This window comes from Eutrigla gurnardus (assembly GCF_963514095.1).
Source record: "Eutrigla gurnardus genome assembly, chromosome: 10".
Lineage (NCBI taxonomy): Eukaryota > Metazoa > Chordata > Actinopteri > Perciformes > Triglidae > Eutrigla > Eutrigla gurnardus.
In genome coordinates, this window is record NC_139924.1 from 10456173 (window position 1) to 10526369 (window position 70197).

General features: G+C 41.2%; 6 protein-coding genes across 6 annotated transcripts; 3 read left to right on the forward strand and 3 right to left on the reverse strand.

Moving 5' to 3' along the window:
- Window positions 1–2554: 2554 nt before the first annotated feature.
- Window positions 2555–7189, reverse strand: LOC311019439 (solute carrier family 35 member F2-like). Its single transcript, XM_084018858.1, has 8 exons — window positions 7068–7189; window positions 6598–6773; window positions 5802–5929; window positions 5010–5169; window positions 4618–4774; window positions 4485–4537; window positions 3736–3890; window positions 2555–2941 (listed from the first exon to the last, which is right to left on the reverse strand). The coding sequence occupies exons 1-8, from the start codon at window positions 7175–7177 to the stop codon at window positions 2570–2572; spliced, it is 1311 nt and encodes a 436-aa protein (XP_083874984.1). The 5' UTR covers window positions 7178–7189; the 3' UTR covers window positions 2555–2569.
- Window positions 7190–7989: 800 nt separating this feature from the next.
- LOC311019498 (cullin-5-like) lies at window positions 7990–25880 on the forward strand. Its single transcript, XM_084018945.1, has 19 exons — window positions 7990–8048; window positions 10305–10414; window positions 12581–12680; window positions 12947–13123; window positions 13588–13729; window positions 14011–14156; window positions 14925–15005; window positions 15526–15619; window positions 16652–16782; window positions 18154–18261; window positions 19303–19367; window positions 19473–19605; window positions 19692–19823; window positions 20765–20888; window positions 21074–21249; window positions 22117–22278; window positions 23459–23577; window positions 23859–23982; window positions 24179–25880. The coding sequence occupies exons 1-19, from the start codon at window positions 8025–8027 to the stop codon at window positions 24371–24373; spliced, it is 2343 nt and encodes a 780-aa protein (XP_083875071.1). The 5' UTR covers window positions 7990–8024; the 3' UTR covers window positions 24374–25880.
- Window positions 25881–30871: 4991 nt separating this feature from the next.
- Window positions 30872–36579, forward strand: dcun1d5 (DCN1, defective in cullin neddylation 1, domain containing 5). Its single transcript, XM_084019884.1, has 10 exons — window positions 30872–30914; window positions 32909–32957; window positions 33184–33226; window positions 33347–33446; window positions 33830–33995; window positions 34335–34426; window positions 34595–34703; window positions 34788–34892; window positions 35110–35212; window positions 36170–36579. The coding sequence occupies exons 4-10, from the start codon at window positions 33379–33381 to the stop codon at window positions 36223–36225; spliced, it is 699 nt and encodes a 232-aa protein (XP_083876010.1). The 5' UTR covers window positions 30872–30914; window positions 32909–32957; window positions 33184–33226; window positions 33347–33378; the 3' UTR covers window positions 36226–36579.
- Window positions 36580–36882: 303 nt separating this feature from the next.
- LOC311020448 (uncharacterized protein) lies at window positions 36883–39971 on the reverse strand (the record flags this gene model as incomplete). The annotated part of the gene is made up of 4 exons (XM_084020471.1): window positions 39692–39971; window positions 38528–38924; window positions 37302–37876; window positions 36883–37118 (listed from the first exon to the last, which is right to left on the reverse strand). The coding sequence occupies exons 1-4, from the start codon at window positions 39852–39854 to the stop codon at window positions 36883–36885; spliced, it is 1371 nt and encodes a 456-aa protein (XP_083876597.1). The 5' UTR covers window positions 39855–39971.
- Window positions 39972–42540: 2569 nt separating this feature from the next.
- On the forward strand, window positions 42541–69020 carry LOC311019503 (calpain-5-like). Its single transcript, XM_084018955.1, has 13 exons — window positions 42541–42688; window positions 46711–46870; window positions 52601–52732; window positions 60398–60606; window positions 61269–61461; window positions 61562–61755; window positions 61924–62001; window positions 62799–62994; window positions 63099–63221; window positions 64231–64427; window positions 64984–65105; window positions 66299–66435; window positions 66795–69020. The coding sequence occupies exons 2-13, from the start codon at window positions 46715–46717 to the stop codon at window positions 66969–66971; spliced, it is 1914 nt and encodes a 637-aa protein (XP_083875081.1). The 5' UTR covers window positions 42541–42688; window positions 46711–46714; the 3' UTR covers window positions 66972–69020.
- LOC311019509 (olfactory marker protein-like) lies at window positions 55950–59350 on the reverse strand. The gene is made up of 2 exons (XM_084018964.1): window positions 59153–59350; window positions 55950–57039 (listed from the first exon to the last, which is right to left on the reverse strand). The coding sequence occupies exons 1-2, from the start codon at window positions 59219–59221 to the stop codon at window positions 56608–56610; spliced, it is 501 nt and encodes a 166-aa protein (XP_083875090.1). The 5' UTR covers window positions 59222–59350; the 3' UTR covers window positions 55950–56607.
- Window positions 69021–70197: the final 1177 nt, after the last annotated feature.

The window sequence follows — 70197 nt, forward strand, 5'->3', positions numbered from 1 at the left end:
TTTTCTTTTGTTTCTCTTTTCCTGTATGGAAGTACATTCCCTGGAAAGTGATGTTATAGCTATACACTATATTACATATAAAAAAAGGTCTGCCCTACGTCCACTAAAGACCACCACGAAGACATGTGCAGGTCTTTGTCTTCTTAAATATTGTTGTTAATGTTGAGATTCTTCATTCCATAATCTATTAAGGCCATATTATTATCATCTTAAGAAAATCCCTATCATCACAATCACATCCTTATCAATTAGTTGTAACACCTAGTTTGCCAATGACCTACATTGACCAGCAGCCACTGGTTGATATTTGTAGATATTACATGTTAATTGAATTTAGTGCATGTTAACAATTCTTCTGATGTTTTTTTCACCATCAGAGCTTGTACCTTCAGATGGAAATACTCCACCGCCAAATTCAGCTCTGCAGGTTTGAGAAAACTTACTTGAAGGGATATACAATATTTAACTGATTTGCAACATCTCTGGCACAAGACTTTGTTTGATCCCTGAATAAGTTCAGTTATTTCACAACTTCAATCAAACCAGGATACCATTGTGCAATTCTGTTTGCCAGAATGCCTTGTTTCGTCAGAAATGCTAAAATGGTACATGTGGAATGATGACCGAAAAAACATTACATGGAGTGTGCTGCTGAAGTCACTATAAACAAGTGAGTAAATAAATATTGAATATGCATAGAATAATAATAATTTTGGGGCTGCACAGTGGTGTAGTGGGTAGCACTGCCCTGTGATAGACTGGTTACCTGTCTGTGTCTACATGTCAGCCCTGTGATAGACTGGTTACCTGTCTGTGTCTACATGTCAGCCCTGTGATAGACTGGTTACCTGTCTGTCTCTACATGTCAGCCCTGTGATAGACTGGTTACCTGTCTGTCTGTACATGTCAGCCCTGTGATAGACTGGTTACCTGTCTGTCTCTACATGTCAGCCCTGTGATAGACAGGTTACCTACCTGTCTCTACATGTCAGCCCTGTGATAGACTGGTTACCTGTCTGTCTCTACATGTCAGCCCTGTGATAGACTGGTTACCTGTCTGTCTCTACATGTCGGCCCTGCGATAGACTGGTTACCTGTCTGTCTCTACATGTCGGCCCTGCGATAGACTGGTTACCTGTCTGTCTCTACATGTCGGCCCTGCGATAGACTGGTTACCTGTCTGTCTCTACATGTCAGTCCCGTGATAGACTGGTTACCTGTCTGTCTCTACATGTCGGCCCTGCGATAGACTGGTTACCTGTCTGTCTCTACATGTTGGCCCTGCGATAGACTGGTTACCTGTCTGTCTCTACATGTCAGTCCCGTGATAGACTGGTTACCTGTCTGTCTCTACATGTCGGCCCTGCGATAGACTGGTTACCTGTCTGTCTCTACATGTCGGCCCTGCGATAGACTGGTTACCTGTCTGTCTCTACATGTCGGCCCTGCGATAGACAGGTTACCTGTCTGTCTCTACATGTCAGCCCTGTGATAGACTGGTTACCTGTCTGTCTCTACATGTCGGCCCTGCGATAGACTGGTTACCTGTCTGTCTCTACATGTCGGCCCTGCGATAGACTGGTTACCTGTCTGTCTCTACATGTCAGCCCCGTGATAGACTGGTTATTTAGAGGTATATATATAGGTTTTCTAGCTTACCAGCTACTCAAGGCACTTCACACTACATTCAGTCACTTTTATTGTTGCACAAGTGGAGCTTAAAGAGCATTTCCAGAGATTCTATCTTTCATATGGTGAGGTTTATCAGAATGAAACAGGCTCAGCAGGCGGGACTTATCGTTTGGAGGAATTTGATTTAATGGTTGAAAACATTAGCTTGTGACATTCTCCAGCTCAATGCAGAGTCAAAGTTGCAGATTGATGGATGGAGGAATGTCATGATATTATTGGTTGAAATTGTTGGTACTCATATTTTGTTTTCCAGCCAGAATAAAATATTGTCTTTTTATATTAAAAATATACAAATTTCTTTCAGCACATATATTGGTAAATATTGTTAAGGGTTAAAAAGGCATTTTTCATTTCACCTCAACTTTGAAATACTGAGCAAAATGAAGAACACAAAATGTTCCATGTTTACATCCTGCTGAAGATATTTTCTGTACGTATAGTTAATAAATAAATAATCATATTTAATATATTTTCAGGGCTGCACGGTGGTGTAGTGAGTAGCACTGTCGCCTCACAGCAAGAGGGTCCTGGGTTCGATTCCCGGGTCGGCCTGGGTTCCTTCTGTGTGGAGTTTGCATGTTCTCCCCGTGTGAGCGTTGGTTCTCTCCGGGTTCTCCGGCTTCCTCCCACAGTCCAAAGACATGCAGGATGGGGATAGGTTCATTGATGACTCTGAATTGCCCATAGGTGTGAATGTGAGCGTGAATGGTTGTCTGTCTCTACATGTTAGCCCTGTGATAGACTGGCGACCTGTCCAGGGTGAACCCTGCCTTCGCCCAATGACAGCTGGGATCGGCTCCAGCCCCCCCGCGACCCTGAATACAGGATAAGCGGTAGAAAATGGATGGATGGATGGAATATATTTTCATGCTGTAGTTCACATTTTAGTGCTCAGTCTAACTGCATCTATGTCCTCGTCAACGTTCCACGGTCCGAGGCTCTGTGATGGTCCTGAAGCTCTCTTTTTCTTCTTCTTCTTCTTCTTCTTCACCTTCCTCTTCTGTCCTTCCTCCTCCATCTCTCCACACCCCTGCTGCTGCTCCTCCTCCTCAGCAGTGATCCTCACGGCCACCTCCTGCTTGGTGATGTCATTCTGACCAGCCACAGGGTTGTCAAAGCAACCGTCCTCACAGATGGAAGGAGAAGAGGAGGAGGCAAGATCTGTGTGAACAGTGGGTGTTGGTACGGCGTTGAAGGCGATGAAGCCAATGAGGATGACCACCAGCGAGATGAGGTAGAGCCCAGAGAACTGAGGTGAGGTGGAGAGATGTCAGGGAATATTAACACTCCATCTCTATCGTGTATTGATGGAGTATGAATCAAAGCAGTTTGGGTCCAGGTGAACTTTAACACATGCATCTCCAGTGTTTATGACATCACAACTAGTTTTTGTTTTCGTGAAATAGGAGACATCTTGTTTCCAGTAGTTTAACTTTTGAAGTAAAACATATTTGTAAATTCATAATTCTGGATTTTTCAATAAGGGAAAGGAAGGAGGTGCTATTTTATTTTATTTTTTTAAATAAGTGGAGCACATATAAAGTAGCAAAAAATAAATAGGTTCAAGTTAATATATAACTCACATGTGTAAAATAATTGAGTTGTGTTCCACTGGCTGGTTTCAGTGTGTATTGTTGCACAAGGGACATTTTAAGACCAAATATTCTGTCTCTTCAAGGACTTTGCACTCACAAGTTTATAAACAGCATATATGCATGCAGCTGTGCGAAAAGATGACAATGAGATTACACTTTAACAATAATGATTACTCATTAACACTGCTGCATCACTGTGGCATTCAGCGAGGGTAAGACAAAAGCCAATACCACTTTACTTTTTTATAGCATTTGTTATTAAACAGGAGTAAATAGTACATTTGTTGGGGACTATTTTCAGTGGCTATGGTAAGTGTTGTGTGCAGTGTGTATGTGTATGTGTGTGTGTGTGTGTGTGTGTGTGCAGTGTGTATGTGTATGTGTGTGTGTGTGTGTGTGTGTGTGTGTGTGTGTGTGTGTGTGTGTGTGTGTGTGTGTAAGTGCTCACATTGTACTGGAAGAGGAAGATCCCACAGAAGAGGCTGAAGAGGTCGGCGGTGAGCAGGGAGAGGTTTACAGAGGTGGCGCTGCTCAACTTCACCACTATGGGCATACAGCTGTACAGGGCATACAGACACAGTGCAAAGGCAGAGAACAGGAGCCCTGAGAGGAGAGACACCCAGCTGTTAGGTCATAGTAATAATTCAAATCTTAAAGGAACACCCCAACATTAAGGAAATACACTTATTCACCATCTAAACAGTTGAGAAAAAGATCAGCTTAATGTTCAGTGCAGAGATGTGGAACATTTTAGCCTTCTTTAGCACAAAGCTGTCATGTTTATACACTGTATGTTTTGTATTCAATGCGTATAAATATTATGTTTCTTTGTTGCCAGTATGCAACATCTTAAAAAGCTGACTCCTGGATGTAGACTATGACTCTCCTAACAAGCTGAACAGGTACATGCCAAAAAAGATCCAGAATGAATGAAAGTCTTTGGTGTTAAGCTAACAGTTACACCAGTAGTCATTAGCTGTTGACTTCATGCTCAACTTAGTTTTTAAAATGTGGGCATTTGCAAATCAACGTTTCAGTAAGTCAGGAGAAAAACTAAAGATTATGAAGAAGGCATCTATTTATATAAAATATATAGTTTTTCATTGCAAAATCAATTAATTGAACCAGGTGAGAGGAAATCTTTGTATGGCATTTTCTCTTTTGTTTTGTCTTGCAGTGATTCTGTCCCATACTGACCGACTTGCCAACTCCACTGGATGGTAGCAAGTTCATGACGTTCCAGGATCACCCTGAAAAGGAATAACAAAAACACCAGATTAACCATGATGTTGAATGAGTCTTAGTCCTGATCACATCCACGTGCACTTACATCTGTACGGTGCTGATGATTGTGCCGAACAGGCCAACCATACCCAGGAACTCCACCCTGCTGAGGTTCTTCACTGTGTATTCCTGACACACATTAGACACCGCGTACAACGAAGCACTGAGCAGCACCAAACCGTCACCTAACAGGATGTTGGAGGCTGAGGAGACGAGATGGGACACATGTCATTTCAGTTGTCCAACATTGTCAATTAACACTGACCGGCTTGATGGTGGTTTGTTCGTCTGGGATTTTGTTATAACCAACATAAGTTACTGTAAGGTATTTTTTTTAAAGCACACAGGTCTTCCTGAAGGGTGACAATAACATGTATTTCTTTGAAGATAACTGATGTTGATGTAGTTGGTGAGTAACGCATGAAGGCAAGTTCTTACTGGAGCCCTGGTCTCGTCCAGCCAGCAGGTCGGCCCCCACCATGGCCCCCACACCGAGGAGACAGATGCAGACTGCTACAAAGTGGACCAGCCTGTAGCGTGTCTTCAAAACCCACCAGGACAGGATCATCAGGACCGGGACCACAAAGCAGTCCAGTAGCTGGAGAAAGGAAGCCAAAAATACATTTAAATATAAACACAAATATCAATAAATACATGAAATTAATTGATACCTACAAAAACAATAACCCTTTAAAGTGCTACTTGAGTGAATCTCAAGTAGCACTTAAAAGGATTGGCATAAATGTGTGCTTCACTGACACAACCAGCCATTTTTCATTGTTGAAGAGTTTTGATCCTCTTGCAGCACAAGTAATGTCATTGATTGGGCTAAACTTCAGCACTTTGAGTACTAAGAAAACAGCTCTATAAATAAAATAGAATGATTTATTTATTGTTATGAAGACGATGCTCTTGTAAACCATCACATAGGAATGTGTATAATGTATTGACGTTCTACAAGTCAATTCAACTTCAAAGTTTCTAGTTTCAGAAATTATGAACAAAACTAATACATAATAATAATGATACAATTACATTAAATTTGCCCTTGTGTCTCACTATTTTGCTTTGGATTTTGTTTCGATAACTTGTGAAAATTCAACCTAGGCCCCTTTAATAAGTCTATAATAGATAGTCTAAACTGAAAAATTCTGAGAGACAACTTTTAAAGAAACATGACAATGTTTTCGCTCCAACCACAACATGCACACAAACACATCCGGCACCCACCTGTACACTGGTGAGGGTGGTGTACTGGTATGCTTTAACTACAGCGTAGTTGGCTTCCACGTCCACCAGCCCCAGCAGAAGATACTTCCACCATCGCCTCTTCAGGATCTGTAAAAGATTGCCATCCCCTACGTTTGAAAGGAGAACAGCCCTGAACTTCAGTATTGACATGTATTTAAGACTGAAAAGAGTTTGACACTGAATCATTGCTGATCATTATTACTCCCATCTATGCTTGTTCCATTCATTTATGAGGAAATTTGCACATTCATTTTCCCATCGACCAACAAATTGAAATATAATGTATTGAAATTGAATAAGCAACTGTTTAAAAAACCTCAATCTACTCTGTAATCAATGGCACATACATAGAATTTGATGCTGTCTTCTTGGCTCTATATGTTATATACCGGTAAGTGGTAGCTAATATTAGAATTATACGTTAGAATTATTTCAATGAAATATAAATCAGTTTGAACAGAATGCCAAATTAATAAATGTAATGTGAATATCATTGATGATGCATTGATGTGTTACTAGTATTATCTAAAATTGAACTACATCATTCAAATATTCTCATAAAAGCGGCATGAAAAGGATATAATGAAGTATATTTAAAATGTCTACTTTGTTACATTCCACCACTGACTGATTATTTCACACCATTTATAGCCAAAATGTTAGGCATATAACAGCAATTATACAATACTAAAAGTAAGTCATTAAAAATGATATATTACCCCTCTGTGTTTCAGGTTTTATCTCCAGGTTTCAGACTCTAAAGTATTGGTGTTACCTGTTCTGCAGAGCAGCATGGTGGTGTAGGTGCTACACAGCAGGGCGTAGTTAAAGAAGCTCTGCAGCATGGGGGTGTTCACATGGAAGCTAGTGGCCAGGTATTGGGAGGTGATGGCCGTCCCACAGATGAGTGCAGCCAGACCCTGACCCATGGCCAACGTCTTGGCCAGCTGCCTGTGACAAAGATGCCATGTTTTTACACGGATGATGAACCTGGCCACAACTTGAGAGAAAGCCCAGAAAGCTTCCTATTTGGTCGCTCAATGGATTGCTAAAAGTAAGAAGCCACACACAATTGCCAAGAACTCATACTTCCAGCGGTGGTTGAAATGTGCTAATTCTGTGAGGCGGCCCTTGGGAAATGTTCTCCCCTCTAAGGGGTCCCTGGCCCCAAAAAGTGTGAGAGTCCCTGCTTTAACTTATGGCTCTAACATGCCTCTCTTCCTCTCATGCCCCGTGTTCACTCACCAGGTTAGGACTTCCTTGGGGTTGAATGTCCTGAGCCTCACCATGAGTCCACTGCTTTGGCTCTCGCAAATTGTGTCCCTGGATGCATCCTCAGACTGCTTAGTAGCCATGTTGCCACACCAGTGATGGAGGAATCCGCATGAGATTTGGCTGTTATAAGCTTTTAACTCCTTGACTTTCACTGAATGATTAACTATCTCAAAGGGCAAAGATCACTCTGTCACTTATCTCTCTCTTTCTCTCATATGTTGAAGACATAGCAGCACTTAAAGATAAGGACTGAAAGATTCATTCACTCTTCCAATCTGCTGATGAGATAGCTTTTTTTAAATGGAAATCAGATCAGTGGAACCTAACTAAGTATACTAAGTCAGAGGGAAATATGGTATTTTTTTTACTCAAGATGCAGTAACTAGTTTCAGATTTGATGCAATATAAATTGTTAAAAAATAAACCAGTGGATATAATTAATCATCTCTTGACCCCCTCAGATTTATCTTGTGACACCTAGGGGCCCGGCCCCTATGAGAACCACTGGAATAAACTAGTTAAATGAATACAAAGTTTAACTAGCTCCACCTCAAAGTGGCTGCAACAGTAAAATACTACATTGATGCTTCAGTAACAACATTAATATTTCCATTTTATGCTGCTTTATACTGGAGGCAAATGTTATTTTTACATCACTACATTTATTTGATATCTTTAGTTACTTTGTAGATTATTATTAACAAAAAATATACATAAACTCATAATTATGATAAAGTAATTAAAATTAGCCTCAGGTTTACCAACATGCATTATTATAATTGAATCATGCATAATGAGTACTTTTGCTTTGAGTACTTTAAGTATATTTTGATGATTACTGATGAGTTCAGTGTGACAATAACCTAATCCGGAACCAGCTGTACTGCCAGTCTCGCGAGATTCCGCGAGGTGATAACTTGAAGAAACATGGCGACGTCTAATTTGTTAAAGGTAAGAAGCACTTGAATATGTCTTATTTCATATGCTTGTGCGCAGATTTGAACTATTCGGTTTCACATATGTTCGCTATTAGTGCATATGGTTATATATTCGCCTATTGTGGTATATATGTGTGTCCGCTAATAGTGTAAATGAATGAAATAAGTGCACAAATAGGTGCGCCTGAAGTCACAGTTGTCACCGTTGTCGTTGTAAAGTCCGGTGTTGTGTCGGAGTCTGTTTCCCCAACGACTTCACGTTTTAACCCACTGCCTGGAACAAACCCACCCTCAAACCGGACCCCAACATGTCTTCTTCTATAGCCAAAACTGAGACGTAGCCGTGACCCGGCATCTCGGCGACGACGACGACCCATAGCCCAACAAAAACCGTATTGAGCAACAAACCCAACACCGGAGAGCACCGGGTCTCGAAGGAGACATACACTTCAACCCGAGACACCTCGTCCTCGTACGGCTGGTGCTTTTTGACCAGTTGGTCCCAACATGCTAGCGCTTTTGTTTTGGCGAGCTAACAAACTGAGCTCCTCTCAAGATGACAAAATACACGTCTGTGTCCTCAAGGCCCAGTTAAACATAATCTCTCTCGGTAACTAAACAGTTATTAGCCGTGCTTTCTATTCAGCTCTGGTCCTGAGGAATACAAGAAGGCTAACCGTTAACTGACAGGTAGCTTTATAGGCTAGCAAGAGAGGTACCTAGCTTCGGCTTTGATAGGCTCACACTGGTCTTGTCCCCGGGAATAGTGTCAAACAAGCTACAGGTAACCCGGATAGGTGGACAGGGAGCCACAGGATCCCGAGTAGCACTTGTATTATTTATATTATTGTATTATTTTCTGTACATTGTTTAGGTACGTGTACTGTACTCGAGTATTTCCATTTTATGCTGCTTTGCTTTCTATGTAGTGATGCAAATACTTCTACTCTACTGGGCTACATCTCAGGGAGAAATACTGTACTTATACTCCACTAGGCTACATCTCAGGGAGAAATACTGTACTCCACTGGGCTACATCTCAGGGAGAAATACTGTACTTATACTCCACTAGGCTACATCTCAGGGAGAAATACTGTACTCCACTGGGCTACATCTCAGGGAGAAATACTGTACTTATACTCCACTAGGCTACATCCCAGGGAGAAATACTGTACTTATACTCCACTAGGCTACATCTCAGAGATAAATACTGTACTTATACTCCACTGGGTTACATCTCAGGGAGAAATACTGTACTTATACTCCACTAGGCTACATCCCAGGGAGAAATACTGTACTTATACTCCACTAGGCTACATCTCAGGGAGAAATACTGTACTTATACTCCACTAGGCATCTCAGGGAGAAATTCAGTACTTATACTCTACTGGGCTACATTGTAGATGGAGAGCCACGGGATCCTGCTAAAGTAGCAAGTGTTATTTTACTGATACATTATTCAGGTAGATGCTGAATACAATAGTGGGTTATTGATCCTTTTCAACACCACCGACCCAAGCTAAATGTATTATTATATACTGCCGGGTAACTTTAGCCATAATAATCCATCACAATTCATGTATGTATGAATGAATGTAGGTACATGTCTGTGTACACCACTTCCAAGCCTTCACCTCAATTATTACATAACTTGGGTGCTGAAAAAATTATCTTCAGTGTTATAAAGCAGACATAAAAGCCTGGCTTCAGGGATTTGGATACTTCAGTGAAAATAATTATGAAATGGCTTAAATGAAGCATTGGAACAGGTTGATATACTGCTAAATTTTACTGTTGCATATGACATGCTTCTTCTCCTTGTGTAACCGAACTACCCATTCAATGCAAGGCTCCCACTTTAGCCAGTTTATAAGGTGGCCAGTTACATACTATAGACTGTACAAGACTAGTACAACTTAATTATAGATACAATGTTGACATGAAATGCATTCAAACTTGTTAAATTTATGTAAAATGACTAAAAGCTATCCTAACATTTGAAAATTGAATTAGCCTACGTGATCCCAGCGCTTAGTCTGTCTTCATTCTTTATCTATATCTTTATATATATATATATATATATATATATATATATATATATATATATATATATATATATTTATATATATTTCATCCTCCGCCTTCTTCTTCTTCATCTCCTTCTTCTTCTTCTTCTTCTTCTTCTTCATCTTCATCATCTTCTTCTCCTCCTCCTCCTCCTCCTCCTCCTCCTCCTTCCCTCTGCATCCATCCTGTATCTCTCCTGCAGAACAAGGGGTCCCTGCAGTTTGAGGACAAGTGGGATCTGATGCGGCCCATCGTTCTCAAGCTGCTCAGACAAGAATCTGTCACCAAGCAACAGTGGTTCGACTTGTTTTCGTAAGCGATGCTCTCTGCTCTGTCCCTCACTTCCTTCTGTCTTATTTTAGAAAGTGGATGAAGTGTCAGCACTGCTGCTGCATCTGCCACCTCAGATCCTGAAAACAGTTGCTTTACTCTGAACAACAGACCCCTCACAAATCATAGCGTACTATTTTAGTGCATCTCAGTGGCACACACATGCAATAAATGGGCTTAGTTTTATTCAACAGCTGTCGTGCTTTACGAAATCCCCACACAATGTCAGACAGTTGTAGGTAAGCCTGTTGGATTGTGTCCCGCTCATAAACTGGGATGGAAAGGAGTCTTATTTCCATAGCCCTAAGGTCCACTGCGAAGGATTTAGATTTATTAGTAGAAATAGAATATAGTTTTCATTGTTCGTTAATCACTAAAAATAAATACATTTAAGCTTAGAATGAGCCCTGCATATCTACATACGGATTGGGTCCTCCACAGAGTCTGCCATGTTGCGCCGCTATATCTCTACTGTAGCCCAGAATGGACAAACCAAACATGAGAGCCTTTTTACGTTACCTGAAGGCCATTTTAGTTCTCTCTGACCATTGGAAAGGCAGGGATGAGTGGAGGGATATTGCAACCTCAATGCTATTAAGTGAACTACCCTTTAAATGATGTGCTCAGATACAAAATGCAATGTTGGTGCCGTTTCTATTTAGCCCAAAGGTGTGGGGACGGTAAGATCATTGTTACATCAACCTGCAAAGCTGTATAAAAGGTTTATGTTTTTTTTTTTTTTCCCCCAATAAAAAGTTGGTAATGTGAAGCGGAAATGTGTTCAAGAAGAGGAAGTTGCTGTGATTGCTCTTCTTGGTCTTGCAAAATAGAATGAGAAGAGGAACATGGAGAGTTACATTCTCTCATCATCTATAGCCAATAGCTCTGACAGTGCCACATTTCAAGGGATATTTCAGCAAGTATAAATGTGTGTTTGTCACATGTTGAGTAAAAGCTCAGGAAAGTGCCCCTGAGGTGATAGTTTGACTAAACCAATTTTCAATGAACTTTGAATGGTAAATGGTAAATTGATCTGTATTTACAGTATATAGCGCTTTTCTAATGTTGGACCACTCAAAGCACTTTATATTACATGTCAACATTCACCCATTGACACATTCATACACTGATGGCAGAGGCTGCCATTAAAGGTGCCACCTGCCCATCAAGATCTAATGTAATCCACATTCACATCACACTTAAGACATGTGAACCGCCAATCTTCAGGATCTGAGGCGGTAGCGGCGACTCGGCCTACCTCAGAGCAGCCGCCCTATTTAGTGATTTAGATTTATTTAGTGAAAAATCGCAGGCATCACAGCTGATAAGCAACGAGGATGTTAACTGCAACCAATCGCCCAGAAAAAGATGCACAATTTCTTGCAGCAAAGTGTTATATACATTTCTTCTTTATCAAAAAAAGGGTGGGGAGGAACTGTGGTTTAGACTTTAACCCTCCCTTCGTTGGTGCACAAGCTGGTCCCAGCTCCATGGCAACACAAGACCGTTTCCTGGAATCGACACCCTGTAGAAAAAGAAATTGACCTGTCTGCCTGCCCCTGCTCATCTGCTCATGCACATCTGCTCATGCACATCTGCTCTTTGTTTTCCTCGTCTGACTCCCTCAACTCTGAGTAAACCAGTGTTATCTCTTGACCTTCCTCTCTTCATTGAATGTGGCTTCTGTGTGCTCTCACATATCCTGGCTTCTCAATTTGTCTACAGGATATGTGTTACTATTTTAATAATGCAGATGATTGATGAACCAATTTAGAATACAGTTCATTTGTATTGGTGCATAGCAATTACTTCACAGTGTCTTTAGACTTTAATAAACAGTGTGCTGGTGCATGGCAGTGATAGTAGACACAGTGTTTGGCCTTAAAAACAGATGCATGAATCACCCAGGTGTTCATGCGGATGGTAATCTATGGTCAAGTGAACTAGCAGTGTCAGGCAGGGGTCAGTGTAACGGCAAGGCTCACATAATCAACAGTGTTAAAGTAAATAGAACATTAAAGTAAATATAACGGAGTAAAGCTCCCCATAGTACAATAATAAAATGGAACAGGGCTCTTGGTGATAAAGTAAAAAATGGAAGAATCCAAACAATATATATATAATTTTGTTTTCCTTGTCTGTCCCCAGAGATGTCCATGCTGTGTGTCTATGGGATGACAAAGGACCTGCCAAAATTCACCAAGCCCTCAAAGAAGACATCTTAGACTTCATCAAACAAGCACAGGCTGTAAGTAGTGTGTGTGTAAGTGTGTCTAGGTTGTTTTAATAAGTCACTTTTATGTAAGAGTTACAATGGCAATCTCACTGTAGGACCCAGTCACATTTCTGCATTACTTTCTGCATGACATACAGTAAGTCTGAATTGAATGCAACCAGATTAACATAAAGGCTGTTGCAGCACAAGGTCAAACAAGCACAGAGAGAAAATCTCAGTAAGTAGTTATTGGTTGACCTATATCATCTAACCTTTGCTTGCATCTGATGCCATGGAAGCGGGTACTGAGCCACCAAGATGACACAGCCCTGCTAAAGGCCTACATTGTAGAGTGGAGGAAGTTCTTCACCCAGTGCGACATCCTGCCCAAACCCTTCTGTCAGTTGGAGATCACGCTCATGGGCAAACAAGGCAGCAACAAGAAAACAAACATGGAGGACAGCATTGTACGCAAGGTGAGAGGAGGAAGTGAGGGGTCAAGATCTGAGTCGGAAAGCTGAGCAACAAGCACGTAGACGAAAAGGAGGAGAGGTGATGAGATGACATGTCAGAAGCAAGATGGAGAGGAGGTGAAAATAACTACATTAGGATAGCTACAAGGGAAGGGAGAAGGCCAACCATTTCTTTGCACAGCAGTTGAGCGAATTGGAGGAGATTAAAAGAAAAGTAAAAGGGGATTAGACTGACCAATTAAGTGGCCTAAATCATAAGCAACTAATGCATGTCAACTTGCTTTAGTACAGGAGACAGAATAGAAGAGGAAATTGAGAGTGAGGAAGTTTCATTCAGCAGGCAGACAGATAATTGGCTGTGACTATTTCTGGATTGCAGGTAGTGAGGGTTTTTTCATTTTTTCTTAACCTTTTTGGTGCACTTGATACACGTTTGTAACTGTCTTTACCTAATCTTTTATTCCCAGCTGATGTTGGACACATGGAACGAGTCCATCTTTTCCAACATTAAGAGTCGCCTGCAGGACAGTGCCATGAAGCTAGTACATGCAGAGAGGCAAGGGGAGGCCTTCGACTCCCAGCTGGTTATAGGAGTACGAGAGTCATACGGTAAGATAGACAGAGATGAACACACAGGAGGTCACGGGAGGTCACAGAAACACAGACGGGAACACATCATTACTAATGTGTAAAGAAACACAAATTGGTACAGTGCTTTTAAAATCTGTTCAAAGAAATAAAACCCTACTTCTGCACATCTACTGTAAATATTCAGGAGGGGATGTTAGAAAGAAAAATAGAAAACAGACTGAGTAATGTATTAACACTAATGAAGAAAATAAAACACTGAATGACCACTTTGTGTTCGATCTCTGTGCTCCTCCCACCAGTGAACCTGTGTTCTAACCCAGAGGACAAGCTGCAAATCTACAGGGATAACTTTGAGAAAGCCTACCTGGACTCCACAGAGAGGTTTTACAGAACACAGGCCCCGTCCTACCTGCAACAGAACGGCGTCCAGAACTACATGAAATATGTACGCAATACTGACGACTACAAGTGCTAGGAAGAAGGATGTGATCCTGAAGGATCATTTCTGCTGTGCGATAGTTTATTAAGTCGTATAGTTTGAGTATTCTTGATTCGATAAATAAGTGATTTGTGTGTGCTCTGTAGTTGGCATAGTGTAAGATTCTCAAGGCTCTTTTTTGGAGAATTAACAAGGGCTGTGTGGAGCCTTTATATGTGTGTCCCCACACCTCTGCACAGTATTGCAGGTGCGGAGAGACTAGTGCGCAGTATAACAGATGAAGTGCTTTTTGATTTAGTATTTTTTGTCCTTTCCAAAGTATGGACACACTCCTGGCCAACTTCCTTTTTAATTGTGTTATGTGTGGCTTCCAACTTGTAACATAACATGTCATTGATAATCACTCCCAGTACTTTATTCTCACGGACCACAATAACATTTACAAACTAACCAATTGAGGCAGCGGTAGAGCAGCAACTCTTGTGTTCTGTGAGTAAAATTACGTTTTTTGTCTTGTGGCTTTGAAGAGAGCACAGATAACTCTAAATATAGTGTACAGGGTACTCCTAAAGGTTCCACCGAACTGGGATCAACCAAATACCTCTACTCGAGGTGATACACAGACTATGGTTAGGTACCTCATATCACTTCAAACAATAGAACTATCCCCTTTAAGCTTAACTAACATCTGTTAGGAGAAAAACGTGTTCCCTTCGACGTATGTATCAGTGTTTTAATTGTGCTTGTTTAACCTTGATGTGTGTTTCTCTGCAGGCAGACACAAAGCTGAGAGAAGAGGAGAAAAGAGCACTAAGATATCTAGAGACACGTCGTGAATGTAACTCTGTTCAAGCAGTAAGTGTCTTTGAGAGGCTTATTAGGCAACATTCATTCTGATAACAATAAAGACAATATTTCCTTGATAAACTAAAATGATTCAATAATATCAGCCATTCCAATGTATTGTTTGGGTTCAACAGCATAATTAACAGTTCATTTAATGATTCAGTTCCCTTTATTTTAGAAGGCAGTTTCAACTTCTAAAATCAGACAATCGATAAACACAGAAGGTTTTTCGCCTGATGGCTGCTTTTCTTGTGAAATGTGGAAAAGCAGGATTTTCTGTTTTTTTTCTTTTCTTTTTTCTGGTTAAGTTAGCTTTTCTAGCCCAATTAAACTAACTCGTGTCAGTAAAATGTCACATGGACTCACATGTCAGATCTGCTGAATGTCAGATGTAAATCTGTGTCTCTTCACTCAATCAGCACCAAACGCATTCTGAAAGAAGACTCTGTCCTTAGATACATGTGATGGCTGTTTATTTACGTCAAAGTTGTCCTTATAGTGAGGCTTTGCTTTCTTTGTGTCCTCGCAGCTGATGGAGTGTTGTGTGAATGCTTTGGTGACCTCGTTCAAAGAGACCATCATTGCCGAATGTCCAGGGATGATCAAACGAAACGAGACAGACAGTAAGTATGCTGTTTTTCAAGCGTAGCTTAATAAAGTAAGCTTTGTTTTTTGTTTTTTCTAGAAGACACACGTGCTATTCATACGAAGTATCGCATAAAATTGAATGTAGTGCGTTCTGACTGCATAGTATGTGGATTGTGTGTACACGAGAAATACCCTGATGTATACTAGATCAATTCAAACTTTTAATGTATTGCATGCTTGTGATAAACAGTTTGGATTTATTGGCAGGTCGGACCCGTAACGTTGTGATCGATACAGTCATGTGATGTAAAGTAAACGTATCAACATTCTCGATTAAAGCAGCCAGATAGACTTTAAAAATAGAACGCTTCTCCCAGTTTTGGTTGGTTTCCTGCCAGCGAGGCCAGTAGAGCTGAACAACTTGCTAACCACAGTCATAGTTGATTTGTCTAGTAGCGGGTGGAATTTTTTCCATGACACATTTCCTGTTTTTCATTTGTTGACCTCTGTTGTATTGTTTAGCTTTGGAATTCAGATCAGTCATGGCGTTACAAGACACTAGACTTACAATACCTGCCATCAATTATTATTATTAGTAGTAGTAGTAGTACTTGTACATGTTGTAGTATCTGATCTATCTGATATTGCCAAGAGTCAGGAATAATGAATTTGGGATTTGTGGAGTCCTCTGACTGCTGGACTTACAGTTACATGCTTGTAAAGTCCATGAGTCTGCGAGTGCAAGATGTTCAGGATTCAGCCAGGATGATTCATGGATCTATCATAAGAGCTGGATACCGAAACCCAAGATGGCACCTATTATGTCCATTGAGAATTGTTTGCCTGGCGCATAAGCCACACATTTTTTTTAAATCGCTTTTCTCAGCTTGAGGAAAGTTTTACAAAAATACAACCTTCTTGGATAAAAAAGTCATTGTAGAAAAAGGCATAATTAACCTCTGGAAATTGGAAGCAAGGCTGAGGGCCGGCGTTGCATCCATTTCTTATGTGCATCCATTGTATGTTTCTTGTCCTACATTTATACTGATTTTCTACCCCATGAACAGAGCTGCATCTGATGTTTTCACTGATGGACAAGGTTCCCAGTGGGATCGAGCCCATGCTGAAAGACCTGGAAGAACATATTGTCAATGCTGGACTAGCAGACATGGTCGCTTCTGCCCAGACTATTACTTCTGTACGTGTACAAACGCACACTTCAACAATTAGTGAGCTCATTGCTCAATGCCATATTCACACGTTTCACATTCTTTGTCATATGCACAACAATTACAGAGGAGCAGTCATTGGCAATGACATTCTTACATCTTAGTCTGCTTCCAACAATGCTCATTAAATATTGATAAAAAGAAAATCATGCAACAAAAATGATATAAAATAGTGCAGAAGTTAAATGTATAATATATGTAATTTTTAAAACAAATAATCCAAATAATCAAATCAATTTGAGATGGATGGCATGATAGAAAGAAGTGTAAGTTCTTCGCTACAGAGGATCATCTGTTTCCATCTAGTTGGCCTCAACTGGTCCAGTATGGAACAGACTTAGGTATAATGCTGGATGCCCTTTCTGACGGAACCCAGGTAGTAAACATGTAAGTAAAATATGTAAAGGTAAAGTGACAACAAGGAGTTGAATCACCAAAAGAGGTGTTGACTCACTGAATGGTTATATTTGATTAATTATCACAACAATCACTTGCAGAACTTTGGATTAAAATTTATAGCAAACTTGTGTAGCCATATTATAATTAACAAAATTACTTTGTTCCTGGTCTGAAAGGCATGTCGTACAGTGGATTTGTTCAAGTTTATTTGAGTTCTGGACTAGCAACGTTTTGGTTAAAAGAAAACACCACCGCATTTCCATACTGAACTATGTTCTGCCCTGATCTTAGACGAGGTGATACTTACCTCCCTCTCCTCTGTGCGTGCACTCAATGGCTCTTGCGCGCACTCCACGCAGCGCTAATTTGCTAGCATGATATTACTGCGCCGACGTCGAAGTGCTTCCAGTTGTTATTCCGCCATACTATATAGTTATCCTTGTTATCCGCTTAGAAAAATTGGCATGTTTCATTTTGTGTAACCAAACTTGGGTCGTGTAACTACTCACGTAACCGTATTTAAATAGGGACAACGTGGAAGTGCTTGGTCGCTTCTAACTTCACCCCCTTTGGATCCTAAGGAATATACTGGGACAAGCTACATGCTAGCAAATTAGCGCTGCGCGGAGTGAGCGTAAGAGCCATTGAGTGCACGCACAGAGGAGAGGGAGGTATGTCTCACCTCGTCTAAGATCAGAGCAGAACATCGTATGGAAATGCGGTGGTGTTTTCCTTTAACACCAGATATCCAGTGTGTAGTGAACAAGATGAGTAAAAGACAAAGTTAATATTGGAGGACAGCTTTTATAATGTGTGTGTGTGTGTGTGTGTGTGTGTGTGTGTGTGTGTGTGTGTGTGTGTGTGTGTGTGTGTGTGTGTGTGTGTGTGTGTGTGTGTGTGTGTGTGTGTGTGTGTGTGTGTGTGTGTGTGTGTGTGTCCAGGACTCTGAGAAGTACGTGGAGCAGTTGTTGACTTTGTTTAACCGCTTCAGTAAGCTGGTAAAGGAGGCCTTCCGGGATGATCCTCGCTTCCTCACAGCAAGAGATAAGGTCTGTTTTATCTGACTTCCCCAAATGTGTGTATTCATAAAGAACTAAACATGCAGTACTGAGACACGACATGTTGTCCCCCATCCACAAATATGGGCTCCATTTACTGTAGCAGCTCTCCTTTTCCTTTCTCGAGCCTGAAGGTTGTTGACGTGTTAAGTGGCGAACATGTAATTAACATACACAGCTCTGATTGGACAGTTATATTCTTATTGACCATGCGGTTGACCATGGCGACATAGTAATGCTGGAGTAGAAGACAGCTGTGCATCTGTTTACTGAAGAACCGGCGACCGGTACATCAGGCAGTATTTTGACTCTTAGCTCCTTTTCTTGTGCATCCTTGTTTTCCATGTTACTACTTGAACGTGTTTAGATTATTTAATGCTCAAAAACCTCATTCTCTCTCTAAAATGCTCTGTTTGAGTTCCTGCGCCTCCCTCACAAAAAGCCAGCTCTATTGTGATTGGTCCACCACTTAGTGTGTTTGTCAGAGATGTCACAACCCTATTTACTCACTATAACAATGCTGAGATAAAGGACAATCATCGGCAAGGAGCTTGGGATTGGGGGACGTGCTGCACTCTGACCAACTTTGTTTGAGGGCGTGCCATGCCAAACTAGCTGCTGGGCAGGTATTATCCAAGTGTGTTACTTGATGACGTCACCACATTTCAGAAGAAAAGGCAAGATTTCTATGGAGGCATTTGAAGCAGTTCAGCAGCAGTGATTCTGTGGGAAGTATCTCCCTTTGGACATGGTCTTTAGGCTTTGACACTGGAGACCATTTACATGAGCAAACAACTATGCAACACACTAAAGGAAAGGGAAGAAGCAGAAAAGCATAATAAGTCCTCTTTAAGTTTGTTTGCGTGAATGGACAGTTATGACGGGCTACTGGGGTACTATTTTTTTTAAATGAAATAATGATTAATCAATAGTGTAGCCAATTGATTAATTAAACAATATAAGCAATGATAAGTTGTAGCCTTACTTGTTTGGTCCACACTTAAACATTTTCTGTTTTCCCTTCTCCTGCAGGCTTACAAGGCTGTTGTCAATGACGCCACCATCTTCAAACTGGAGCTGCCTTTGAAACAGAAAGGGTGAGTGGAATGACCCAGCCTTATAATCCAAAGCCCTTCATGCAGGATCTTCTTTTCTCATTGATTAAAATGACCCACATTGTGCATGTGTGTCCATCCAACCAGTGTGGGTATGAAAACTCAGCCCGAGTCCAAGTGTCCTGAGCTGCTGGCAAACTACTGTGACATGCTGCTGAGGAAAACTCCTCTCAGCAAGAAACTCACCTCAGAGGAAATCGAGCTCAAACTCAAGGAAGTGGTGAGTCTGTCTTTTAGGTGATCCATGTTAAGACCACCTTTTGTCTCTGTTCTCGCACTCATTTATTTTTTTTTCTCTACATGCAGCTGTTGGTGTTGAAGTACGTCCAGAATAAAGATGTGTTTATGCGTTACCACAAAGCTCACCTGACCAGACGCCTGATTCTGGACATTTCAGCCGACAGCGAAATTGAAGAGAACATGGTGGAGTGGCTGAGAGTGAGTTACCCTTTTCTTAAAATCCTCTGTCAGAGAGAAGAGAGCTGTACTGGGGATCAGGGACACCAGTTTTATACCAGAGACTGTACAACAATCATGCTTATCTTTGGGGAATATAAACATATCTATCTACAAAACCATTTTTTTCTATTTAACAAAGTTCTCAAATGCATCAGTGCAACTTTGTCTTAAAGCTATGGTCTACAGTCTGAAAATCAGTTGAGCCTCTGAGACAGATTTGAAAAAAGCGTGTTTATTTTTTACGCATCGATCACCACATCAAATTACTTATTTACATATTTGGCAATAAACCCCTTTCTCAGAAGGGGACATTTTTTCTAAAATTCCTTGAAATTCGGTTCTTTGAAGACAAAATATTGCAACTTCAGTATTGTTCCAATATTGCCCAGCGTTTTTCTCATATATTTTGTGACTTAAATCTCAGAGATCAATGCTGATGTGGTGATCCTCCTCCCTCAAACAAAAGCTGCTTCTTTCACAAAAAACATGTCTGTGTCGTGTGTCTTTCAGTGTTCAGCTCTCATTACTTTATCAGACAGTTTTTCGCTTGCGAATCACTGGGAGGTTTTTTTATTACAGAGATGTATTGGTTGGCAAGTTAGCAGAACTTTGTTAGGGGTACTACTCACTTATAAAATGTCTGGAGACAGCAGTTTGTGCAGCACACCACCAACACATCATAAACAAAGTATTTTACCATCGTGAAAAAAAGGGTTAATCATCAAAGAATAAGTAAATAGGACAAAATATATGACCCCACGTTTAGAGCTGACAGTTTTTGATACTATAGAAACAGTACAACAAAAAGTATCCTAGTTAAAAGAAAACATCTAAAAATAGATATAATATGTGTGTTGCCCTCTTTTCTCTCCCTTTGGGGTTTCCCTGGTGTTCCTGCATGTGTGTTTGTGTGGTTGTAGGAAGTAGGAATGCCTGCAGATTATGTGAACAAGCTGGCCAGGATGTTTCAGGACATCAAGGTGTCAGAGGACCTCAATCAGGTCTTCAAAGAGATGCACAAACACAACAAGCTGGCTCTACCAGGTACAACACACACAGACAGACACACACAGACACACAGACACACACACACACACACACACACACACACACACACACACACACACACACACACACACACACACACACACACACACACACACACACACACACACACACACACACACACACACAGTTGAAGTAATTCCTCTCCCGCTTTTTCCCTACAGCGGACAGTGTGAACATTAAAATCCTGAATGCCGGAGCATGGTCACGAAGCAGTGAGAAGGTTTTTGTCTCGCTGCCTACGGAGCTGGAAGACCTGATCCCCGAGGTGGAAGACTTCTACAAGAGGAATCACAGCGGTCGCAAGCTCCACTGGCATCACCTCATGTCCAACGGCATTGTGAGTGAACTTCAAAAGGAGATAATGCAAGAGTCCTGCTGCCACCAAGAACAATAAATCACAATATCATGGAGTTGAAATACAGGTTTTTTCACTCCTTGAATCTGGAAATTATTGAGATAAATATACCTTTTGTTCCTGAAAGCTCTCCTTCTCTTCTCCCTGAACTTTAACTACGTCTTATTGTGCTTACACTAAAGATACTGGTAGTGTTAAAATACATGCATGCATTGTTTGAAAGAAACGGAGGTTATTATTACTGAAAGGGATTAATGTTGGCACGATGCAGCATGTATTGGCGTGTTACTGCAGGAAACCATTCATAGCAGCACATGCATGTAGTACGGGATACTAACACTACAGGGACCCTCTGGTACCTTTTTAAAAAAGTGTTCTTCCGAGAGGACAGAGAGGAGATGCAGGTTAACGTTTTTTTATGGCCTGCTGCAAAGACGTGGGTAAAAAGTTGGCCACAACAGAACGGGGGAGACAAAATTATTATAATTCAATATGGTAATTCATCCTATCTTGACAGCATACACATACTAACTCACATTTCTCAGAAAATCTGATCAAACTCTCTAAAATACAACTGGTGTCTTAAAGATTGCTCTGTATTTGTGTGCATGCATTTTTTATGTAATTGCCAGAAAATGTTTATATATATGATATATATCATTATTGAGATATAAAATTACCTACATGGGGTAGAAGATTTTGGTGTTTCTGATGGAGTGCACTGGCAGCATTATAGTGAAGCAGGTAGTAATTTAAGCTGCAGTCCTGAGTATTTATGTATTATATTCAGAAGATGTCAGAGAACATAATTGTCTCTGCTTTCCCTTGTTTCTCCTCCCCTCTGCTCAGATCACCTTTAAAAACGAGGTTGGGCAGTACGACCTGGAGGTGACGACCTTCCAGCTGGCGGTGCTGTTCGCCTGGAACCAGAGACCCAGAGAGAGAATCAGCTTTGAGAACCTCAAACTGGCCACAGAGCTGCCTGACGCGGAGCTTCGCCGTACACTCTGGGTTAGACCAAGAAACATTTTATATGCCTTATTCTATCCACCAATTACAGTACAAGTATCAAGTATACAAAGTGAGATATTTACTGAGGATTAGTATGTTCTTTGCCACTCATGTGTAAGAAAATACTGCCTACACATACACACATACAGCTCTGGAAAAAATTAAGTGACCACTCCAAAATTATCACTTTCTCTGGTTTTTTGATTTATAGTATATGTTCAAATACATTTAACATTTTTGCTTTATTCTATACATTTCTGACAATAATTCTTTCAAAATCCATATAAACAGCATTTATTTTCAGAAAATCATCAAAAATGAAAGCTGGTCAAAAAAAAAAAAAAAGATGCAGTGTTTTCAGACCTTGAATAATTCAAAGAAAAGAAGTTCATAATTAACAACACAATATGAATGTTAATAGCTCATAAATCAATATTTGGTGGAATAACCCTGACTTTTTAATGCCAGCTTTCATGCATCTTGGCATCTCTCCACCAGTCTCTCACATGGCTCCTGGGTGATTTTATGGCTTTGTTTGATGGCGTATGACCATCCATCTTCCTCTTGATCACATTCCAGAGGTTTTCAGTGGGGTTCAGGTCTGGAGATTGGGCTGGCCATGACAGGGTCTTGATCTGGTGGTCCTCCATCCACACCTTGATAGACCTGGCAGTGTGGCATTGAGCATTGTCCTGCTGGAAGAACCAATGCTGAGTGTTGGGTAACATTTTCAGAGCAGAGGGAAGTAACTTCTCTTCCAGGATGACCTTGTACAGGTCTTGATGAAAGCATCCTTCACAAAGACAAACCTGCCTGATTCCAGTCTTCCTGAGGACCTCCAGATCCTCACGATCCTCCACCAATTTTCTCTTAATTTTCTCCAGAGTTGTATATACTGGTATTGGACCAGCTTCCTCTATGTACAGGCTAAAAAAAAGGTCTTCTCAAGAAAAAAATATTTTGTTCATCTACAAAAACTCATGCAGGAGTATCAGAGAAGTTACTGAAAACATCACACAAAAGATATGATGCCATTCTGTCATCGCACAGGAAGTGAAGATGCTATCACTGTTGGTTGATAGCATCTGTTGGAAGGAACACACATACGTTGGCAGTATTTCTAACTTGCATATGATGATGATTGATATCTTACTTCTACTCCTCTCCCCTCTCTGTGCAGTCTCTAGTGGCCTTCCCCAAGCTGAAGAGACAGGTGTTGTCTTATGACCCTCCAGTTAGCTCTCCCAAAGACTTCACAGACAGCACGCTCTTCTATGTCAACCAGGAGTTCTCTCTCATGTATGTCTTGGTCTTTTTAGAATCAGAACAAATGTCAATCACTTTTCCTTAAAAACTTTTGATTGTGAGGAATGTGGACTTCCTCATTGAATTCCCAATTGAGCCATCATTTCATTCAGCTAAGAGATCTATTTTAAACCAGGTTATTGCCAAAAGGGTCCACACCACAACTATGCATCTTGTTAGTTGCCTTCTCACCAGCGATGGCTTTTAGCCCTTAAAATATTTGATATATGATATTATATATATCATCTACATGTTGGTGTCTGTTATTTTTGCAGCAAAAACTCCAAAGTCCAGAAGCGGGGCAAGATCAATCTGATTGGTCGCCTTCAGCTGACCACAGAGCGAATGAGAGAAGAGGAGAATGAAGGAATCGTTCAGCTCAGAATACTCAGGACTCAGGTATGAAATTACACTTAAAAATACATATTAAAACACTCACATTGTCCTAGTTTTAATGAGAAGAAGAGGGTGACTTGTAGCAAAAGTCTCATGTTAAAGTCTATTTCTCAAAACATTATACCTGTTTACCTGAGTTGTAGACTCCATGATTGAGACTTGAAAGGTTAAATATTTGCTTGTTCTGTTTGTCGTCCAGGAGGCCATCATCCAAATCATGAAGATGAGGAAGAGGATCAGCAACGCCCAGCTGCAGACGGAGCTGGTGGAGATCCTGAAGAACATGTTTCTGCCTCAGAAGAAGATGATCAAGGAGCAGATTGAGTGGCTCATCGAACACAAGTATATAAAGAGGGACGAGGCAGACATCAACACCTTCCTCTACATGGCTTAGGCAGCAAGGGAAGGAGGGGGCGCTTTCTTGCTCTGTTATTTTACTCCTGGCCTCAACCGAAGGTTTGAAACCCTGCGAGAGGAGAAGGAACAAAAGGATGTGTGTGCAAAAACAAGGAGAGGGTTGATGGGAAGGGAGGGAGTGTGATGAAGAATAAGGAAGAGCCTTTTCAACAAAAGTCTGGATATCTCTTTGTGTTTGTGAGGTGTGAGGCAAGTCATCGGACTGTCAGTTTGTCTCCACTGCCCTCTAGTGTCGATCAGCGGAGAGGGGCACCGTCTGCCTGCCAGCGGAGACGAAAAGAAATAGTGACACAATTAAATGAAATACTTCCTGCCTTACTTTGTCAGCGATGGACTGTAGAGGAGGAGCTGTGATGAGGGACAGGAGTACAAATGTAACAAGCTGATATCAGTCCTTTGCTTTCACTTAATGCCACAGCTGCCATCTTAGCAGCAGCCATTTTGCATACTTCCTATTCTACATTTGTCTTATTTTTGATCTGGGAATGCAAAAAAAAGCTGCGAGTGAAAGCGTCATTGCAGAGGAATGGACACGGATGGAGAGATTAGTTGAAACTACCGAGGAGTATTTTTGCCAAATTGTGTGTGTGTGTGTGTGTGTGTGTGTGTGTGTGTGTGTGTGTGTGTGTGTGTGTGTGTGTGTGTGTGTGTGTGTGTGTGTGTGTGTGTGTGTGTGTGTGTGTGTGTGTGTGTGTGTGTGTGTGTGTGTGTGTGTGTGTGTGTACGTGTACGTGTACTTTCAACAGCATGCTGCTCTATGATGTTTGTTTGTTCATTGGAGGATCTGTCACACTTAGTTTTGTCTGCAAGGTTGGGAAACCAAGACCAGACCCCTTTTTTAATTGCTGATATTTGTTGAACAACTATCATCTGGAAACCCCTCTTGTCTGTGTTGGGTATTGATCATACTGCAAACTATGTGTTTGGTGTGTAAAAACCGGCTCCGCTCTGAACATTTTGAGATTAAATACCAGCTGAATGCATCAAAGAGGGCCACGTCTAGAATTGTGAGCAGGTACTTCCAGTAAAATAGAAACACAAATACTCCATCACTGACTTTTCACCTCATGTCTCATGCTACATGCCAGTACCAGGTAAACACTGTGTTAACCTGAAACAACAGAAATCTTTTTTTCATTAGGGTTTAAAATCAATGAGCTGATGTGATGTTTTGGGGGGGAGAACACTGTCGGAGCTATTGTAGGGTTCATAGCCATGGTGGTGTGAGTTTGTGTTGTCCTCTCTTCTTCCATTCTGACGCGTACTTTAACAGACATTTCATTCATTCTCAAAGTGAACGCCTTGAAGCGAAGCAAGATGTTTGGTGACAGATCAGTCGTGGTTTTGTTTTTTATTTCGATGTATGATTGCAGAAGCTATACACCACAATCAATACTTTCCTCTGGCGAATCAGTTCAGATGTATCCTAAGTTATTTAAATTCTGGATGGCTATATTTGCATGTGGGGGGTGATGTGTGTGTGTGTGTGTGTGTGTGTGTGTGTGTGTGTGTGTGTGGGGGGGGGGGGGGGGGGGGGTCGTTGGAGGTTGGAGTCCAATCGGCTGTAAGAAATAGAGATAAACTCATTTCAACATTTAGCTGAAGCAGAAGTCTTTCTCCTCCTAAGTTCCGTCTGCATGTTTATTGACCTGTCAGATTCTTTATTAGGAATTTCAGCTATTGGAGAATAGCACTTTTCTGCAACACTGTATTAGGACCATTGTATGTAAAATAAAATGATGGACTTGGACGGATAGGGGGGTTAATATTTCTAAGGAAAAAAATCGCACCACAGAGGCGCTTGCCGTGTATTATGCCTACGTTGGCCCAATCAAATTATATTTTGCAATTGGATTTAGCAATAAGGAATAATAATAATAATAATAAGGAAATACTCAACATTTCAGCCCAGAATTTCATGCTGTTGCATCGCCTCACTAATGTGTACATGTGTTTACCGACAGTGTTGTGAAGAGGTTGACCGCAGTGAAGGTATACTTCCTTCACAAAATAATGCAAATTTGTAGTAATACAGAGTTTTTTTCCTCATAATTTTGTGAATTACTTTTTCTTATTGTAAATAGAAATGTACAACTTTATTCTCATATAATAATGTACAACCCCCCTCCCCAGACTGTATTTAAAAAACATCTACAGTGGCCCTAATACGCCATCGTACTTTTCTACCTCTCAAACATATCAGACAACTTGCTCCGCCTCCTGAGCCATAGCCGCCCACAGTCACATGTTTTGTTCACTGTTATCTAAAACGGTGACCTCATTTTTGTGTAGGTTCATGTGCTTTCTAGTTGTAATCGCAAAAACTGTTGGTCACCAGTGTAAAGTACAGCCAGTGTTCATTTTTCCGAGATGTCGGCCATGAAGTTACAAGAACTTGTTGCAAGAAATGCCAAAGATTCTTCACCAGAGAGCAGAAGTTTAAATTATTTCAAAAAAAAAAAAAGCTGCTGAAGCTGGACTTCAGCTGAATGGTATTCATAATATGAAGAGGGTCACCAGGACAAGGAAAGCTCCATACATACTGAATGTTAAATCGAAACTTTTATTCCAAAATTATATATTTAATATTTAACAAGCATGGAGATGTATGCTCTTATAGATCGATTCTGGCATGAAGCCTATATTAATTATTTGTCCCATGTATTACAGTTTAAAATGAATACAAACAATGGAAAACGTGTATCTGAACCATGTGACAAATTACCTTCATATAACCTATTTCTTAATTTGGGATGTAATTATGGGTAGTTCAGGCTGAGACACCAGACTAACCTGAAGAATAGCCAGTGGAAAATGAAGACAAGACTTTTCCTTCCTCACTGCGTATCTCACCACTTCTTTTCTTCAAAGATTTGCACATTTGTATCTGTTGCGACCCCAAATTCTCCACAGGATGATTTCCAGTATTAATAGGCTTTCTTTCATAAGCAGTTATTGAGTGTCGATGTCAAGTGTCGCTCTTCCAGTGGCTGAATGCCTATTAAACACAAATTTGCGAATGAAAAACTCACACCAACATTGTATGGAGTTTCACTTCTGCTGAGATGTTATTTCTTGCTGCTGCTCAGACATTTCACACACATTTTAAATTTGAAATAATTGTCCCATGTTCAGGGTAAATACAGGGTCTGCTGTATTAGAAAGGAAAGAAGCGCTTGAGTCGAAACAATATTCCGAAGAGCGCTTTACTCTTTTTTTGTGCATGTCAAAAAGTCTGCCTTTTAAAAATGAAGATGCGTCCATTGCAGATAATTTGTTGTGCAGGTACTGCGGTGATTTCACTAGTTGACATTATTTTTGTGAGTGTTTTGTTCTGCGCTTATTTCTGATTTCCTGTTGAACTGAACTTGCAATCCGTGAGGAAAAGGAAAAACAACACTGAATGTGTGGAATTTCAATTTTTATATGTATTCTGTATTTATGAAGAATGTTACTTTCTACATTTGAAATGTTTTTGTTTTCTTTTCCACGTTTTCTTAGTTTACATCTGTAGAGCTGACACAGTATTCATTTTCTGTGACTCTCCTCTGTTTCACCTTAAGTTTTAAGAAAAGAAACAATATTTTAGCCTAATGTGATTTCCACTTTTAATGACAGGATTCATATCTGCAGTTTGTCCAAATGCTGAAATAGCTCTTCACTGTCTGTGACTACAAGACCTGGATGTTTGTAATAATCACATTTACATTTTATGCACTTAAAAGCCAAAAGAGCTACTTGTTATTAGCAACTCCCTTCTGAATGTGGTGACGATTTGCCTTGAGATGAAACAAACTCCCCAAGTTGATCACAAGCAGATTTATTCTCTATGCACAGACCTTTTAAACATCCTCGAGTACACCGTGAAATGAGTCCCACTAAATCACATACTTTCTCTCTGTCATCAACAAATCATTTGATGCTTCAATGCAGTGAGCTCCACTTATTTGGTCAACAAATTTAAACAAACACTAAAAATAACAATGACTGCAGGCGATGTATCTTGTAGCCCTCAGCCTGTTCTGTTGTTGTCTGTTTGCTGTATTTGATCCTCTCTATCAAAGAGTGAAGAGTTTAACTGTACTGAGTTTTTAATTGTACATAAAGTAATTTATCATACAAGAGACCAGTTCAATGGACCCGAAAGCAAAGCAGCAGCAAAACAAACACAACGTGCACAACCACATAATCTACCCTGTGGTCACAAGTTGGATGGCCAGCTGGCTATATTTATATTTCTACATCCAAATATGGTTCAAAGGAGCAGAATGAAAGCATAAGGCATTCTGGGAAATGTAGGTTAATATTAAATAGGTTGAGGTAAACTATTTTGCGGTGGATTTTTCCTTTAATGGCTGAGAATTTTCTCATATATATAATTTAAATTTTGCTCATGATTCATTTTGAATACCTGGCATTTCCATATACTCTATATTATAGAGCAAACAAACTGCACAGAAAATATATTTTAGCTTATTTTAGGTATTTACAGCATAAAGACGTGTCACTTCCTTCCACGGTACCTTTTAAGTAAAAAAAACAATCCAGATACTGGTCTTATTTTACTGCCCTTTTTATTCGACATTCTGTGTTTTAAACCATATTAAACAATCCTTGAATGTGTTATATTTGTCTAATCAATAATCAGTATATATATATATATATATATATATATATATATATATATATATATATATATATATATATATATATATATATGCACACATATAAATCAGTAGTGTGTTTGCCTCCCGCGTGCCTGTATGCACTCCCTACAGGGTCGGGGCTGCTCCTGATGAGTCTGCGGATGGTGTCCTGGGGGATCTCCTCCCAGATCTGGATCAGGGCATCAGTGATCTCCTTGACAGTCCATGGCGGTACTTGGCGGCGTTTGATACACTGATACATAAAGTCCAATAGGTGCTCAATTGGATTTAGGTCAGAGGAACGAGAGGGCCCGTCATTGGCATCAATGCCTTCATCAGGAACTGCTTACAGGAACCCAGGGCCCACTGCACCAGAAGGAACCCAGGGCCCACTGCACCTGACAATCGCTCATCCCGGTATGTAACAGCAGACAGGGTACCATTGGCTATGACATGGAGGTCTGTGCGGGCCCACCAAGGATATGCTTCCCCAGACTCACTGAACCAGCACCAAACCAGTCATACTAGCTGATGTTACAAGCAGCATAACATCCATGACAGCTCCAGACTCTTTCACACCTGTCACATGTGCTCAGTGTGAACCTGCTCTTATCTGTGAAGAGAATTTTTCTCACAGTTTGGTCAGAAACATGAACACCAGTAGCCTGCTGAAGGTCTTGTTGTAGGACTCTGGCAGTGCTCCTCCTGTTGCTCCTTGCACAAAGGATCGGATACTGCTGCAGGGTTGATGCCCTTCTTCAGCCCTGTCCAGCTCTCCTGGTCTAACAGCTGGTCTCCTGGTATCTCCTCCATGCTCTTGAGACTGTGCTGGGAGACATAGCAAACCTTCTTGCAACTGCACGCATGGATGTGCCATCCTGGAGGAGCTGGACTACCTGTGAACCTGATTGGGCTGCAGGTACTGCCTCATGCCATATAGTGCCAAGGACACTAGCAGAACACACAATTACAGAAAAAAACAGTCAAGAAGGAGAAGCAGAGAGCAATTGTCTGTGGCCACCACATGCAAAACCATTCCTTTTTTGGGGGGTTGTCTTGATTTTTCCTCTCCATTGCACCTGTTGTCATTTTTCACAATCACTTCTGCTTCCTAAATGGAATGATGTGTTAATGTTTTTTTAAAGTGTATAGTATATATGTACTGTATATGTATAGTATACATATGTGTGTATATGTGTATATACATATATTATTACATATAAACACATATGTATGTAGATATATATTTATGTAATAAAACAATAATAACTGCAAGGTCCTGGGGAAAACAAGAACCCTTCCTCATCCCTGTAACTCTCACAAATATTTTGTACATATTTTTTGATTGATTTATATTTGTTTGAGCTTTGCTTGAGCACACAATATACATACTCTTCAGAGTGGTAGGAACACATTTTCCATAATCAAAGATGCTCTCTAACATGTATCTGTTATCACCCTCCTCTTGGTCTGACAGTAGTGTGTTTGAGTCAACTGAATAACATGTGAGAGCTACATGCGAGTCCCAAAAATAACAGACTGCTCCTTTAAAAAAAAGCCGGTTTCACATTTTCCGGTCCTGCAGGGGGACGTTGTATTCGTTTTCCTCGCTTGAGCAGTATAGCGAAGATACGCTATGCACGATATGAACTATAGATGTTTGAATAAGGTAGACATTGTGTTTACTAACGAAATATTTGTAAAAACGATCGAATGCAAAGACTTTCAAAGACATGGTAACATTTATTTCGCCATGCACCCCTATAAAGCGAGTGGTGGTATCGTCCACGCACCCGGAAAAGCCGGCGACAGAAGAAACCTCAGTGCAGCAGAAGCAGTGGGACTGAACCCTCAGACAACGTTTTGTATAAGGTTAGTGTTTGAAAGTATTTAAGTGATTTAATATATTGTCGATAATAAATATAACTATCCTGTACTTTCATCTGGTGGGTTTAATGAGCCTTCGATTTGTGTTTCTGTGTATGTGTGTTGACAAATTAGCTAACGTTAGCAGTGTGACGTTAGCTCTGACACCCGCGGTGCTCCGCTAGCTAGCAAACAAAAGAAGTGTCCCTCCAGCGAAGATTGTGCCCTAGAATAATTTCAAACCAGCAATGTGTGTTAAATGTATTAAATGTTTCGGCGGTGTTTAATCGACAACCAGATGTGTTTTCTGATACCAAGTTATATAATTAGTCATCCTAGCCTTGCTAGCCGTGTTTAGCTAACGTCAACGGAAGAGACGTTTTTATTTAACGGTCTCTTAAAATTAAAACAGTCGCCAGACCCATCCAAAGTTTTATATTCAGTCTATACATTTGACTATTATGTTGGGCTGCTGTTGTGCGGTCAAAGAATGGTAGAAATAATCTCAACGTTTTCGTCTCTTCTGATTTTATGAATATGTAACGTCAACAGTGGGTTTGTTTACATGTCAAATAGTCTTCCACATTAACAGTTAGCAGTTAATCTTCCAGCATGTTGTCTTGCATTTGCGTTTGGAAAGTAACGCCCCCGCAGGGATACGTCACAGGTCAGCGACGACACAAACGGATACATTTGTTATTGATGAGGGGTTCTCAAACGTTTCAGCCCAGGACCCCCAAAATAACTGTAGTGCGTACAGGGCGCACGCCCTAATAGGCTGTCCAAACACTCAGGACAACACAAAGAACAGCCTGACAACCATGATATGATTTTACATAAAAGATAAAAGAGTATCTCAGTCAAAGTAATCTCCATGTAACAAATGAGTGAATGTGCACACTTCATTTTGACACTTTAATGTCCATGTTACCAGAAGAACATCTCAGTCGAAGTAATGAAAATCATCTTGTGACCCCCCCCCCCCTCCTTCGGCATCTCGCGACCCCCCTGGGGGTCCCAAACCCCCCACTTTGGGAACCCCTGTTATAGATTATGATGCATTGCCGTTGATTAAACTAACCAATAGCATATAAAGGAGTTAAAAAACATGCAACATATACATTAATGTAGCAGTAATATTATAAGATATCACAGTCAAACACTGACGAGTAACTTTTTACTTCCTTTACTTTAAGTACATTTTGCTGTTAATCCTTATTATGGAAATATGCTTTTGAGTGCAGGACATTTACCAATAGAAGAGTGTTTTTATTGTGTGGTATTATTACCTTGACTGAAGTAAAGGACTCTTCCACCACTTATGACAGATGATAGTGAAATACAAGTTGAACTGACCACAGGCTGCATTTTGAAATGCATGCCATGTTAAAAAAACAAAACAAAAAAATTGTATTGACCTATTCAACGTTTTCTCAGAAAATCCTGACATTTCAGGAATGAGGCATCAGACTCGTGATAGCTGCTGGTAAAGGGACAGCACGCCAAACTCTATCAAAGTGTTGTTTGTTGTGGTTGTACATACTAATTTCCAAGATTCATTTTAATATCTGCATGTTAAAAAAATCTACCATTTGTGTGTTTTTTTAATGTATTAGTAATGATTGTTATACCATAGTTATACCAGGGTGTGGTAGCTGGAATGAGCTGTTCACAATCGCATGGCTGTAATGTTGGAAAACGGTAATTCTACATGTAAACGGACATCCATTCAATAAGATTAAACAAAGCAAATATATTTTTATAATTACATTTATGGTAGTGCTGAACTTAACATTATATAGTTTTGTAAAAACTTTTTTTTTTAATCTTTAGCACAAAAAAAAACTTTTACAAAATTTTGCAGCAATTTGACACATTTTAGTTTGTGTTTAAGAACAAGGTGCTGTCAATCACTTGTGAACACAATTTCCCACAAACACTTAGACTGTCCAACATCAATGCTTCACTCCTGAGTTGTAATGATATCTTGTCACATGCAGGACGAATCTGTACAGCATCTGTACAGCATCAGTAAAGCTGGACAAGTTTGTAAGTACTCATGTTCATTGTGTGACAAAATACTCTATTGTACACATTTCTACTGTTCCGGCACCTTTAAAAAAAAATAAAAAATCAGATTAAAAATGATACTGGTAACAATATGATATGACCCACCCATAGAAGATAATGCTAATGCAGTGTAACATGTATACAGTGATAATACAGTGTCCCCTTAATGTCTCAACTCTAATTAGATCTCTTTTTTTTCTTCTAGAATCTCTTAGATTTGAGTGGACAAGGCAACCAGAAGAACACAGGTATGATCTTCATCATGCACACTTTATCTTGAAATAGATTGCCTTGTATTGTCGCGCACAGGTGGATGCTTTACACGGTATGCCCTGACAGGATGTCATTTTTACTTTTCTAATGTGTAGCCCATAAAGTGAAGCCCATTGAAGGTTCAGTGATGCCTGTGAAGAAGAAGAGGAAGCTCCCTGATGCAGATGATAATGAAGGCATGCGTAAAATTACCAGGTAAACTGACACAAAGTCTGCAGCACATTAATGCTCCCCCACTCTGAATTGTTTTTGTATCTTGCATCTGTAACTGTTGATGGCAGTGTTGGAAAAAGGAGGAGCCAATCTGCCCTTGTGTAAACACTTCACATTCACTGATTTTATTCATTTCTAAGTAACATGACTAACGCAGTGATACACATGTTTGGATGTCAAAAGCTATTTAAGGACATAATCCGGCCTTTTAAGTGTTCACATTTCACGTTTCTTAGGTAAAGGACACTAGTGATCTGTACTAACTCATCAGTGACTATAATTCCAGACCATTTCCTGCATTTCCCCACATTTTCTTGTGTCTATCCACTGTCACTTTTAACCGGAAGCTTTGGTCTGTGTTGTAGTTTCACCCGACCTCAGATCCGTGGCGCGAGGCCGATCAGCGCTGAGAAGCTGTTCTCCAATAAGAAGTGCCTGGCCTGGTTCCACGGGTACGCCGGCCCTGACAAGGTGGTCGGTCCGGAGGCCATGGAGATGTTCTGTAAAGACATTGGTGTGGAACCAGAGAACGTGAGTCGCCCTGGCTGCTTATCACCCACCTATTAGTATTTATGAGTGTCTCAGCGTCAGTCGCACTGGTAGTTCATAATGGACGACAGCCACTCAGACTAGGACTTGAGTTATTTATGAAGTTTCACACAGCAGGGAGGACGAGGAGGAGAGAGTGAGCCGATGCCATGACATGTTGTAGCTGTTTGGGACCAGTGTCCATGGCCTTGGAAAGATTGTGGCTTTCTTAGATTTGAGGGGAACAGCGTGGCGATGGAGGGATTGAAGACCCTGTGCTCATGCAACAAGGTTGATGGAAACGTTGGCATGGATTCACTATATTGCATCTCTTTCTTGCAGATTATCATGTTAGTTTTAGCCTGGCATCTAGAAGCAGCAAGTATGGGGTTCTTCACAAAAGAGGAGTGGCTCAGGGGGATGACGTTATTACAGTAAGTTTTAGTTTTATGTCGCTCTTGTTCTCATGTCCCAAATTAAGTTTATTTCTATTAATCTACAGCTTTTTCTCTGCAAGCACCTCACTGTCTTTGGTTGTCTGTAAGGAAAAACTGTTGAGTTGTAACGGTTTGTCTTACGTGTGATCCTTCACTTACTTGCAGGTGTGACTGCACAGAGAGGTTACAGAGCAAACTGGATTATCTGCGCAGTGAGCTCAACGACTCTGTCGTCTTCAAAAACGTCTACAGATACGCCTTCGACTTCGCCCGAGTGAGTTTGCTGTTTTCTTTGCTTTGTTTAAAGAATAAATGAACGTTTGAATAAATGATTGTTGTCTCTTTGTCTTGTCATCAGGATAAAGACCAGAGGAGTTTGGACATGGACACGGCTAAATCCATGCTGGCCTTGCTGCTGGAGAGAACATGGCCACTCTTCCCAGTCTTCCAACAGTTCCTGGAGGTAAATTCCCTTTCTCTCACATATTTGGATAGGTCAGAGAAAAGTTGCATTAATTAAAACATGTTTTACTATGAAAGCTTGTACAATGACTGTGGATGGTTTCAACACCAGTGGTCTATATTTGCCAAATAGCTCATGAACAAATGTTTTTTTTGTTGAATGTCAATTTGTTTCTGTTGCATCATCACTGCCTCCCTCCTGTTCATCTCTCCTTCAGCAGTCCAAGTACAAGGGGATGAATAAGGACCAGTGGTATAACGTTCTGGAGTTCAGCAGGACCATCAATACAGACCTCAGTAACTACGATGAAGACGGAGCTTGTGAGTATACAAGCAACTCTCTAATGACTTGGATTTTACAGCAGCTCCACACTGAGGCTTTAGTCACACCAGAAAACGCCACTGAATCCACACCGCCACAGACTGCATATAAGAAGTGGATGTAGTTGCCGTGATGTCACCAATTGGTTTATGGACTGCCGTTTTGAACTCTCGACTTGGGCATTTGGGCCGTTGCCATCTTGTTTGTTTTCAACCAAAAGGTGACACATAACCTGGTGGAGCTAAGTGCAACCAAAGGTGGAATTTTTAGGCTACCAAAATGTTACAACTGAAAAATGTGAAAGGATTAAATGTCTAACATGAAAACACGGACAACTCCCAGAGCCGAGAGGACTGTTTGTTGTGGCTACTTTCACTGGTAGATGCAGAGAGGACATCCCTCTCTCTTGTTGCGTCTCATTCAGCAGAGCCAGTGAGTTAGTTATATGACACTGCATGATGCAAGGCAGCTCATATAATAGCTTCCTCCATTTAGACTCTCCATTTAGGTTCTCTCCGTTCTCTCAAAGGTCAGCACTCCCACCATGTCTCACTGGCCTTAGCCTTAGTTCCTGTTAAATCTGCCTTGCAAATACTTTTAACTAAGTAATGGCAATAATGAAAGACAAACCATTTGTCTGTATAATTTTCACAAATGTCTCAATGTTCCCAACACATTCTGTAGATGTGGAAACAGTACTCATTAAAATAGTCATATTTAGAGACTAGTTTATGCTGTGTTCAAGTCCTGTTGGAATAAATGAGCTTAGATGTTTATATGATTTGAAGTCATCATACAAAATGTTTAGTAAAGAGATGTGACTGTGCTTTTGTATGTTTTGCTCATGGAATGAGGGAAAATGTTTCTACTTTTCTTCTCTGTGCTGCATGATTTCTCAGCCAAAGTGTGCAGGATCTGTGTGAATATTCTCCATGTCCTCGTCGTCTTGTCTGCAGGGCCAGTGCTGCTAGACGAGTTTGTGGAATGGCAGAAAGCTTGGTCAGCATCGTAGCAGAAGACGTCACACCAAAAAGGAGCAACAAGGAGAGAAAACGGAAACTATAAAACACAGGAAGAATATTGCAGTTTCTCCTTTAATAAAAAGGAGAAACTGCAATTTCAGTTCTCAGTTCAAAGACTTTAACAATTCACACACAAGTATGGACTACAGAATCATCCCTATGTGGGTACAGGCCTTTCTCTTGCTCGGTTAACTTTTTGTTAATTTGGAGGAAAAATGTTCATAAATTGAGAAAACAAACTGAGAGTTGTGGAATTTGTATTCTTGATAACTATTTTTTTTTTTCCATTTCGTGTCTTGTTTATAGATGTTTTCACAGTAATAAAAAAGGAAATTAAAGTATGATGAGCTGCATCTCAATATATCTAGGTTTGAAGTACTGGTAGAAGAGACATTTGAAGCAGTGAAGCGCTTGCTGATGTGAACGTCTGTATAAAACCATCTGTCAGTTGGAGTGTATCCCAAGCTAAAGTATACAGGCAGATATCAGCTTGTATTTGATTCGATCACTCAGCAACTGTGTTTATTAGCAATGCAAAACATTTCCGTTACTACGAGCAACCACGGACACATTCAGCTGAAAGTCACCAGGTAACACGTCACCTGTGAAACAATGCTCATACATTTGATGGCATTTGTTTTAAGGGTCTATATCTCCATGTGGAAGTGTGGCGCTTCTGCTCTCTCTCCCCTCCCTGTCTCGCCTATGTCCAGCGGCCCTGCTGAGGCCGTGGCCATGATGGTATTGAGCCGGGTCAAAGAGAGGGAGCGCTGCTTGAGCATCGGAGGGGGGCATGGCTTGTTGGGGTCGGAGTCTTGGAGGTGACCGTATCGCTGGCCGTCCTCGTCGTACTGGTAAAGGCGAATGACGCGGCTACGACGGCCTGGGGTGGGTGATGTTTCTCCCTCTCTTCCTCCTATGAAACCCTTTTTTGCATCCTGTTGGTTACTGCCTGTCTCATGGTCTTTGCTGCAAATGTCTGTCTCCTCATCCTCCTGTCTCCTCTCTCCATCATCTACCTCCTCACTTCCTCTCTTCTCTCCTTCACTCCTATTCTCCTGTGTACCTGCTTCTTCCTCCCGCCTCCATTCCTGCTCTTCCTCCCGCCTCCATTCCTTCTCTTCCTCCCGCCTCCATTCCTTCTCTTCCTCCCGCCTCCATTCCTTCTCTTCCTCCCTACTCTTCTCTCTTTCTCTCTCCTCGATGTCATCACTGCACTTGTCCTCATCTGTTTCAGTTTGTCTCCCTTTTTCCTCCCCTACTGGATAGAAACCACTGAGCTCTCCATCTCCCTCTGCCTCCACATCACAGCCTTTATTCTTTTCCTTCAGACTTCCTTCGGACTCCTTCATGTAGTCGCATCCCTCCAGATAGGTGGTTTCCTGCTCCTCCTGTCGTTTTTGCCGGAAGCTCCGCTGAGGTTTGGCAGGGGGACATGAGCTCGTGGACGAAATTGTCGTGTCTGTGATTGTACAATTTGCAGATCTATCGTCGTCATCATCCCACACTTGGTCAAAGGCCTGGTTGTCGTACATGGGCGGCAGGGTTGTCATTGTGACCTCAGAGTCATAGATCGCCATGTCAGTTGGGCATTGTTGTGGCTGTGGTGATCGCAACCTACATCCAACTGCCCCTAAACACCTGAAAAGGAAATGGTGTACTTTACACATCTTTCACATCACATGACCCTGAGATGTCTGCTCTACAATTCTGATAATTTCTGATGCAGAAATTACTCGAACATCTTGTTTTTCGTAATATGGACTAATTTACTACGTTAATTCCTAAATAAGGAAAGCTGAGGAGATAATTATTTGTCTCCTTTTTGCCTGATGTTTGTTGTTTTAATATGTTTATAAACTGCCTGCGAACTGTAACCAGCAGAGGGCGTTCTCCAATCGCCTGATGTTTGGTTGGCTTTGGTGTGAAATTTACCGATTGGCAGGGCTGGTAAACATACAAGGAACATCAAGAATACCATAATCACCAAAACCAACATATAATATAGAATGTCTAGTATGACTTGCGTGAAGTTGAAAAAATAACTTTACCAATGGTTTTCTATTTTTTTTATCTAAGTCACATATTGACACATTATGCTGCTCTGATTTGAAAGTATCTATTCTACTCTATTTTGTTTCAGCACAATATGAAAATCAATTGGCAGACTCTTGAAACATCTTACGAGTTTCAAGTCTTTTTAAATGCAAGCAAAACAATATTCAATAAGTAATTCAACAGCAGTGTTGGGGAATCTGAATGAAAGCTGGGATTTACGGGTCCTGAACGCACCTGAGAACACGAGTCCTTGTCAAAGCTCCAGCTCCGAATCCCACCACAAACGTCAGCAGCACCGATGCTACCACAGCTCCGGCAAACTGAGCGTCTGAAGCGCCTGCCTGCGTCTCCTCCACAGAGCCAACATCCCTCCTGAACCTGAACGCGCCGCACTGCTTATATGTGCTGTGTTCCTGGGTCTTTTGGTTGTTATCACCAACGTGGAGCTCGTAAGGCCACAGTGTGGTTCCCTGTGTGTGCTGCAGGAGGCAGTAGTACACGCCGCTGTGCAGGATGCTGGTGTTGGGGACCACCAGGCTCCCGTCAAGGTGCATAAAGACTGGGTCCAGTTTGCTGTGGAAACCAGGGATCTGGAGGCCTCCAAAGGGGGTATGCCAGTACTGGACCACACCTACACATAAGAGGAGACGTTACAAGTGACGACTTACATACAGAAACTGAAATTAAGGGACAAGTTGGGTCATATTCTATTCTAGTCGGTGTGTTTCAAAGCCTGATACCTTCTTTTCCTCTGGGCATCACACACACACACACACACACACACACACACCAACACACCAACACACCTACACACACCTACACACACACACACACACACACACACACACGCTAAAGCACCATATGTGGATTAATCCCTGAAAAAAAGTCCCCAGCTGATATATCGCCTCCTGTTGAAGTCTCATTTCTTTCTGGAGATTAAAAGAAAGTTCAATAAAAATAATTTTAATAATAAAAAATAGATTTCAGTAGGAACCAAACTGCTGATATTTAGCAACATGTGAACAGGATAACAGTTTTATTGTACAGATGATAGGGCAGAAATGTCTCCTTTCACCGCTGATGAACAACATGGTACGTGTCATGCGTGTGATTTTACTCCGTCTAGACAGAGCTCATCATTGCTAATACAGTATTTCATACCTATTTAATTGTTTAAAACATTGGACTCCTTGTGAAGCAGTTGATACTGAGGGGACTGTGTTAGTGTTGATCCCATAGATATAAAACAGTAGATGTGACTTGTTCTCTAATGACTGAGGATGGAACCATATGGTGGCCATCTGACCTGGGTCCAGTTTTAAACTAAATGGCAGATGGCTATCCCATCATTTTGTCACATCTACTGTTCTATATCTATGGTTGATCCTCTTTACTGACCTGCGTTCTTTCCATCTCCACAATTTAAAGTCAGCTCAGCCGCTGGATGACCTTTGACCCTGCAGGTTGGTGCAACAGTGAGAGTGCCCCGGCCAATAGCTGCTCTTTCTGGGTGTGCTGAGGCAGCCAAAAAGGCAGTGAATGTAAACCACCTGGTTAACATGTTGAATCTGCACAGGAAATGAGAGTCAGTGTTTTTTTCCCCCCGTGTCTCTCAGCATGAAAACAATGGATGCCTTTTTTGTGGTGGACACGCACCCACGTTCGATGATGCAGATGTTAGAGACAGTGTCATAGGTTTAAATATTGTGGAAGACTATTGTGGTGGGCGACAGGGGTTTAATCATTTTATAGAAAAATGTATAATCATGTTTGAAATTCACCTTAAACTGTTTACTGTTCACAGGATGTTGTCAGTGAAACCAGCAGAGTTTCACGAGTCTCGGCAGATGTCAGACAGTGTGAAGCTCAAAGCAAGTCAGAGCAAACATGTCACACAAGGAGTCGAGTCCATTATTGTCCGGCGCTCCTGTAAATATCTGTCCACTTGTCATAAGATGTTGAGCTAGCAGTGCCTGTAACCTAACAGTAAGACCTGACAGTTTAAAGGATGATCTGTGAAGTAACAAAGAGGTCGTGACATTCTACGTATAAAGAGTCGGTGATATTTACCTGTGACAGCTTGTATGTTTCCTCCTTTCGTCTGATGCTCGTGTTGTTGTTTCCTCTGGCAAAGTGTAAAGTGCAGTTTCTCACATGACACTGTGGATGTCTTCTCCTCTGATGATGTTAAAGATTAATAGCATCACACAGGCTGAGACTGTTTTATAAAGCCAGCTGCTTTCTCAACAACAGCAGTTCTTGATCACTTTTTTTTGTTTATTTTTGGTTGTTTTCAAGTTTTACAACCCGAATACAATAAAAACAATACATGATTGCTCTTGAGAGTTTATACTGACCAAAAAGGTGTAGCTTAGACTTATCCTTCACACTCATTATTTTGTACACTTCTCTTATACACTGAACATCAATGAAAGAAACCAAATAAAATACATGTATACTATATTTACCCAAATAAAATTCATACACACACTAGTGTTCATACCTTACATTTGTTGTTTTTAAAAAGCTGCTTTCGATATCTTTAAGTGTTTTACACATTTTGATTTCCTATTAAAAACAAAGGTTCTCAGCACCTTCTGGCTCCTGTATGGTTTTTACGTTTTACATTAATTGTCAAGTTGTCAGGTCTATCAAATACCTACATCTGAGAAGTTTGTGAGTTTATACATAATATGTTGATTGGTCATAATAAATTGTTGTTCTTGCATGATTTCGAAGTGGTTTCCAGCTTTGTCTGTGGTCTATAACAGCTCCACAAAATGTTTTTTTTAACCTTTATATATTTCCACTTCATGTATCATGATTTCATCGGCTGCTGGGAGGACACTAATGGGCTTACTGACTGGTATTACTATTGCTGATTTAAAAGTGCTGGGAAAGATGCCTTCATTTATAGATTTGTTTATTATTGTGGTTAGTGGTGAAATAATGTAATCTTTATGTAGCTTTAAAAATTCAGTTTCCAGGCAGTGTATACCTTTAGCCTTGCTATTTGATAAGTTAGATTTTATCAACTTTTGCCTCATTTTGTGATCAGGTTAAAATACAGACCCTGCGAGTCAATGGTTGCGGAGGGTGTTTGTCGGCAACGTCTGACTAAGTTGTTGCACAGAATTTAAAAAATAAGCAACGGCATGGCTCTCATGTAGAATAGAACCCGCTTGAGCTGAATACTCTCACATTTGTGTTTTTCCTTCCTTACCATCCCCCTTTTTAAATAACAACTTTGGACCCCCCGACTTTCACCGTGTCTAAAGCAGGGGCGTTGCTAGACATAAAGCTCTACTGGGGCACAGGCCCCCTATTACTAAAATCACAAAAAAGAGCAGTGCACCGGCTACGACATGCACACTGCTGTGCACGGACCACAAGGTACAGCTTGTATTTTGGGTTAAACTGCGTTGGTTTGAGATTGTGGATGAAAAAGAAAATCCATTCTTTTACCGTTATTATCAATATAAATTAATCCACTGCCAAATATAGTAGCTTGTTAACTCGAATGGGAGATTTTACTGGGGCACGGCAGATCAATACTGGGGCACGTGCCCCAGTAAAAAGTGTCTAGCGACGCCCATGAGTCTAAAGTCAGCGCATCTGTGGATCCACTGGCCGCTATTAAAGTTTCACTTTCAGCTGTGAATCAGTTTCTGTGTGTGTGTGTGTGTGTGTGTGTGTGTGTGTGTGTGTGTGTGTGTTGTAGAGACTCTCGACAACGTGTTTTTTTTCTCTTTCTGTGTGGTGAACGCCGGATTTTATCAATTCAACCAAATTACGCGTTTTAAATTGTATTCAATTTTCATTGTGTGGCCCTACTCGCACAATGTGAATGTGGAGCCCCAACAGTTATTCCTTTAATTACTAGATCCGCCACCAGAGGTCAGTGTTGTATTACAAAAGCATTGAGGGGAACTTTCCAACTTTACTTGATGAAGCAACCCCAACATGCCGACATGTCAACGGGGCCCTTTTATATCTGGGTCTACAGTTAAAAGCTTATATGCTGTATTTTATATACATGTTGTTTGATTCTCTGCAGTGTAGCTTTCTTTTGAACAGACTTTTACTTGCTTCTACACCGTATCGCTACTTTTAAAGATATATGAATACTACTTCCACCACCGGTGGTCAATACAATAATGAGTGGTTCCAATTTGTCCGTGCCGCACGTGAAGGCATCACGGAGTCTGGCTCCAGCCTCCAGTTGAGGGAAGAGCTCCTCCTGTGTGTGTTTTTGTTTTTTACTTGACGGTTGTAAACTGCTGAACAGCTCTGTGGACATCACCGACCTGAAGACAGAGAGAGGGAATAAAAAAACACCAGATAGAAGAGGAGAGAGCAACGAGCCAGCTGACGTTTCACCGCACGTTCCTCCAGGTAAAGTGTGATATTTAGTTGAAGCTAACTAGCACTGAAGTGGCTTTTAGTCATCTGGGGTCTGCTGGGAAACCTCACTCACAACTGTTCTAAAGCCTGTCTCGTCGACTTTGAAACATCGCACTTTCCGCTTTCTTCATTCAAGATTGATATATGAAAAAAAAAAATCTCGCCATCTTTCAAGCTCAAATTACTAGCAAACAAATACATTTCCGGCAGTAAGAACCTTCAGAATAAAATGATGTTTTTGAATCCTGCACAGTGCTGGAGGAATTATTTCAGCTATTTTACTTCAATAAGTAGTGAATACTTTCTTACCAGTAAAAGTACTGCACTGGCATCAACATGCCCTTAAAAGTACCAAACATAAAATCTGCAGAGTTACAGAATAAATGTAGCAGAAAATGGAAATGCTCAAATGCAAGAACAAGTACCACAGAATTGTACTCCAGTACAGTGCTTGAGCCCCACTTTTACCAGCTGGCTGCAATATTCAAGTGATTTAAACACTATTGCATCAATAATTATGGCCTTGTCTTCAGTTGTCCCATATCTCGTGGTGGCATGCCCACATGAAACCACACCCATGTTTGGCTCTTTATCCTCCTTCTTGCTCAATAATCAACTTCACTGTAAACATGCCACATTAATCAAAAGTGAGCTCCCTGGGGCATTTAAAGTCTGAGCATTAGAAAGGTATCATACAATCAGGTCTGAAGTAAATCTGCTAGTGCTGCAGCTGTTTGAAATCAGATTGATGTGAACAGGTGACTTCTTGTAGGCGGTGTTCTTTACTACTGACACGGTTTCTCCCCCCACACAGCTCCATAAACTGCTCAGTGTTGAGTAGTCGTGGGTTTTCAGTGCTACGGCCAGCATCTAGTGATTGTTTTCAGCGTTAATCGATCTGTTGAAATGTCACAACATCCCGAGACCAAGGTTACATCCTCAAAATAGAACCAAATAAACAGTTCAGTGTTCGTTCTACTGCTGTTCTATTTCTATGGTGGGCTTTTCTTTTAGGGGTCTAAAAAAAGTTTTTTCTGCTGCCCCCGTCCACAGCTCCACATTGCTTTGCTTCGCTGCTTCTACTCCTGTTTGTTTCTCATAACTGGGGACCTGTTGACCACAATCTACCGTAGATAGCACACCGACTGTGGATGAGTACCTGAAACAACCCCACTTCAAACAATCTGCACTATTCCTTTATTTGTGTCAATCATTTTCACAGGTTAAACTGCATTTTAATCATATGATTCAATGCAGTTACACACAAACACAAACACAGGAAAAGATATTGCCCCCCTCCCCCATCCGATGGTGAGTCATGTCCCAGTCATGCTGGTTGTCTGCAGAAGCAGAAGGTCAACTCAGTTTCTTCTAAGCAGCTCACAACGTTTTAACAAACCATGTTTTATAATCATGCAGCTTCATTATCTGTCACCAACTTTGCATACATTCAAACACTCCCTCTTTATTTCTAGCAACCGTCAAATGTTCCTGTGGCTTTTCTCAACCCACTTTCTACACACATACTTACATTTTTAAAATTTGACCAGAAATGGTATTATCCTCCCTATTATAGTCTTCAGTAGATGCCTGTTTTACGATTTCTTAAACCCACAGGACTTTCCCAGTGTTAAAGGGTAAATACCCTCTCATTACAAAGATACGTAGTTGTTGTGTTTTACTTTTTTTACTGCAGATCATTTGTTTTATTTGTTCAGGTTTTGAGATATTTTTCTTGTATTTGCTTTCTTTCTTCAACACTGTGATGTCTCTGGATTATTCATCATAATCAGGACTTCTTTTATGAAAGACAAATAATTGTTGTTTATTTTTTAAAGTATATATTTTTAAATATTTTTAGCATCACAAAGGAAAAGAGTATCATTGAAAGAGACTGCCAAGCAGATAATATAATCCGTTGTTTTGTCTGCTCTGCTCAGTGTCCTCTCTGTACTTAGTGCCTTTAATTGACACTGATATAATTACTGACTGGCATGATGCATCCCATGAACAGTCTCCATGGTAACCCACATCCTAGAAGTCAGTGGAGGGCGAAGTATTCAGATCTTAAGGAAAAAGTAGCAAGTAAAATAGCAAAACGTAAAAATAGGAAAAAAAAGTAAAAATCCTGCATTCTTTATATTAAAAAAAGTATTTATTATCAGCTTAATATAATTAAAGGACTTACAGTTAAAAAGTTCCTTGTCAGTGTTTTACTGTTATATGTTTCTGGATTAATATTACTGCTGCATTAATGTGTGTGTTGCATGTTTTAACTCCTTTACATGCTGTATGACTAGTTTAATCTACATCAATGCATCGTATTCTATAAGATCATCATCTTATTTTTTGTAGCATTGTTGAGAACCATGTATATCTCAAACGTTTCAATCCTGGCTCCTCCTGTCTGCATGCCAAAGTGTCCTTGGGCAAGATACTGAACCCCGAATTGCCCCTGAAGGCTGTGCCATCCGTGTGTGAATGTGTGTGAAGGAGATAAGCTCCTGATGTGCAGGCGGCTCCTCTGCCATCAGAGTATGAATGTGTATGCATGTGTGTGAATGAAGACTGAATGTAGTGTAAAGCATCTCGAGTAGTCGAAAAGACTAGAAAAGCTCTAGAAATGCAGGTCCATTTACCATTCCATTCAACATGAACACATCTGGATGTATGAGGGTTTACCTGGACAGGAAGGGGGTCTTTGTGTAGGGGAGTAGAAGCATAGTTGCATAAAATGGAAATACTCAAATAAAGGACCTTGAATTTGTACGTAGGTACAGTACTTGAGTAAATGTACATACATTCCACCACCGCTGGCAGAACTAAGTCGAGACTATGTGCCGAGATGAAGCTTCAGGTTAGTTCATACAGAATTCAAACCATTGCTGTCTTCATCAAGAGGAAACAGTCTTGTCTTTTCATTAGTGATGGACGTTAATGGAAGGAGCCAACGGCTTTATGTGACTCCTGCTGAGCGAGATAACACAGTATCACTGTTGGAAAACGGAGAGGGGTTTTAAAACACATGTTGCAGTTGAGGCCTTAATTAATCTGCGAGTGCGAGGAGAATCTCCCTAACAAGGTAAAAGTCACAAGCTTTAATAGTGAAATTGGTTTATTTTCTTTGAGCATAGACACCTTAGACTTAGACTTAGAGACTTTGACTTGTCTTTATTGAAAACCATAAACAGTAAACAATGTGGTTGGGTCTAAAATATGTATGATTAAGTTGAACAAAGCTAATGTGAAGTCAATGCTCAGTGTTCTACAAACAGTTTGTGTACAAGAAACTGATATATTTCAGTTTGTCACTATTTCACAAACTGCCGTGAGACTGGCTTGTAATGTTCGAGTAGAGGTGCATGTTGGTGCATCGTCAATATTGTTGTAGCCTGAAATGCAGCTTTTAATGTATGCTGAACATTTAATGAACACTGATTTAAGTAGCAAACTAAACAATAATGAAACCAGCATGCTTTAAAAATGTAACTTCAGGCGAATACACACATCCTCTTTCTTTCATTGTCTTCCATTTATTTGGCAGACAGGAAGTTGCTTCACCAGATCAGATGTTAATGATGCTGCATGAAACTCTCATCATGTGTTTGCTTTGTGGTGATCTGTAGTCAAACATCACAGTCAGAGTTTCTGTTTGTCATCCTGTCACATGACCGGTGGGACAGTTTATGCCGTGTACGTGTGTGTGAGTTTATATGCTTTTATAAGAGAAGGATATCCTTGTCGCTAATCTTTAGCCACACCACAATGTGCCTTTGAAGCAAAGTATGCAGAGTTTCTGGCCTTGAAGCCTGATTTGTCTGAGCAGCTTCAAGAATGTCCAATGTTTCTTCTCTTCCAAAATAACAAACACTGTTTTAGTCTCGGCACTGCCTTTGTTTCTACTTTTGCCGTATTGCATAATTTATATTATATTTGCAAATATACAAGAGGAACATTTTGATGTTTATTCCTAGAAATATTGTCAATAAATGTGTCAAATTCTGTCTATGCAGAGGGATGTTGGTTCCATACGAGGGCCAGTCTTTCTCTGCGCTGAGGAGGCAGTGCCAGCAGAATGGTCGTCTGTTTGAAGACCCTCTGTTCCCCACATCCGACCAATCTCTGTTCTACCAGAGCAACCGCATCGGCAGAGTCACCTGGAAAAGGCCAAAGGTGAGAACAAAGACATGGCTTGTTAAATAGAAAACAATATTTCCACATGTTTCTATGACGAAATTAGGGCCATTGCAGGTAAAAAATAAATAAATTGCGGAGACGGGGGAGGGGGTAATCTTAATCTTAATCTTGGGTTCCTGTAAAAATACAGGAACCCAAGATTAAAATCGAGCTGAAATAAAAATCTTGAAAAAAAATCTTGAATTATCTTTTTGATCACATCCCTGCTCATATTCACCTATTCACCTATTTTACCTTATTTGTTTACATCAAAATCAAATCTTTTTTTCTTCCTAGGAAACAAAATATGATGCATGCTTACATCAGCTACCAACCAATTTCAACCAGTTATATCATGACATCCATCCAACCATCAATCAATGCGCAGCTTTTAGCGGCACAGAGCTGGAGACGGTTGTGAGCTACCGTTAATTTGTTCAACCATCAAATCAAATCCCTCCCAAAGTTATGTCCCGCCTGTCTATCCCGTAACACTCGGAGCCCAGCACTCACTGTTTACTTGCCGGGTCTGTGGTGTAATGAGCTTGATCCAACCATAGAAACAAAGTAGGAGTCGGAAAGACATTCCTATTCAAATCATCGTAGCAGGATGGTCAGAGCGGCGGCCGGCTCGTGTACTGCTACCATTGAGACGGTTGTAGGTTTTACATTAGAATGAGCATGCTAGCTTCCTAACAATATCCATTCTTCTCATGTTCTGTCTCTTTGGATTCAACCTTGCAGTGTGAATCAATGTGGTGATAAAACCCAATGTTCCTGTTTTCTTTTCTTGTAAATCTGTGCCTAAGCGGCGATAGAGAGACAAGAAACAGAGACGAGAGGCAGTAGGTGGGTCAGGGGGACGATGGTCACGAGACAAGAACAATGGAGAGCATGCATATAGAGATAAGGGATGTTGCTCAATAGGGAGAGGAATTTATTTTACCCCACTGAAATACCACCCCGACCCCCAGGAATGCTTGTGTGTGTGTGTGTGTGTGTGTGTGTGTGTGTGTGTGTGTGTGTGTGTGTGTGTGTGTGTGTGTGTGTGTGTGTGTGTGTGTGTGTGTGTGTGTGTGTGTGTGTGTGTGTGTGTGTGTGTGTGTGTGTGTGTGTGTACAATTGTACATGGTGTGTTTGAGTAAATATTTGGTCGGCAGAAAACATGTCTGTCCAGTGACTCAGCAAAGGCAAACTGAATGTGTTTCTTACTTCAGTTATTCTCTGTGTTGAATAGGACTAGAGGGATTGTGGGACTGAAATATAATATGAAATATAGTCCAGCACAGATGACGAAAGTGTTTTGATTCAGTGTTCTTTGACTGGAACAAACACTGGAATTGTAAGAATAAATCGTGTTGTAGAAAAAAAAATCACTGCCGGAACAAAAGGATATTAGTCAATAATATCTGCATCCAAAGTGGTTGATTTCCTCAAATACTTCCTCAAATCCTCCAACACAGGTTGTCTATCGCAATTAAAGTCTAGTTGTCTCTGAAGTCTTTCACTTAGGGATCTAGAAGTAGCATTTCAGTCCAAAATCAAATGTAATTCAATGTCACATAGCAGTAAGTGATCATGTGAAATTGTTTAAAACAAACAAAAGCAGCCCATGTAGCCTGGAGACGAGGCGCTACAGAGGTCTGTTTACATTCCTTAGGACTCCTGTCCTTGTCAAACTTGTTGTCTTCATACCCAAAAAGGCAATTTTTCAGAGTTCACACAAATATATTTATACTAGGGCTGCATTATATAACGAAAATATGCCTAATCATGTTAACAAATAAACCTATATAGATAGAGAATATAGATATTAAAGTGTACACAGTTCTGCCTTTCTCCTGCGTTCAGTATACTGTTTGTTAGATTAAAATATTAAAGGACATAAAAGTCAAAATATCCTGGTCATGTGCCACTAATTAAATTATGTTTATTATGTGTGCAGTTTCTCTTTGGAATTAATCCCAAGTTGCAAGTCTTTTTCCAACCATTTGTTTGAACTATTTTCCAGTAATCTTCCAGTATATACAGTATAAAAAATATAATATAATATGCCTTTACTGTTGATGATCTTAGCTGGTAAATAATCAAACAGGAAACTTAAAGCACTCTAACTGATCAATATTATTGATTTTGTGCAGGCAGTGAAGAGAGAGGAAACATTCTTATCATTTCACCCTGAAGTTTGACTTCTTATCTCTGAGGAAACCTTCTGGATCAGTGTCACTAACAGATGTATGTCCACCAAGTGCTTGTGTTTGCTGCTGACAGGCTCAGATTGTTGCTTTAATGGTGTTTTCACACTTCGTCCCGCTCAGCTCCTAAACAAAGTCGACCATTTCAAGTCTGCCTTGCAGTTCTCTTAACCTGTGCAATAGAACCCATTCTCCCTGCCAAGGCATGGAATAATTGTTGGGTCAGTGCTCCTTGGGGTTTGACATGACACTCATTTAGCATGTTGGCGTGTCTTTTTGATGCACCCACCTGCTGTGTTAACGATGAGAGGGACTGCTGTTCATGACCCTTGCAAAACTAAAGCCCTGATTATGCTTCCGCGTAGTGATCACGCAACGGCCACGCAGTTGCTTGGAGACCGTGATGGTTCTGCGTTGGGTTTACGTGTCGAAATGCAATTCAATGCCACACCGGTAAAGGGCGCTATGTTTTTTGTAAAGACTGACCGACCGACCGAGACTCTGGGCGTATATCGTCGTTAGTCTCTTTTTAGCCTATTTGTTTACTTTCCGGCTTTAAACATCCACAATTTTTCAGAACTTGGTGTTTTATTTCTTTGTGCAAAAGCGACAAGGTGCAAACAATAAAACGAGGTGAAAACAATAAAAGTAGCCTTTTAAAAGTTTAAATGGCTGTGTTTATGAGTGGAAACCGGATAGCGGTCTCCAGCGGATGTAGTTAGCGGACCAATCACAGCCAATGCCGCTGCGTTGGTGTTGCGTTGGCGTTGCGTCGCCTCGACGCGCGTCTAGGATTTTTGGGAGGTGCACGTCAGGCCCTTGCCTTGGACGTAAGGGGGGTCCGCAAGGACGTAAGCGGTCCGCAAGCCACCTTGCGTTGTGTCGACGCGGAAGCATAACTTGGGCTTAAAACTAAACATGGCATTTGATCACATCAGTCGTAACATTTGCGTTTTTTGTAACAATTGTGTCGATAGTCATGTTAGTTATTTGTCATTCACTATTCATGTGAGCTGTTTGTCTGTAAAGTTAACGTCAACCACACTCTTTACCGAAACCTGACTAAGTGGTTTTGTTGCTTAAACCCAACTTCCTGTGAAAAGACACGATGCATGTGAAGAGCGTAGTGTGACACGCCGTGACTGACACTGTCTCTGTCTCAGAGCAAATCCACACCTTTTCTAACAGAGTGCCTCTCATCAGATGTCTTGGTTGCATTTACACTTAGCCGTTTTCATATCCGTTTATCAGATACCTGAAGTGGCTAAGTGTAAATGGAGTGTTACTGGGCACAGCAATTTCTTCAAGAGCTGCTCTTTCACTTTGCCCAGCTACAATTATCCTGCCAGTTCATGAATCAGACCGATCCATCAGTATGTCTGACACAAACTACAAATTGCAGATGACAATGGCCATGCACTGAATGTGTGGCTTCGTGAAAAACAGTGACTTTGTTCCCTTGAGTGCAAGAATGCAGCATGAAAACAAAATGCCTGTGGATCGTTAAAGCCATGTGCATTTTGGTAAAGCCCTGAAAGATTAGTGCCATTCGGGTGAAGCAACATGTTACATGTTGCACAACACTGAGTTGTGGAGGCAGGATGGTAGAGTCCTGAGAGTAATGACTGAATGGAAAAGAAGAAAGGACGGCGGTTGAAGTTAATAGTGGAAAGATGGCAGAAGTGCTGGAGAAGGCTCTTAAAACAATACTGACACACACTTAACCAGTTTGTGTGTCAGTGATTGTTCCTCCTGTCTATTCTTGCTGTGAGCTGAACTCTTTCTCAAGCTAATTCAGTGATTCATGAATCCATTAGGATGATCATGAGAGAGTCATTTCAAAGGTCCTTTTTAGTGCATTTTTTTTCCTCGCTGAGGGAAAGTGGTGGGATAGCAACACAAGGAGGGACCTTTGTACTAATAATATCGGAAAAAATACCATTGATTTGTTGAGCCTCTCAGCTCGAGTGCTGAGACGAACACGTTTCCCTCTGATTTTGTAGGGAAGCTCCAAAAAGTAGCAGCTAGACGGAAAATAAAACCAAAACATAGCAGCATAATTTCTTCTGTTCATTTCAATGTGGTGCTGTGAAACACTTATAATGTAGGGAAAATGTTATTTTTATTATTTAAACATTTTAATTATTATTAAATTCTGTGATTCTGTCAGTTTTACACATCATGTAAATCATAGGGTGCTATATATTGTATTAACATGGACTTGAAAACATGAACCTATCCAAGCTGCTCTACTAGCATTAGATACCTAGGGATGCCTACTTAAAGTAATGCACTGTTATTCGTATACATCCCACAAAATAAAAATATAATTTGCATGACACTGTGAAGCCTATCAGCATTGATTCTCCTGTTTTTGTAATCAATAAAATCTCTACAAAATTGTTTGTTTTGGGATCATTCAGCTTCAGTAAACCAGCCGACGCGCATCTTGCTATTCAAAGTGAATACAGCTGAATTAAATCCCACCAAGCACCTCTGGATGATGTTATGTACTATGTGATACACAATTGTTATGTGTTGCTGGACAATCGTAGGAGAACGCACATGTTTCTAGTTTATTCAGTGGGGGTTTCGTACTGTAAGAACAAGTCAAATTGCATGTTTTGTGTATTTTTAAGGAAGGAGGATCAATGTAGAATGTGGAGAGGAGAACCACCCAGGCTATTTATGCTATGTGTGTATAGTGTGTGTGCTATGCTATGTGTGTATAGTGTGTGGCTGTGTGTGTGTGTGTGTGTGTGATATAGTGAACTCTAAATCTGAGCACACAGCGTTCCCAGATAACTCCATCCGTCTTTCACCTCTGCTCACTTATTAACATGGTACATTTGTTGAGATCTAGCGTGTTAGTAAGTGAGCTTTATGTATGTCTGCCTCCACATGGTTCGTGGTCTAGCTGGGTGTGTGCCACGGCCGAATCCCAGCCCTGTCATTGGGCTGCTGTCCTGATAGTCTGCGTCCCATATGCTCTGTGGGTGGTTTTGCTTTGAATATTCTGAAGTGGTTTCTGTTAATCTGATGTTTACCCTGTATTTACCTTCATGAGGGTTGACCCAGATCTCAGGCTAACGCCCTGCCTAACATTCATCCACAACAGGCAGCTGCCAATGAGCACTTGTTTCTAGCGCTGGTTGCTGGACTGGTTGAGGATTTGAACCCCCTTGATCAACTGTTTCTATCTAGGGGAAAGTAGTTTTAAAACTCCACTTATCAACTGAACTTTGTGTGAAATTGAAAAAGAATGCATTGTTCAGTCATTAGTTTAGTTATTAATTGTGTTATTACTTTTTTTTTGCAGTTATTTCTAAATGCAGCTGAAGTGTGTGTTGGATTCTTTGTAACCTAGAAATATTTTTTTGATCTATGTTAGCAAAACCATTCAATGGACACGCCGATTCTCAATCCATTTACAGGATTTTCCGTAGGGAAGTCGGGGAAAAAGAATATACAATTTATTTGAAAGAAGAAGAAAAGAGTTAACCTGATTTGTCAATCATCTTTATCCTTCTAGGAGTTATCCAGCAACCCCCATCTGTTTGTGGACGGCATCAGTGCCCATGACCTGCACCAAGGCCAGCTGGGGAACTGCTGGTTTGTAGCCGCCTGCTCCAGTCTGGCCTCCAGAGAGGCACTATGGCAGAAGGTGAGACAAAGACACAGAGGCAGTATCTACATAGTTAAATTAGGGTCCGTCACAAGATCCCGAACACACGCAAAGTCACAGAATATTATACAAATCAGACAACAATGGAAACAAAAACCCAGCATTCGCAAGCTAGAAGTGCGGATTATGACCTGGACACCCGACATATGATTGATTTGATAGGTATAGATATAGAAGACTTAGAGTCGTGCACACTGCTGCTTTCCACAATTTCTATATAACAAACAACAAAATAACTCAATAAAACAACGAGCTCCTAAGATACAGCATCCTAATGGATCTACTAATAATTCATGACATTCTACGTACAGCACATCACTTAGAGAGAGTGTGTGTGTGTGTGCTTGATGGGTGTGTGTGTGTGTGTGTGTGTGTGTGCTTGATGGGTGTGTGTGTGTGTGTGTGTGTGTGTGTGTGCTTGATGGGTGTGTGTGTGTGTGTGTGTGTGTGTGTGTGTGTGTGTGTGTGTGTGTGTGTGTGTGTGTGTGTGTGTGTGTGTGTGTGTGTGTGTGTGTGTGTGTGTGTGTCTGTGTGCTTGATGGGTGTGTGTGCGCTTGATGGGTGTGTGTGTGTGTACTTGATGGGTGTGTGTGCGCGTGATGGGTGTGTGTGTGTTTGTGTGTGTGTGTGCTTGATGTGTGTGCGTGTGTGTGTGTGTGTGTGTGCGTGATGGGTGTGTATGTGTGTGTGTGCGCTTGATGGGTGTGTGTGTGCGTGATGGGTATGTGTGTGTGTGTTCGTGTGTGCTTGATGGGTGTGTGTGTGTGTGTGTGTGTGTGTGTGCGTGATGGGTGTGTATGTGTGTGTGTGCGCTTGATGGGTGTGTGTGTGCGTGATGGGTATGTGTGTGTGTGTCCGTGTGTGCTTGATGGGTGTGTGTGTGTGCACTTGATGGGTGTGTGTGTGTGTGTGTGTGTGCTTGATGTGTGTGTGTGCTTGATGGGCGTGTGCGTGCTTGATGGGCGTGTGCGTACGTGCGTTCATGCGTTTTCTGTGTGTGTGTGTGTGTGTGTGTGTTTGCTTGATGGGTGTGTCTGTGTGTGTGTGTTTGCTTGATGGGTGTGTCTGTGTGTGTGTGTGTGTGTGTGTGTGTCTGTCTGTGTGCTTGATGGGCGTGTGCGTACGTGCGTGCATGCGTTTGCTGTGTGTGTGTGTGTGTGTGTGTGTGTGTGTGTGTGTGTGTGTGTGTGTGTGTGTGTGTGTGTGTGTGTGTGTGTGTGTGTGTGTGTGTGCGCGTGCATGCGTTTGCTGTGTGTGTGTGTGTGTGTGTGTGATGGGTGTGGGCATGTGTACAAGTATATGGGTGCCAGATTTGTGGCAGCGTGTTTGTGTGTACTGTGGGCCTTTGTGTAATCCACCTGATTTTAGATGGCTCATGCATTTATTTATTTTTTTACAAATAATTGGGCAAACAATTGTACATGTTGAGCTATAGTGGCTATTAAGGTAGTCACTAATGCACGGTTCATACCACATTTAAACAAGTAATAATAATCTGGGATATGTGTGTGTGCCATAGACCTGGGTCCTCCGACAAATGCTGTTCTGCAGTGTTCTCAGTTTCCCCCTCCATCTAACATACAATGAAACATGCTTGTTGATATTAGTGCTCAGCCTACCTGTTTTAACCACCGTTTACTGCCATTGAAACATTGTGTAAAACACTCGAGAGACTGTTAAGTCTCTGGGTTTTGGCTACATAATACAACCATTACACTGCACATTATAAACATGTTGAGTCATTGTTCTGTGTGCATTGTGTGCTTCCTGAGTTTTTTCTCCATTGGTCTCGGAGGTCCTCTGCAGTGCTCAGTTTTCCATCAGCTGAAGGGAAACTGAAGCCCGTTTTAGGTGTCGTTGCCTCAGTGGAGCAGCCAGTTGTCTTGACACCCATCAGTGGTCCAAAAACAAACGCTACGCAGCCAGTTCCACAACTATTCTGACAACATTTCCAGGGTGAAGAGACACGAAAGTCACCGCCCTGTAGAATTAGTCATTTTCTTATTGACTTCCATGCAGTTTGGACTTTTGACTTTGAAACTAGAAGAGTCGCCCCCTGATGGCCAGCAGAGAGAATACAAGTTTAAGGCACTTCAGCATGGATTACATTTTCAGAACCGGAGATGGCTGCCAAGACTTGGCACAGTTAAAATGTGTGTAAAACATGTTTCTGCCATTATTTGGCTCCAGTAAAGTGGAAAGTTTGACTGGGGAAATGGGAACTATTGAACGTTTTGACCAAATACTGTAAAAACAGCATGCTGGCATTTTCCCCGCTATTGACTTTGAGTCCTATCCAACTGACACATAGGGAGACGGAAAAGAACAAAGAGAAATGCTGCGTTTTATGACAATCAAAGCTAATGGTCAGCAGTTATTTTAGTCACATGACGGAAATTTTTCAAAATTAATCAATATCTAGCAGTAATTGATTACTCGCAGTTTCGAGTTTAAAATGGGAAGTCGTTTGGAAAATATTATCTGTCAACTAAAGACCGAAGCTCCATCCAGTTTGGGGTGTTTCTGTGTTTCTTATTAGAGAGCTCCCTGGCTGTCCCCTCTGCTTTTAAAGGCAGTGACGGTGTCTTTGTTACAAGTGTTGCTACTCCTCTGACCTGCAAAGTAATACAATTAACTTCATTTGATTTACTCTATATGTCTGATGAGTGTATAACCTTTGACTATAGGATATCATCAAGTTGACAATTTGTTGACAAGAGATAACCCCTCTTTTCCTCCCTTCCTAGTCCCTTCTCCTCTTGTTTAGTCCGTACTTAGTCTTCTCTCCTTGTTTCTTCCCTTCCTGATCTCCTCTCCTCTTGTTTCCTCCCTTCCTAGTCTCATCTCCTCTTGTTTAGTCCGTACTTAGTCTTCTCTCCTTGTTTCTTCCCTTCCTGATCTCCTCTCCTCTTGTTTCCTCCCTTCCTAGTCTCATCTCCTCTTGTTTAGTCCGTACTTAGTCTTCTCTCCTTGTTTCTTCCCTTCCTGATCTCCTCTCATCTTGTTTCCTCTTTTCCTAGTCTCCTATCCTGTAATTTCTACCCACCTATTCTCCTCTCCTCATGTTTCCTCCTTCCCTAGTCTCCTCTCCTCTTGTTTCCTCCTTCCCTAGTCTCCTCTCCTCTTGTCCTGTACAGACCTCCCTCCCTCTGTCCATTAACACTGATGATATCCGGCACCAATAAGAGCCCACAAACAGCTTTCAGTCGATTTTTAATAGATGCCACTCCATTGATCTATGTTTGTTTCAGGCTGACAGTCATGCAATGTGAATATTTGATATTCCATTCACTGTTACTGTGTTCTGTATCTACTGTAACTCCCTCTCCCGTGGGCTGTGAAAGACTTCAGAAACAAAATACAACAACAAGGACAGTTAACAACTCAACAGCACATCACAACATTCAGCTGATCACTCAAGGGGTGTTTTAATGAAGGTTTAGTTTGTAGCCTAATAACATATGTATTCAAAGGTTTGGAGTTATAAAATCTCTAAGACTTCAGTTATTTATTATGGTTCATCATTATCGTTTAGTATTTTTTTTTTTACAATTTTTTTAAATGAATGCTTAAGTTTAACTGTCAATTTAATTTAAAAAAATTTAAACAAATGTTTGAATTGAAGATTTATGCTGATGATACATTGATCTGTTAAGTAGCACCAGGGAACACAATGTTTACAGGTTCAACAATGAGACTGAGGGTGAATATTAAAATGATGTATTTCTTTGATTTGAAGAGATTCCAATTTTTCACGCAGGTCTAGTGGGATGTTGGGTTGAAGGTCAAAGGTTAATACAAAATTGCAGTGGTTTTTCAGTACTAAAAGGATTCTACTAACAAATAATGAAGAGTCATTTGTCTGGTGTGAACTCCACCGAGCAGCTGAGGTTTGCAGCTTCTGCAGCATCCTTGAAAGCAAACAGGAAGTACATGACCTTCCTGACCTTGGCCAGCTCGGCAATTCTTTCGCCGAACTCCTGCATGTCTGCCTCCAGCCATTTCAGCGGTGAATCCTCCGGGTCATCGGCGTTTCGCCAAAACGTTCCGATTGGTTCTAGTAGCTGACGGGTCATCAGGTTAGTGAGGTCAGGGGTCCAGTGTTGGGAAATACCAGTGATGGTGACACGGCCGTGGGCAGCGAGGGAGAAGTACCAGCGGGAGAAGTTCAGCTCCTGGGTGGGGAAGTCCAGCCGATACACAGCCTCATGGGGGAGAAGCAGACGCTCGCCATCCTGGCGCTTCTGCCCTGAGCGCTGCAGAGACGACACGCGGAGACGCATCATCTGCAGAGGAAGTGAAAGAACACACAGGAAGAGGTCGATAAAAGGACATTTAGAAGAAAGAGTTTTGGAAAAGAGAGGACGTGTGATGTCAGATGTGCTGATCCACCTTATATTCCGTATTTATTCCTGTGGACAGACCACTTACAGGAGGCTTCAGATTCAGACTGCGAAAGGAATTTATGCTGGAAGTAAATGTTCTAAACATAGAAGTTAAATCTAGATCCGTAAAGCATATTTTAAAGAATATACAGACAACACATCATAATTACAAACCAAGAAATGTGTTTTGGAAGCTCTGTCTCTTTTTATTTTTAGGTCTTTTAAGAGAGGGGAGGCAACCATACTTTTGTAGTCCGAATCAGTCATGCCCTAAGGAACTTGTCCCAAGCTTCAGGTTCTTCTTGTTTCCTCTGTGTCAGAGAGCTGGAGTTTATCTTCCTGAATCATTTCCTCTCTCTTGAATTTGAAAGGTCAAATTCTAGAGACATAATCAGTCACAACATAATTTAATCATTTAAAAAAATGCTTTTAAAAACAAAGAAACACCTGTTTTACTGTCTATTTTATTTATTTTAGTGCTTTAATTGTTTTATGTCTCTGTACAGCCCTTTGTTTTCAATTACAGTTGTTTTGAAGCGCTATATAAATAAAGTTGAGTTGAGAATTTAATGTGTAAATGGAGTATTTCTGTTTTAATACGTTTGCTAGTATTTCTAAAAATTCTAATTATTGATTGATGGCAAAACAATGTGTTCATATCAGTGTATGTGGGGACAATTACTATTACTTCTTCAGTCCACTGGATGTGCTGAATGTTTTCTGGGGTGGTCATGTGTAGAGACAGCAGGATTGGCAGGAAGTTGGTCAAAACAAAGATGCAAGAAAAATTACTAAAGTGAAATGTTGTTAGAAAACAGATGCTGACTACTGCATTTGTAGTTTCTAAAAAGGTAATATATTGGAATACATTGCTATTAAAACTCATGTATTATCAAAAGAGTTGACAATTTTCTTTTGAGTGCTTCATCAAGTAATAGACTAAAAGATTCAGCATTAAAAGGAACGGGCTGTTTGGATAACTCATCCAGTGTTTTGCCAGCTTCACACTTCCAGTGTCTTAATGAGGGCTAAAAGTAACCCAAGCATGACGGGAAGGAAACTCTCGGTGTTAATGGTGCAAACATCCACTGTGCTTCATTAATTAAAACCATGTGAAATCCCTAAGAACACAAACATCAACAATAATGGTACATAAAAATTAAAAAATCAAATGTTGTCAGTGTTGATGAATCATAACATTAACAGCACTTTGGCATAAACAGAATGCACAATGTAATTAAACACACTAGTGCTGACCCTTTTTGTGATAAATCGATTAGTCCTTTGGTCTACAACAGTGGAAGTGACCATCACATTATCCTAACAACCACAAGGTGACGTCATCAAACGCCTGGCTTTGTTCGCCCAACAGTCCAAAAACACCAAATATTCAAAGAACTACAAAGACAGCAAAGCAGCAAATCCTCACATTTGAGAAGCTTCAACCAGCAGCCGTTTTTCTTGGAAAATTACCTCATGATTAATGAATTATCAAAAGAATTGCTGATGAGCTTTCTTTGGATGCACTGATTGATTAATCGACCAATTGTTGTTGCTCTGAGCTCTAATAAGCCCAGGAGCCGTTGACCTCCACTGACGGTCGGTTACATCAGACAAAAATAGTGAGGCAGAGTGCCAGGCTTCATTCAGCGATTTAACTCTTCTGATCAGTAGACCTATTGATCACTATTGATCACCTACACATTCAAAGCACCAGGCACACCAAAGGAAACAGGACATATTTTAGAGCAGATGTTATGAAGACCTTCCAATGAAAAGTTGCATGAATCTCCAGAAAGTAAACTTTGCCAAACTCAGCCAACAATCTAAGCTATACAGTACATTTCTAATTTCTTTTGTTGTGTCCTTTTCTCCATGTATAAAGCATTTCTTAAGCATATCTATATTTAACATATAGTCAGCATTCAATCATATTTTCTAGCAAGACTTTGGAGCTACATAGCAGTGATAACAGACGAGGTGAGAAGTTGTCATTTCAAAGTGAGTCCCTCACCTCTGTCAGAGCAGTATCTTCTTTAAACGCCAGCACTATTTCATTGGAGGGGGCTTTGGCTTTGTCCATGTCCAACTTCAAGGTTTTAATCCTGGGTTAAGGAGAGGGCAAGTCTGGCTTGTCTGGGTGGATGCTGTGATAGATGGAGCTCTGGTGGAGCTTTCACTCTCACTCTCACTCTCTCTCTTCTCATAGGCTTGTGTGCCTTCTCTGTCTCCCCTCCCCTCTCCAACTATTTCCATCACAGAGTGGCAGTTTCTCACTCCCCCCCCCCAACCCCCCTCTTGCCCACAGGGTAGTTTGGTCCGGACACATTGATTAGCCACATAACATGAGAGAGCATTGGGAGAGGGGATCAATGCGAAAACAGCACCGGTCAGAATAATCAGTAGTCAGCTCTGCTAAGCTTTCAATCCTATAAAGGCTGATTTCTGCACCAAGCTGTTGTGAAATATCCTCACATATGTATGGTTTTTATTGATGTGTTTATAGTATGGGCATTTGCACTATCACGGAGGAACATTATTGACACCAGGAGTACTATTGGTCTAACAAGGATGAGGTTTGAAATGTCTGAATATCAAATGAAAACACTCTGTACGCTTTTTTAAGGCGTTATGGAGGTGGGTGATGTGTGAGGGTGCTAGGCAACAGGAGGCACTGATGACGTACGAGAGGGAACTCTGGGAGTTTCCTGAGGCCTTCTGGGAGCTCGACTGGTCGTGGCTCAATGGAGCAGTTATTTATTTACATCAGTCATTTCACTGAGGGTTATTGTTGGTTTGGTGTGTGTGTGTGTGTGTGTGTGTGTGTGTGTGTGTGTGTGTGTGTGTGTGTGTGTGTGTGTGTGTGTGTGCGCGCTTGATGGGTGTGTGTGTGTGCTTGATGGGTGTGTGTGTGTGCTTGATGGGTGTGTGTGTGGGATTCAACACAGTTATGTATGCCTGTTAGTGTACTGATGATTATCACATGTAGTGATACAAAGACCTCTAAACCTCATTAACTAACAAATTGTCTACTAAACTCCAGCCCACAGGTGGCACTTTGTCACAACCAATATACTCAAACCAAACAGAACAGCACACTGTGTTTCTTCCTCTTGTTTGATCTTTTCTATGAACTGTGGACCCTGGTATAGTGTAGTATAGTTTAGATTTGTTTTGTTTAGGATAGAAAATCAGTGCTTGGTTATATTTCAGAATAAAACCTGAGCTTTGACAAGATGATGGTCTATTCTTACCCCAGGTGATCCCTGACTGGAAGGACCAGGAGTGGGATGAAGAAAAACAGGAGTCCTACGCTGGGATCTTCCACTTCCGGTTCTGGCGGTTTGGTGAGTGGGTGGACGTGGTGATTGATGACCGTCTGCCCACGGTGAACGGAGAGCTGGTGTACTGCCACTCCAACGACAGCAACGAGTTCTGGAGTGCGCTGGTGGAGAAGGCCTACGCCAAGTAAGACTTCCACTGTGTGTTTTCAAGTCTTTATTTCTCATATGCATAACAATTATAGCGGAGCTTGATATTGTTATCAAACAGCTTTATATAAAATGTATTAAAATGAAAAAGATGGAATAGGAATCATGCAGAATGCAATGTAAAATATCATAAATATAATGCTGTGTGTAGACTGGTGGTTTTCGATGTTGGCATACATTGTTAAATAGGTGCACAATATGACCAGGGATGTGATCCAAAAGGCTTATTCATGTCATAATTTTCTCTACAGTGTTGCCCTACATTGGCGTGGCACATAGAAGCATTTTGAGTTGTCTGATTGGATTATTTCTTGCCGAAATGCATGTAGTTGACCTATGACCTGAGTCAAAGTTGGAACCTGGACTCGGCATAAATGGGTTCATGCTCTACCGGGTGAGCTAGAAGTCGCCCTATACTTTTTTTTTATCAAAGAACAGCATTTTTATGTAATTCTATACTATAATCATACAGAACCAGTCAAATTGGCTGCATATCAAGGTTAACTGTTAGCTGTTGTACAAGAAGTTTATATGTAGCATTATAAAAAACCTCTCTCCGCTTACAAAGTAAGTACAGATTCCGTAATGATTAAAAAGCCTACGTTTGAGTGTAGACGCTTGTTTGTGTGTGTTTTCTAGGATGTGCGGATGCTATGAGGCGCTTGATGGGGGAAACACGGCCGACGCTCTCGTTGATTTCACCGGCGGCGTGTCGGAGCCGATGGACTTGATGGAGAACGGCTTCACAGACGACGAAGAGAAACGCAACGAGCTGTTCGAGAGAGTCCTGAAAGTTCATGACAGAGGAGGCCTCATCAGCTGCTCCATCCGGGTGAGGAGAGGACGCATGGCGGCTCAACGGTTACATGACTTGATTAGGAATGGGTTACAGACCGACTGAACCGGTGCCACCACTTGCCATGTTTTTGCAGGCAACCACTGCAGCGGATATGGAGGCCAGGCTGGACTGTGGCCTGGTGAAGGGCCATGCCTACGCGGTGACAGACGTCCGCAGAGTGAGGCTGGGTCACGGGCTGCTGGCCTACTTCAAGTCCGACAAACTCACCATGATCCGCATGAGAAACCCCTGGGGGGAGAGAGAGTGGAACGGGGCCTGGAGCGACAGGTGAGGAGACTCACACACATTATAAATCATGTGCCAATCAAGACATTTTTTGTATCTTCTCATACGATCGTGTTTGGTGTTTGCATGATTACATTTACATTTCACATCTGTTCTCCACGTTTGATTACCAGAGGAAGTGTACAGACCTGTTTTTCTGCCTGTTTGCAGCTCTGAAGAGTGGAAGAAGGTCAGTAAGAGTGAGAGGGAGAGGATTGGTGTCACGGTGCAGGATGATGGAGAGTTCTGGTGAGTTTTATTTCAACGCTGCTCCCTTTTAACTGACATGTGGAGCTTTGTGACTCCTTCCTTAAAATACAGTAGTATAGGCATAAATACGGCAGTGACCTTGTACCATAGACGGTCTGTGGTTTCTACACATAGTTTGGTTCTCTTTACTAATGTGAGGTTCTATCGTAGAGCTCTTGGTGACAACAGACCGCTACATTATCTCTCCATCTCTGATTCAGTGGCGACAGGAGGAGAATCTCATGCGTAAATTATTCGCTTGAGTTTGAGCATCCTTCTTTTAGCCTGAATTTTCATGACTTTTCCTAAAGTTACCCTAAATACACAAAAAAAATACTTCTGTTCAGGTGCTTCAACTTTTTGTACATTGTGGGCTTTTATCTTTTGAAGTGGATTTTAGATCCACCAGTGTGGGTATCTATAAAGCTCTAATACAGATGCTGCCAGCCTAGATCTCATTATTTTTAACTGTGAACTCACATCATCTTGGTACTCACTCACAGAAAAGGCTTTTCATCTTTAAAATACACTGTTGTTTCACTGTTTCCTGTTTTGCTTGAAAGCATTGTTACACATCTCTCGACATTATTGTAAATGAAGATTCCTCCCCAATGGCCTTGCGAGGTAAATTAAAGGTTGATTGATTCTCATCTTTTGTATTTCTTCAATCTATCAAGGGTTAATTGGTTAATTTAATAGAACACCGCTGAATTCACACTTCTCTTTGTTTGAATATTTTCTCTTTCATCATAAATCTCTCTGATCATACAGTAAATTATTTTCCTCCCTTCCTTCAGGATGACCTTCGATGACTTCATCGCTAACTTCACAGACCTCATCCTGTGTCGTCTCATCAACACATCCTACCTGAGTTTCCATAAGACCTGGGAGGAGGTCATGATCCGGGGCTCCTGGCGCCGCCACGATGACCCGCTTCTCAACAGAGCCGGGGGCTGCATTAACAACAAGCACTCCTTCCTCCAGAACCCGCAGGTGTGGTTTTCATCTCTCATAAAAGTTGTCGGATTTGGAGTAGGGCAAGACTGCAATAGTGAGGACACTCTAATATGTCTGTACGTCTTTTTTCTGGGTTTCAGTACGTCTTTGATGTGAAGAAGCCGGAGGACGAGGTCCTGATCTGTCTGCAGCAGAAAGACCGCAGAGCCACGCTGAGGGAGGGACGAGGAGAAAACCTGGCCATTGGTTTCGACATACACAGGGTCAGCTCAGTGTGTGTGCGTGTGTGTGTGTGTGTTTTCATGTCATCTCAAAACCCTCCAGTTCTCAAAGTAAACATAACGAAGGCTGGATTTATTGAAGGGCTGTTGAAGCGTATCAGATTACATCATTTTTAGCCAGCAGGGAGACGGTGAGAGGCTTCCACTCAAAAACCCACAAAATGATTAGTAATTCATTCGATGTTCTGTGAGAAGTTGTTGAGGCCAAACTGCTAAAAGCAGGAAGCTATGTGTTGTTTGCGAAGATAACGTCACCGTGACCGTCGGACTGCTTTTCCTTCTATTCCACGTGAATGAGAAACGTGGTGTCTGGTGAGACGACCTCCTCTCCTGCAAAATGACGTTCCCATACAACAAAACCCACTCTCAGTTAACAGTTAACAAACAAAGCAAAACATGCTTCAGTTAGATTTAGTAAATAAGATCATGGTTTGGCTTAAAATTACCTTGGAATAGAAACCAAACATAAACGATGAAAAGGATGAAAGCACTGTGTTTATTCAACGCCTGACCTTCTCCCTACTGGATGTCCACAGGCTTGTTTGAAACTAATTTATAATACATCAAGAGCAAACATAATCCACGACAAAATACATTCCCCTCAATTTGCAATTCAGTTGTATTGGAACATCATTTTGAGAGGCCAGGCTGGTTGAGAAGAGGGTGAATTCAGAAAAAATGGTGCATCTAATTGTAATTTGGTCTGTAATTATTATCTTACCTACCATGGTGTTTAAAAAATCTCTATGAATTAAAGCCGTGTTTATGACCAGCAAAACGTCTATTGACACTCTTTACTACAAGCAGACGTGACTGTTTATGTGACGTAACGGTTCACTGGTCGTTAGAACTTCTTCTGATCAGGCAGATGACCAATCATAGTTTAGGATAATCAGGTCACTGCAGGCCACATCCAGACACGCCCCTGCCAGTTTCAATACACTAGTTTGGCCAAATTCTCTATTAAAGTCTGTGTGCTCTCTGTGTTCAGGTGGAGTTAAACAGGACCTACCGTATGCATGTCACCCAGCAAAAGGTTGGTGGGAGCGTCTACATCAACTCGAGGTCTGTGTTCATACGCATGGAGCTGATGGAGGGCCGCTACGTCATCATACCTACAACCTTTGACCCTGGCCTGGAGGGAGACTTCCTGCTCCGCATCTTCACTGACGTGCCGTCCGAATGCAAGTAAGTAGGAAGACGCAGGGTGTGTTTTCCAGAAGCCTTAATGGACATTGGACAAAACGAACGGATATTGTGAAATGGCAATTGGAAAATTAAAAGTCACATTACAAATGCTGAAATAGAGCAACCCTAAAGCTCACTGACCCTTCTAACCAGTAAAAAATGGAAGGGTGGGGTTGCCACTCTGAGTTTTCAGTCCTTCTACGGGGGTTCACTTGTAAACGGGTTAGATCGCCATGTTACTTTTGCTGCACACCTAAAACAAATCGAATGTTCCCTGGTGCAGGTGATGTTTGAAATAGGAGATCAACCAGCGTAAAAGCACCACCTACTGACCAATCAAAGTTCGATGTGTGGATCATGAGATAATATTACAGTCACAGTTTAAACCTTGTGAGGCAGGCATGAGCAGAGCTGACTGTAATTAGCTACTGTGTGTTATATGGAATTAATGTATTCTTATGGTCTCTCTCTCTCTCTCTCTCTCTCTCTCTCTCTCTCTCTCTCTCTCTCTCTCTCTCTCTCTCCCCGTCTGTCTGCCTGTCTCTCTGTCCTGTAGGGAGTTGACTCTACATGAGCCTCCACAGACCTGCTGGTCCGGGTTGTGTGGTTATCCCTCTCTAGTCACTCAGGTCCACATACTGAAGGCTGATGGACTCCCAGGACAAGACTCCGATGGAGGTAGATGTGATTCATGAGTCGTCAACAATGACACAGAGACACTTTTCAGGATATTTACTTCATACCATGAACAGATTAGTAGTAGATTAGTTTAATTAGGTCTAATAGAACGTTATTGGTTATTGTTTTAAATACTTTGTGTCACTTTTAAAACTGACCTGCTGTCAGCTGAAGCAGCTCTAACACAATGTCACTTTTTGCCAGTAGATGGCAGTAGCAACTTTATAATGTCAGTGACCAGCACTGTAATTCTTGCATAGCAGCAAGTCATGATAGCAGACAGGGCCTGTGTTCATCTATGACTCTATGTACACAGCATTTCCAAGATATAATATGGAGTGTTAGAGAGTAAGTATAGTGACACCCAGTGGTGGAGGAAGTATTAAGATTGTTTACTTAAAGGTTGAGTACGTGATTCTATTCAAAAACACTTTCTGTTATATGAGTTTAAATCATCTTAACATACCAATAGCAATGAATAAATTAATACATAAAAATCAAAAATGTCATCTGTGGCCGTGGCAGGACTGATAAAACCCTGTCCAATCAAAACAGTCGGGCTGGAGAAAATAATTGGATATCCTGCCTGTCTGTCAATGCTTACTTCCTGATTGCACTCTGCCGACCTTGGGCCCTTGTTTGGCGTTCTGGGGGAGTGGCTTTGAACAGAGGTCTGAACGAAGGGGGCGGGACTTTTTCATTTCTGCAATGCGTTCAAAGTCAAAATCTCACGAGCAATACCAAGAGGTAGAAATGCTCCGTTACCAATAACTGTACCATAAATTATTAGTATAATATCAATGAATGTAATCCGTGTAGAAAGTACAATATTACTCCCAGAGATGTAGTGGAGTATAGACTTAAAGTAGCATTAAATAGAAATATCAAGTAAAATAAAAGTACCTCAAAACTGTACACTGTCAAGTGTACTTGAGTTGTCAAGTGTACTTGAGTAAATTACGTGACACCCAGCTGTGCCTGAATCTTTCCTTGTCTTTCACTCTCACTATTTTAGCCGCCGCTCTGTGTTAGCTAGTTTGGTAGCTAAGAAGCTTGTTAATGAAACAAAATGAATCAAATATCATAAAAAAGCACATAATCAGGTTTATGAAACTGTGTGTATGTCTCTCTCTCTCTCTCTCTCTCTCTCTCTCTCTCTCTCTCTCTCTCTCTCTCTCTCTCTCTCCCTCCAGTGTCGGACCCCTATGTGATCATTCGTTGTGAAGGAGAGAAGGTTCGCTCTCCAGTCCATAAAAACACACGCAGCCCCAACTTCGACACCAAGGGGCTCTTCTACAGGAAGAAAGCCAACCAGCCAATCAGAATCGAGGTGTGTGTGTGTGTGTGTGTGTGTGTGTGTGTGTGTGTGTGTGTGTGTGTTTTACCTACAGTAAATGGAATTTGGAGAAACAAACAGCAGTATCAGCACAGCAGCAAAGCAATGTAAATCTGTGGATGTATTTTAGACACCTAAAAAAATCAATATCACTATAATTCTAAGCTATATGAAGAATATTATAACTGCTTTACCTTGCCTTTAGACAGTCCTCTCTGACAGGGAGTACACATACCTCAAAACTGTACTTAAGTAACCACTACTGCTTAGTTACATTCCACCATTGAGATTGTGTACATGTTGGGAATGTTGTTGTCCCATGTAATCAATTCTCCCGTCTCCTTGTCTGTCAGATTTACAACCACAACATATTGATGGACTCCTTCATGGGTCAGGTGACGTTGCCGGCTGAGCAAGGTGATTTCCAGCAGACGCTCCACCTAAGGGACAAGGGCGATCGCCGTGACAACGACCTGCCGGGAACCCTCACTGTGGCCATCATGACCAACACAGTGCTCATCAACATCTAAGACTCATCGCAAAACCTTTCAGTCAGCTAGAGCTGCCAGTTTACTACAAAGGTAAATACTTGGCACGAATAGAGGTTTACTTTATAGAAGATTACAAATAGTTTGGGGGCAAACGGGGTACGGTACGGATCGCCTAGTTTACTCCCTGAGTCTCTTGCTGTGCCCATAAATGTCTGTTTACAAAATGATTTACAGCACCTGTATCGGTTGTATCCGAATATCATGAAGACATGAGAATTGTAGTTTCTTCTTATTTTCCGAAAAAGTTAATGGACTTTATGCAAGAACATTTTTTTTGTACGGTGGGCTCGTACGACTGTGCCACGTCACATTCAAATCACCTGCCTTAACATGAGGAATGTGACATTCCTCATGTTTACTGTGTGTAAATGAGTGCACGTTCCCGAGAATTGTAATTTAGCATAATTACACTGCTGTCCTGATTTTGGAGGTCGGTGAAGGAAAGACTATCATTTCAAAACTGTCAGCAGCAGAATTTTGTGACCTGCTAATATATATATATATATATATATATTCCATTGTCATGCAGCTGTGCATACTCAGTTAACAGTGAAATAATAAGATAGGACTTGTGAAGGTTTTCGGTGGCGAACACAGGTTCCTCTGTCATAACTTCAGTCACCTTCTGGAAAAGGACAGCATTGTGACATTTCCAGAAACCTGTTGCTATCCAGGTGTTTCATAATGATCCCTAGCCTTGTTAACTGTTAGCTAGTTGGTTTGTTAATGACATACAGTGCATAAAGTAAAATAAGTACATGAACAAAACCTCACTAACTAAGTTAACCAAATTTAAAACCAAACACAAGTAGAACAGCAACCCTGACCCTAGTGTCTAAACAAAGAATAATCTACAGATGTGCCGATCAACATCAGGCATTAACTAGAGCCGTGCCCAGTCTCCCAGGTAGTCTTAACAAAGTACCTCAATTTCTGCAAACAACTAGTATTCCACATTGACCAAGCAGAGCACAAGAGGCACGTCGGCTGGTTGATCAGGACAGATCACAGTTGCCACTCAGGCACACTCACACCAGGGCCATTTGATCCGTTCCGGGCCTCGGCACGATTGCCCCCCCTCCCCTGTCCCCTGCCGGTCTGCACTCAGACTGCTCCAAAACGGGTCTGAGCACAGTTCCCTCTTGTACATACGTCCTCACGTCGTAATACGACACACGCATGGCTTGATGTTGTTTTCAAGAAGCGCCGTCTCAAAGTTATCACAAGAGAGAAAAACACAGAGACCATGACTGAAACTTTACTGACAAGTCTGCACATATTTCTAGTAATCACTTGGCCTGCATCAGAGCATGTGAGCGGGCATTTTTATTATAAAAGGGCCGGTCTGGTTCCACTCCGGTACCACTCACACCACGAGTCTGAAGCCCAAGCCCGACCCAGAATGCATCTGTGTCCTACACAGTCATCAACAGTATTTTCAGTCATAATTCAGCTCAATAGCAGGGGGAGATCAGAGTTGAACACTGAGCGAAAATGAGTGGGACGGCCTATTGATTAAAGCCTACGTCATGTCAAAATAGATTACCCGTGCATGTGCTTGTGCATGAATCGTGGAATCGTACAAGGGAAAAAGCCAGAAGCAGCCTTAACTCCATGTGTCGCAAACTGACAAAAAAAATCCCAATTGAGACGCATATTCTGCTTTGTATGAATGGCCAACGAATGCTCCTAAAGCCTGAATCATATTGGAATAACATCACGTCTTGTCCGGAATCATCGTGGAATATTAGTGTACATGTTAACATAGTCAGTGTTTAAGCTCCATCATGTTCTGTCTATCAACCACTACTTAGTCATTTATATTCTAATGTTTAACGTCTTATTCTATTTTATTGTATGAATCTTGTATGAATCCTATTCACATGTCTTTTTATATATTCTTTTATATCTTGTCTCAGTGTATCTCTCGTCTCCTGTACACAATTTGTATATGTTGAGAGGTGCAGACAAACCTGCCGTGCCTCATAAAACTATGCCACATTTGCTTTGTTTTCTCAGTAAATTTCATTTAATGGGAGCCTTGTAGTCTTTTTCTTTTAAATAGAAAAATAGAGCAACACAAAACAAAACATAGAAGGCAGATCAACATAGAAGACATTGAATGTAATATGTATATGTTAATTCTAAATGTGCTTGGTGAAACTAAATATTTAGCTAATATGTAAATTCACACTGCGTCGGCGGAAGTACCAAAATATAAGCTTGAGTGGTCTGGCTGTGTTTATAGCATCAAATACCAAATTAAAACCAAATTCTATTTTTCAGAACATTTTTAACAAATTATACATGTCCCTAGCTTAAATGACAACTATGGGTCAGACACTGCAGTCATGAGCAGGATGAGCAAGTGTGTGCATGTGTCTGTAAGTGTGTTAGTGTATGTGGTAGTGTGTTAATGTGTGTGTGTGTGTGTGTGTGTGTGTGTGTGTGTGTGTGTGTGTCCTCAACGCCTCACATGGACTCTGCATCTGTAAGTAACTCACACACAAACATACACACGCACACACACAGTCGCCATCTTGGGAATGACATCAGCAAAATCCCAGACCCCAGGTAAGAACTTCCTGAATCCATCTGAGCTCATTGACTGTTAACCTTAAAAAACCTGATCGCCGTATTTATCGGCTGATTTTATTTGTTTTTGACATGAAATAACAATTCAAGGAGATTTTAAAAACAAAATGATTGCTCTCTGGCTGTAGTGGGTAACACTGTCGCCTCACAGCGAGAGGGTCCCGGGTTCGATTCCCGGGTTCGGGCTCCTTCTGTGTGGAATTTGCCTGTTCTCCCCGTGTTAGCGTGGGTTCTCTCCGGGTTCTCCGGCTTCCTCCCACAGTCCAAAGACATGCAGGATGGGGATAGGTTCATTGATGATCTAAATGTCCCGTAGGTGTGAATGTGAGTGTGAATGGTTGTTTGTCTCTACATGTCGGCCCTGTGATAGACTGGCGACCTGTCCAGGTGAACCCTGCCTTCACCCAATGACAGAATCCCCGCAACCCTGACTACAGGATAAGCGGTAAACAATGGATGGATGGATGTTTGCTCTCTGGTGGACACATTCTGTAACACAGGCAAACAATTATTTGTCTCTTGAGCTTGACCACATTATACAGCCCTGGATAAATTAAGAGGGGTTTTTTTAGGTATGTGTAAGAAAAATTTACATTTTTGTTCCATAAAC

What these genes read in the sequence shown, in the direction of transcription:
- LOC311019439 (XM_084018858.1), bottom strand. Translation starts at nt 7,177, where the DNA reads ATGGCTACTAAGCAGTCTGAGGATGCATCCAGGGACACAATTTGCGAG. An exon ending in CCACCCTCACCAGTGTACAG is followed by an intron (nt 5,170 to 5,801) that starts GTGGGTGCCGGA and finishes TCCTTTCTCCAG; the next exon opens with CTACTGGACTGCTTTGTGGT. An exon ending in TCTTCCTCTTCCAGTACAAT is followed by an intron (nt 2,942 to 3,735) that starts GTGAGCACTTAC and finishes ACCTCACCTCAG; the next exon opens with TTCTCTGGGCTCTACCTCAT.
- LOC311019498 (XM_084018945.1), top strand. Translation starts at nt 8,025, where the DNA reads ATGGCGACGTCTAATTTGTTAAAG. An exon ending in AATGTAACTCTGTTCAAGCA is followed by an intron (nt 15,006 to 15,525) that starts GTAAGTGTCTTT and finishes GTGTCCTCGCAG; the next exon opens with CTGATGGAGTGTTGTGTGAA. An exon ending in CTGCCCAGACTATTACTTCT is followed by an intron (nt 16,783 to 18,153) that starts GTACGTGTACAA and finishes GTGTGTGTCCAG; the next exon opens with GACTCTGAGAAGTACGTGGA.
- dcun1d5 (XM_084019884.1), top strand. Translation starts at nt 33,379, where the DNA reads ATGCCTGTGAAGAAGAAGAGGAAGCTCCCTGATGCAGATGATAATGAA. An exon ending in AGGGGGATGACGTTATTACA is followed by an intron (nt 34,427 to 34,594) that starts GTAAGTTTTAGT and finishes ACTTACTTGCAG; the next exon opens with GTGTGACTGCACAGAGAGGT. An exon ending in ACGCCTTCGACTTCGCCCGA is followed by an intron (nt 34,704 to 34,787) that starts GTGAGTTTGCTG and finishes TCTTGTCATCAG; the next exon opens with GATAAAGACCAGAGGAGTTT.
- LOC311019503 (XM_084018955.1), top strand. Translation starts at nt 46,715, where the DNA reads ATGTTGGTTCCATACGAGGGCCAGTCTTTCTCTGCGCTGAGGAGGCAG. An exon ending in TCACCTGGAAAAGGCCAAAG is followed by an intron (nt 46,871 to 52,600) that starts GTGAGAACAAAG and finishes TTATCCTTCTAG; the next exon opens with GAGTTATCCAGCAACCCCCA. An exon ending in GAGAGGCACTATGGCAGAAG is followed by an intron (nt 52,733 to 60,397) that starts GTGAGACAAAGA and finishes TTCTTACCCCAG; the next exon opens with GTGATCCCTGACTGGAAGGA.
- LOC311019509 (XM_084018964.1), bottom strand. Translation starts at nt 59,221, where the DNA reads ATGGACAAAGCCAAAGCCCCCTCCAATGAAATAGTGCTGGCGTTTAAA. An exon ending in AAGATACTGCTCTGACAGAG is followed by an intron (nt 57,040 to 59,152) that starts GTGAGGGACTCA and finishes CTTCCTCTGCAG; the next exon opens with ATGATGCGTCTCCGCGTGTC.